The sequence below is a fragment of the Thalassophryne amazonica genome, chromosome 18 (assembly GCF_902500255.1).
Source record: "Thalassophryne amazonica chromosome 18, fThaAma1.1, whole genome shotgun sequence".
NCBI classification, from domain to species: Eukaryota; Metazoa; Chordata; class Actinopteri; order Batrachoidiformes; family Batrachoididae; genus Thalassophryne; species Thalassophryne amazonica.
In genome coordinates, this window is record NC_047120.1 from 18,094,523 (window position 1) to 18,166,611 (window position 72,089).

The 72,089-nt window shown below is 42.9% G+C and overlaps 1 long non-coding RNA gene across 1 annotated transcript in view; it reads left to right on the forward strand.

Annotated features, from left to right (window-relative positions):
- Positions 1 to 88, forward strand: part of LOC117530511 — a 6,642-nt gene extending 6,554 nt beyond the window's left edge. Inside the window, exon 3 of the long non-coding RNA XR_004566391.1 lies at positions 25 to 88. This is a non-coding gene — a long non-coding RNA (uncharacterized LOC117530511). The remainder of the gene's footprint in view (positions 1 to 24) is intronic.
- The last annotated feature ends 72,001 nt before the right edge of the window (positions 89 to 72,089 follow it).

Here is a 72,089-nt window from a genome sequence, read left to right on the forward strand (position 1 = left end):
GACAAAAAAACATTTCTTTGTTAGGAGTGTGGCCAAAGATTTGAACAAAAGGGCAACCTGAATGAACACATGATAATTCATACCAGACACAAAGCAACAGGCCTGATGAAGAAGAACCTATAGAAATACCTTGAGGCAATCCCCGGTCATCCAAGTGCACATGAGGTGCAGTTGTCTGCAATTAAGGGAACGATCACCATCTTGAAGAGAGCCCTCGGATACAATGCCAGATCTGGTTAGGATAACTATAGAGCCTAGGGTGCAACTTTAGACCCCAGGTTTGGGGCCCATTGCATTCTACTAAAAAGACATCAAAGATAAATGAAAAACCAAAAACACAAACGAAATACCAAAACCCTAAAAGTCATCTACAAACAGCGTGGTCATAGAAAGCAATTGATACAGGGGTTAAAGTTCTCCATCGCTATGACTGATTTCCTTCAATTGGTCTCAGAGCCAGTTCTAGTCGTTTTGCTGCCCGAGGCCTCGGATTTGCTGTGGCAAACCCACGTGTGCAAACAAGGGAACAGCCAAAGGGACTTACTTCTTTAGGCAAGATTATGATTTAGATCATAGATTGACAACAGCTGTATGACAGACCTTTAATTGTTGAAAGGTTTAATTAAAGCTTTAATTGTTGATCAAATACACATTAAAATAACATAAATAACAATTAAAAATAATTCAATGAAATAACAAATAAAACCAGAATTCCTTTGTAGATCTTATGCAAATATTTTGAAAGTCTGGACAGCTTCCATAATATGACCAATAAAAAGGTGCTGTTCAAACAAGATAAAACACTGCAATATAACATAACAGAATACAAAAGTTGCAGTGCAGATTTAACTCAGTCAGTCCCAATGGCAGCAATTGTTTTGTTTTTTCAGCAACATAAATTGAAATGGTGCTACAGTCAGTGAATACTTTGTATTTGTAAACAATGGTCCTTATAGAAGCAGAATGTGCAAACAAGATGACAAAACTATAATGTACCACTCAAGCTTATCCAAATCTAGTCTACCTTGACTGTCTGCCTTATAACAGCACGGGGGTCCATCATGACACCGTGCAGCTCCACCTTGAATTATGACGTCACGTGAAATCTCTGAGTAGGATTTCCTAGTCACGAGTCATCTTCAACTGCTTATCCAGGATCAGGTCGTGGAGCAACAGCTCCAGTAGAAGACCCCAAACTTAGCTTTTACCGGTGTAACAGTATATCTCCCCCCCCTGGAAATCCCCCACCCCACCCCTGACAGGTAACATTCCTACAGGGCAGCACTGATTAACCCAAACCTTGATGAGACCCAATCAGGGTAACCTTTAAACTCCTATATTTCATGGATGTTTTGTGGTCCCAGATGAAGCAGTTTGATTGATGGTGAACAACATTGGTATTCTTTCTGTATGTATCTATAGCTATCTACAATAGTAATACAGTGGCTTGCAATAGTATTCGGACCCTTGGTATTTCAAACATTTTAATTTATTTATGCCATTTCAAATATAAAAAGTAAATCAGACCTCTCAGTATAAAACTTTCTAAAATGATCTTCCTTAAACTCAAAGTCAAACCAAATTTCTACAACTTCATATAAATTAATTAAGAATATAAAAGCCAAGATGATGGGTTGCATAAGTAATGGGCCCCTTTGGTATAATACCTGTAAATAGCCAGTTTTCTTCAGACGAGCCAGGGGACGGATACATGAACATTTCCAAGTCACTGAATATGTCTTAGACTTTATTTACATCAATTATGAAGAAATATAAACAGCATGGCACTCTATAGTAAATCTGTGTGGAGTAGACAGTTCTCAAAAACTGAGTGAGTCTGCAAGAAGTAGAAGAGTGAGGAAAGCTACCAGGACACCCAGACCATGGAAATAGAGACTGGAATTGATGTCACGTGACTAGCGGCGTGCTGCATGGCGGCCATTACTAAGGGTGGAGAGAGCGCCTTGAGCCAGTTAAACAGAAGCGAAATGAGAGGAAAAAAGGCAGCCAGTTCTTCACCATCAACTGCACCAACTACAAAAACAAATTCTCCAGTACTAAAATGAACTGTACAATAGCCTTAATGTAATTATGTAAAACAAATGTCTGTTTTAAAGTCGTTATGTCGCAATTTAATATCAATATACTGAGACTATAACTCAACGCCTAAGTTCTTTTCATTAAGCTGCGTTCACATGCATACAGATACAAAACAAAAATGTTTAAATATAGTTATGTATATATACTTGCACTTGTTGTTTAATATGATATGTACATGGTGGTCACAGGAGGCATTTAAATTTGAACAGTGTGGTTGGAGGGGATGGAGGAGGTACTTTTTACCCTGACTGATGGTCAAAAGTTATAAATTCTGAATGGCTTTATATCTACTTGTAATAAAATGTTAGTAAAAATTTTATATATATATATATATATATATATATATATATATATATATACACGTTGTTGTCATTAAAAGACGAGCAATAATATTACAGTGGAAAAAGCAGCAAGGTAAATGAGCACAATGGCAAGGCATACTTCAGATTTATATTTTAATACATAAGGATTTTTTATCCAATCAATCAATCAATCATTTTTTTTATATATATATATATAGCGCCAAATCACAACAAACAGTTGCCCCAAGGCGCTTTATATTGTAAGGCAAGGCCATACAATATGTAAAACCCCAACAGTCAAAACGACCCCCTGTGAGCAAGCACTTGGCTACAGTGGGAAGGAAAAACTCCCTTTTAACAGGAAGAAGCCTCCAGCAGAACCAGGCTCAGGGAGGGGCAGTCTTCTGCTGGGACAGGTTGGGGCTGAGGGAGAGAACCAGGAAAAAGACATGCTGTGGAGGGGAGCAGAGATCGATCACTAATGATTAAATGCAGAGTGGTGCATACAGAGCAAAAAGAGAAAGAAACAGTGCATCATGGGAAGCCCCCAGCAGTCTAAGTCTATAGCAGCATAACTAAGGGATGGTTCAGGGTCACCTGATCCAGCCCTAACTATAAGCTTTAGCAAAAAGGAAAGTTTTAAGCCTAATCTTAAAAGTAGAGAGGGTGTCCGTCTCCCTGATCTGAATTGGGAGCTGGTTCCACAGGAGAGGAGCCTGAAAGCTGAAGGCTCTGCCTACCATTCTACTCTTACAAACCCTAGGAACTACAAGTAAGCCTGCAGTCTGAGAGCGAAGCGCTCTATTGGGGTGATATGGTACTACAAGGTCCCTAAGATAAGATGGGACCTGATTATTCAAAACCTTATAAGTAAGAAGAAGAATTTTAAATTCTATTCTAGAATTAACAGGAAGCCAATGAAGAGAGGCCAATATGGGTGAGATATGCTCTCTCCTTCTAGTCCCCGTTAGTACTCTAGCTGCAGCATTTTGAATTAACTGAAGGCTTTTCAGGGAACTTTTAGGACAACCTGATAATAATGAATTACAATAGTCCAGCCTAGAGGAAATAAATGCATGAATTAGTTTTTCAGCATCACTCTGAGACAAGACCTTTCTAATTTTAGAGATATTGCGTAAATGCAAAAAAGCAGTCCTACATATTTGTTTAATATGCACTTTGAATGACATATCCTGATCAAAAATGACTCCAAGATTTCTCACAGTATTACTAGAGGTCAGGGTAATGCCATCCAGAGCAAGGATCTGGTTAGACACCATGTTTCTAAGATTTGTGGGGCCAAGTACAATAACTTCAGTTTTATCTGAGTTTAAAAGCAGGAAATTAGAGGTCATCCATGTCTTTATGTCTGTAAGACAATCCTGCAGTTTAGCTAATTGGTGTGTGTCCTCTGGCTTCATGGATAGATAAAGCTGGGTATCATCTGCGTAACAATGAAAATTTAAACAATACCGTCTAATAATACTGCGTAAGGGAAGCATGTATAAAGTGAATAAAATTGGTCCTAGCACAGAACCTTGTGGAACTCCATAATTAACCTTAGTCTGTGAAGAAGATTTCCCATTTACAAATTGTAATCTATTAGATAAATATGATTCAAACCCCCGCAGTGCCTTTAATACCTATGGCATGCTCTAATCTCTGTAATAACATTTTATGGTCAACAGCATCAAAAGCAGCACTGAGGTCTAACAGAACAAGCACAGAGATGAGTCCACTGTCTGAGGCCATAAGAAGATCATTTGTAACCTTCACTAATGCTGTTTCTGTACTATGATGAATTCTAAAACCTGACTGAAACTCTTCAAATAGACCATTCCTCTGCAGATGATCAGTTAGCTGTTTTACAACTACCCTTTCAAGAATTTTTGAGAGAAAAGGAAGGTTGGAGATTGGCCTATAATTAGCTAAGATAGCTGGGTCAAGTGATGGCTTTTTAAGTAATGGTTTAATTACTGCCACCTTAAAAGCCTGTGGTACATAGCCAACTAACAAAGATAGATTGATCATATTTAAGATCGAAGCATTAAATAATGGTAGGGCTTCCTTGAGCAGCCTGGTAGGAATGGGGTCTAATAGACATGTTGATGGTTTGGATGAAGTAACTAATGAAAATAACTCAGACAGAACAATCGGAGAGAAAGAGTCTAACCAAATACCGGCATCACTGAAAGCAGCCAAAGATAACGATACGTCTTTGGGATGGTAATGAGTAATTTTTTCTCTAATAGTTAAAATTTTGTTAGCAAAGAAAGTCATGAAGTCATTACTAGTTAAAGTTAATGGAATACTCAGCACAATAGAGCTCTGACTCTTTGTCAGCCTGGCTACAGTGCTGAAAAGAAACCTGGGGTTCTTATTTTCTTCAATTAGTGATGAGTAGAAAGATGTCCTAGCTTTACGGAGGGCTTTTTTATAGAGCAACAGACTCTTTTTCCAGGCTAAATGAAGATCTTCTAAATTAGTGAGACGCCATTTCCTCTCCAATTTACGGGTTATCTGCTTTAAGCTGCGAGTTTGTGAGTTATACCACGGAGTCAGGCACTTCTGATTTAAAGCTGTCTTTTTCAGAGGAGCTACAGCATCCAAAGTTGTCTTCAATGAGGATGTAAAACTATTGACGAGATACTCTATCTCACTTACAGAGTTTAGGTAGCTACTCTGCACTGTGTTGGTATATGGCATTAGAGAACATAAAGAAGGAATCATATCGTTAAACCTAGTTACAGCGCTTTCTGAAAGACTTCTAGTGTAATGAAACTTATTCCCCACTGCTGGGTAGTCCATCAGAGTAAATGTAAATGTTATTAAGAAATGATCAGACAGAAGGGAGTTTTCAGGGAATACTGTTAAGTCTTCAATTTCCATACCATAAGTCAGAACAAGATCTAAGATATGATTAAAGTGGTGGGTGGACTCATTTACATTTTGAGCAAAGCCAATAGAGTCTAATAATAGATTAAATGCAGTGTTGAGGCTGTCATTCTCAGCATCTGTGTGGATGTTAAAATCGCCCACTATAATTATCTTATCTGAGCTAAGCACTAAGTCAGACAAAAGGTCTGAAAATTCACAGAGAAACTCACAGTAACGACCAGGTGGATGATAGATAATAACAAATAAAACTGTTTTTTGGGACTTCCAATTTGGATGGACAAGACTAAGAGTCAAGCTTTCAAATGAATTAAAGCTCTGTCTGGGTTTTTGATTAATTAATAAGCTGGAATGGAAGACTGCTGCTAATCCTCCGCCTCGGCCTGTGCTACGAGCATTCTGACAGTTAGTGTGACTCGGGGGTGTTGACTCATTTAAACTAACATATTCATCCTGCTGTAACCAGGTTTCTGTAAGGCAGAATAAATCAATATGTTGATCAATTATTATATAATTTACCAACAGGGACTTAGAAGAGAGAGACCTAATGTTTAATAGACCACATTTAACTGTTTTAGTCTGTGGTGCAGTTGAAGGTGCTATATTATTTTTTCTTTTGAATTTTTATGCTTAAATAGATTTTTACTGGTTATTGGTGGTCTGGGAGCAGGCACCGTCTCTACGGGGATGGGGTAATGAGGGGATGGCAGGGGGAGAGAAGCTGCAGAGAGGTGTGTAAGACTACAACTCTGCTTCCTGGTCCCAACCCTGGATAGTCACGGTTTGGAGGATTTAAGAAAATTGGCCAGATTTCTAGAAATGAGAGCTGCTCCATCCAAAGTGGGATGGATGCCGTCTCTCCTAACAAGACCAGGTTTTCCCCAGAAGCTTTGCCAATTATCTATCAAGCCCACCTCATTTTTTGGACACCACTCAGACAGCCAGCAATTCAGGGAGAACATGCGGCTAAACATGTCACTCCCGGTCCGATTGGGGAGGGGCCCAGAGAAAACTACAGAGTCCGACATTGTTTTTGCAAAGTTACACACCGATTCAATGTTAATTTTAGTGACCTCCGATTGGCGTAACCGGGTGTCATTACTGCCGACGTGAATTACAATCTTACCAAATTTACGCTTAGCCTTAGCCAGCAGTTTCAAATTTCCTTCAGTGTCGCCTGCTCTGGCCCCCGGAAGACAATTGACTATGGTTGCTGGTGTCACTAACTTCACATTTCTCAAAACAGAGTCGCCAATAACCAGAGTTTGATCCTCGGCGGGTGTGTCGCCGAGTGGGGAAAAACGGTTAGAAATGTGAACGGGTTGGCGGTGTACACGGGGCTTCTGTTTAGAACTACGCTTCCTCCTCACAGTCACCCAGTCGGCCTGCTTTCCCGGCTGCTCGGGATCTGCCAGAGGGGAACTAACGGCGGCTAAGCTACCTTGGTCTGCACCGACTACAGGGGCCTGGCTAGCTGTAGAATTTTCCACGGTGCGGAGCCGAGTCTCCAATTCGCCCAGCCTGGCCTCCAAAGCTACGAATAAGCTACACTTATTACAAGTACTATTACTGCTAAAGGAGGCAGAGGAATAACTAAACATTTCACACCCAGAGCAGAAAAGTGCGGGAGAGACAGGAGAAGCCGCCATGCTAAATCGGCTAAGAGCTAGTAGCTGCGCTAAGCTAGCGGATTCCTAAAAACACGCAAAGTGAATAATGTGTAAATAATTTAGAGGTGATTCAGCAGAGGGAGTGCTTTAGTTAAGGCACGTTAAGATTACACTGGGGAAACAAATCGTTATCTAGATAACTAGATCAATCTAACTGCGCAGATTAAACAGCTAACAGATACAGCAAAACACCGCTGTGCTCCGGAACAGGAAGTGATACAATACCGCAGTGAGAGCCAACCACCAGTAGAGGCAAGCAAGAGTTAGTGAGGAGCTTGAATATAACTTACAAGGCTTCATTTCTAAAAATCCATCCAGAATTATGACAGGAAAAAAAAACATCACAGTAAATGAACAGAATGGCATATTTTCCCCAAATTTCCACACTTTACATAAAACATTTTTTTCTACCCAGACATGTATGGGTTCATTAGAAAGAGCAATTAAAGGCCTTTAAAACAAGCCTACGTTTATTAAAATATGTTAACAGATAGCGACAATAGAGAGAGAAAAGCATCACAGTTTGTCATAATTTCCCCAAATTTTTGCATTTTACATAAAGGTTTTTTTTTCACCCACACATGCATAGGTTCATTGGAAAGAGCTTTCAAATGGCTTTAAAACAAGCCTACATTTATTAAAATCCATTAATAGTGACACTAGTGCAAAAAAAGCGGTCCGTTTATTATTGATGATCGGCACATCTCCACCCTTAGTAATGTCGCCTTCCTGTCCTGAGCAACACTAATAGATTGAGGCACGCACGTCCATTCCAGTCTATATTTCCATGACCCAGACAACCCAGAAGTAGTTATAGTTTTCTGTGGCTGTAATTGGAGAAATTGTGCATAGTGTATGTTTTGCATTTTGAATCACCAGTTATACAGCTTCATGATGAAGTGGAAAAGAGGAGCATTTTCTTAAAAAGAAGAGCTGAAAGTTTAGCTACAATTTGCCAGAAGGTACATCTGGGATGCAAACCGAGATTTGATGTTGTGGTGAAAGAGAATCCTTCTCTGCTCTACTTCATCGTGAAGCTGTATAACTGGTGATACAAAATGCAAAATACACACTATGCACTATTTCTCCAGTAACAGCCACAGAAGCATGTAACCTCTTCTGAGTTGTATGGGTGTTTTGGTGGCTTTCTTCACTCTTCTCCATCTTGCACAGTCATTCAGTTTTTGAGAACTGTCTACTTCATACAGATTTACCATAGAGTGCCAAACTGTTTGCATTCCTTCATAATTGATGTAAATAAAGTCCAAGACATATTCAGTGACTTGGAAATGTTGATGTATCCATCCCCTGACTTGTATGAAGAAAACTGGCAATAAAACTGATTATTTACAGGTATTATACTAAAGGGGCCCATTACTTATGCAACCCAGCATCTTGGCTTTTATATTGTTAGAGGAATGGTCTATTTGAAGAGTTTCAGTCAGGTTTTAGAATTCATCATAGTACAGAAACAGCATTAGTGAAGGTTACAAATGATCTTCTTATGGCCTTGGACAGTGGACTCATCTCTGTGCTTGTTCTGTTAGACCTCAGTGCTGCTTTTGATACTGTTGACCATAAAATTTTATTACAGAGATTAGAGCATGCCATAGGTATTAAAGGCACTGCGCTGCGGTGGTTTGAATCATATTTGTCTAATAGATTACAATTTGTTCATGTAAATGGGGAATCTTCTTCACAGACTAAAGTTAATTATGGAGTTCCACAAGGTTCTGTGCTAGGACCAATTTTATTCACTTTATATATGCTTCCCTTAGGCAGTATTATTAGACGGTATTGCTTAAATTTTCATTGTTACGCAGATGATACCCAGCTTTATCTATCCATGAAGCCAGAGGACACACACCAATTAGCTAAACTGCAGGATTGTCTTACAGACATAAAGACATGGATGACCTCTAATTTCCTGCTTTTAAACTCAGATAAAACTGAAGTTATTGTACTTGGCCCCACAAATCTTAGAAACATGGTGTCTAACCAGATCCTTACTCTGGATGGCATTACCCTGACCTCTAGTAATACTGTGAGAAATCTTGGAGTCATTTTTGATCAGGATATGTCATTCAAAGCGCATATTAAACAAATATGTAGGACTGCTTTTTTGCATTTACGCAATATCTCTAAAATCAGAAAGGTCTTGTCTCAGAGTGATGCTGAAAAACTAATTCATGCATTTATTTCCTCTAGGCTGGACTATTGTAATTCATTATTATCAGGTTGTCCTAAAAGTTCCCTAAAAAGCCTTCAGTTAATTCAAAATGCTGCAGCTAGAGTACTGACGGGGACTAGAAGGAGAGAGCATATCTCACCTATATTGGCCTCTCTTCATTGGCTTCCTGTTAATTCTAGAATAGAATTTAAAATTCTTCTTCTTACTTATAAGGTTTTGAATAATCAGGTCCCATCTTATCTTAGGGACCTCGTAGTACCATATCACCCCAATAGAGCGCTTCGCTCTCAGACTGCAGGCTTACTTGTAGTTCCTAGGGTTTGTAAGAGTAGAATGGGAGGCAGAGCCTTCAGCTTTCAGGCTCCTCTCCTGTGGAACCAGCTCCCAATTCAGATCAGGGAGACAGACACCCTCTCTACTTTTAAGATTAGGCTTAAAACTTTCCTTTTTGCTAAAGCTTATAGTTAGGGCTGGATCAGGTGACCCTGAACCATCCCTTAGTTATGCTGCTATAGACGTAGACTGCTGGGGGGTTCCCATGATGCACTGTTTCTTTCTCTTTTTGCTCTGTATGCACCACTCTGCATTTAATCATTAGTGATCGATCTCTGCTCCCCTCCACAGCATGTCTTTTTCCTGGTTCTCTCCCTCAGCCCCAACCAGTCCCAGCAGAAGACTGCCCCTCCCTGAGCCTGGTTCTGCTGGAGGTTTCTTCCTGTTAAAAGGGAGTTTTTCCTTCCCACTGTAGCCAAGTGCTTGCTCACAGGGGGTCGTTTTGACCGTTGGGGTTTTACATAATTATTGTATGGCCTTGCCTTACAATATAAAGCGCCTTGGGGCAACTGTTTGTTGTGATTTGGCGCTATATAAAAAAAATTGATTGATTGATTGATTAATGGAAAATACTCCTATTTAGTTTTGCATAAAATATCCATAGTGTATGTATAGAACACACAGCACCATACCATCTTTATTTATAAAGCTCTTTACTACAACCATAGTTGACGCAATGTGCTGTACACTAAAACATGCAGTTAAAACATTAAGACATATATCTAGACAAGTTAATGAATATAGTGTGCGCGCACACAAACACACACAATAGTATGCAAAGAAACATATGTTTAAGAAACATAATCAAAATGAGGGGCCTATAATGTCTGCCACCTTTCTCAAATCTCTTTTGTACAAACTAGGTCATAAATATAGAGAGTGGCAGGAATTGACAGAGTAAAATAAATGTAGAATGAAATTGACAAATATGCTTATTGGAAACGGTGTGATTGTCACTGGGTGAGCAGCTTGGCAGGGGAAAGAATAAAGATCATAAAGATATCAATAAATTGTTTTTATCCACTAGGGCTATAATCTAAAGTTTGACTGAATTTAGGTGACATTTGACCTCAAGTGAAACACTGAAGGCCAAGGTTCTTCTCTGAGCTTCTCGCTTATCCCAGTTAATGGCTTATAAGCAAGGCCTATCACTATGTACAGGCCTTGGAGGCAAAATTTCAAAAGTTGTTTATTTGAATTTAGTGTTTGACCTTCCTGTGACCTTGATCCATCCTGGATATTCCCCCCGCCCCCGATATGTTTGTCTATGTATGCTTGTTTGTTTGTAATCATTGCATTTTTCACCTTTAACCTGCTGTGCAGCACAGTTTACATTGCACTCTTGCAACTTCACATATAGCAGCCCTAGTAAGGTACCTTTCAGTACACAAAAGGGTCAAGGTCACAGGAAGGTCAAACACTAAATTCAACTGAACAACTTTCCTGGTTGCAATTTTTGAAATTTTGCCTACAAGTTTGCCATGAACATAGTCATAGGCCTTCCCCATTACCTGGGATAAGCAACTGACCTTGACCTTCGGGGTTTCGCTTGAGGTCAGATATCACCTAAATTAGGTTAAACTTCAGATTACAGTAACACATGTCGTGTAATACACCAAATTAATAATATTTTATGATTACATTAGTACTAGCAGAATATAGTTATATGATTACAAATAGATAAAACTTTAATTATAAGTAAAATGTTCATTACAGCAAACTATTGCTATCATACTGGGTGTTGAAAAACTAACAAATTATTGTTTGCTTATTATCATACTGTCAGTATAATAAGAAGTAAACTGATTTTTGCAGGGTGAAGAAGGGTCTGTTCCAGGGACTTGGTTCTTTTGAATACATTTGATCTTCACTTTTTGGTGGGTTACTTGCCGTGTAGTTCAACACCAGTTGGGACTCTAAAGTTTGACGCATTCTTCATGCTACTGAAACTTGAAATCACTTTGCTGTAATATTTAGTGGATAAAAATGATCTGAGCACATCATTATTAATTCTTTCCCCAGCTGAGCTGCTCGTCCAGTAAGAATCACACTGTTTCAAATCATCATGTTTGTCAATGTCACGCTACATTTATATTATTCTCTTGATTCTTATCTGCCACTCTTTATATTTATGACCTATTTTTTACAAAACAGATTTGAGAAAGGTGGCAGACATTATAGGGCCCTCATTTTTATTATGTTTCTTAAACATATTGTTATATGGCTGGGGGGGCCTGGCTGCCTTTTTGTTTCTGTCCTTTGTTTCTCCTTCCAGGTGGCTTGCATTTGGAACTGAGTGGCTGTGTTGCTGAGTTTATCAGGACCTCACCCTGATCACCTGAGGCTGATCACCTGCGGCTCATCAGGACTCACAGCTGTGGTGCATCTGCATGGATTGGAACATGGTGGCATTTAAGACTGGAGTGCACAGTGTGTATTTGCCAGAGACTCGACCTTGTGACCAGATGGGTGAGATCGTCGTCTTGGGAGCCATCCCATCATCAGTGGATGCAGAGAACGTCCAGGTTTGATGCACGGTCTGTGAAAGAGGAGGGGGTGAGGTCTCACGCTCGTCAGCACACTTCCTGAGGTACGTTAGATTTTGTGACTAACATTTATACAGTCAGTAAATGTGGTGTCCCTCACACCTTTTTATATTGAGCTGTATGTTAGTCATGTATCAACTTCCACTGCAGTGGAGTTTTGTGAACTGGATGTTCCATGCCTGCAGGTTGGGAAGTTGATTAGTAATCAAGCCAGGAAGTGTTTGCTGTTTGTACACCTTTAAGTGTTCTCTCTGTGTGTAGAGTGTGGACTCACATAATGGTTCCTTCTTTCACAGACTCGGTTTGTTGCGGCCACCTGGGGGGTGTCGGCGGGGTCCTTGAGTCCGAACAGCTTCTGGCTCCGGACCGTTAGCGCTGCTGGGAGCGCACCACGCCAGACCGCACTTTGTTTTTTATGTATCACTGTTATGTATTAAATTCAGTTAGCCTTTGTACCGTGCTCTGCTTATTTCATACTGGGTCCTTCAAACGCTGGTCGGTTCTCCGAGCTGCGTCCGACACATAACACATATATTTCTTTGCATACTATTTTGTCTTGTGTTTGTGCGCTATATTTATTTATTAACTTGTTTAAATGTATGTCTTAATGTTTTAACTGTATGTTTTTATGTACACCACATTGGGTCAGCTTTGATTGTAGTAAAGTGCTTTATAAATAAAGATGGTGTGGTACTGTGTGCTCTATACATATACTGTGGATATTTTATGTAAAACTAAATTGGAGTATTTTCCATCACATCACGTATTTCAGGTTGTCAATCAGGTCCGTATATTTGTAGAGTATATTTGAAAGGTGGATTTAAAGATACTTCAGAATAGGAAATATTACTATTGTTGATAGCTGTATATACATGCAGAACGAATACATTATCGTTCACCGTCAAACTGCTTCACCTGTAACCATAAAACATAAATGAAATGTAGAGTTTAAAGGTTGTGCTATCCTGATTGGGCCTTATTAAGGTTTGGGTAAATCAGTGCTGCCCTGTAGGAATGTTGCCTGTCAGGGGTGGGGGAGAAGATTTTCAGGGAGGTAAGATATACTTTTACACCTGGTCTGGGGCCCATTGCATTTTATTAAACAGAAATCCAACAGAAAAAAAAAAAAAAAAACAAGTAAAAAGTGTGTGTCAGAAGCTTTGGACTAAAAGGTGGTGTGGTGTTTGGATGTTCATGGTTTTTCATCTGTCAATAAGGTGTTGCAGTAGTCGAGGTGTAAGATGGTATCTGTTTCAGGAGTCCTGCTGCATGCTGGGAAGCTTTCTGATTCTCTGAGTATTGTAATGTCTTAATGTTGAAATTGTAAATTTTGGATAAGAAGTGGACATTTTTTTGGGGGTGGGGGGGTGCTGAAAAGTGAAATTCATACAAAATGTTATTTTTGTTTTCTTCACTTATTCATGGATTTTTTTTTTTTCTTTTGCTTAATCTAACTTCTGTGCACAATTCTTCCTCACAAAATTATGCATTTCGTTGTAAACATAGGCTAGTTTGAAATATAATAAAATTCACCCAAAATGCTTCTTTTCCTCCAGTTTCTGATAAATTTTAATTGTGATGGTTTTGTTTGATTCATCAAAGCTCTGTTCTTGAATGCAGAAGATAGAAATTTGAAATTGGGGAAAATGTCAATTTTTGGTTATGAAAAACTATGAAATTCACTCAAAATTGAGTATGTTGCTGAATTCAAATTTTTTCTGATGGAAAAACAAGACGGCATTCAAGGAAATTTACAGATTGTCATTAAAATTTTGGAAAAGAACCTCAACGTCCAGCAAAAATATTTCAGCAAATTTCTGTCCCCTGATACAGTTGACACACTGCTGTCAACATTTCATCTGGTACTTCAGGTTTCATTCAAAAGTCTATTTACACAATAGTGTAAACACTAAAATGACTCTTATAAAATTTACAGCTGTTGGTAAAGAATTTTATTTGGGGTATGTCATCATTTTCTTCGCCTGCATAGTGCGGGGAAATAGTTGGGAGAATAAACTTGGGTGAGCTCTGGTTATTAATTAGAACCGGTTCATGATGTCTGCTGCTATACCGGTAAGGTCAGAGGTCGATGGTGGAGGTGGAACGAGGAGTGTCTTAAAGGGGAACAAAATTTTTCCTGAATCAGCGGTGTTTCTGATTCTGTTATGAAGACAATTTCGCAGCACAAATGCTGGAAGATCAACATGACAGAAGAGACGGACATGAACTGAGGACAACAGGGTGTTCAGGTTTACAATGAGTCATGTCTCGCTCCCCTCCAGACTTCCAGCTTTCACTCACACAGCCCCAGCGACCACCGAGGGACAAAGCGGGGCTCCCTCCCAGCCGGGCGTATGCCAGTCTGGGTGCCTCATGCCCCGCCTCGTCGGAGGAGTTTCATTCATCCTTGAACATCCATCCATCCATCTTCTACCGCTCAGTCCAAATAAGGGTCGCGGGGGGCTGGAGCCTATCCCAGCAGTCATAGTGCGTGAGACGGGGTACACCCAGGACAGGACACCAGTCTGCCGCAGGGCCACAAACAGACAAACAAACACAGACACACCCACACGCACACCTAAGGACAATTTAAAGATTCCAATCCACCTAACCCACATGTCTTAGGATGTGGGAGGAAACCGGAGCACCCGGAGGAAACCATCCTTGAACATTTTAGGGGAAAATCCACACTTTGCGTGCACGTGGTGTGTGATCACAGTGCTGTGTTGGAGGTTACAAATTGGCCCATTTTCGATTATGACTTGGGAATTCTCACGCTTGTCTTTACTGAGGGACAGAAAGTACGGAAGCGATTATACATGCACATAAATAAATAAAACAAACCTGATCTCATAATTACGTGATCTTCTCTCATAATTACGAGATCAGCAGTCTGATTTTTTTTTTTTTAATCCAGTGAATGCAATGCGCTTCCATAATTGGGAGCATTATAAGAAAGTTTAAAACTTATGGAACAGCTGCAAACCAACCTGACTGGAATAAAAACAATTTTTATCAAGGACCCTGAGGAACTCAGGATAGCTAAGAGAAACCCCTGTGTGACTGGAAGACACACTACAAGGAAAACCTAATGAAGGCTGGTACAAGTTCAGAGACAACTATAAGATGTGTACTGAATAAACAAGGACTTCGTGGCTGGACTCAAAGATGCTCTCCACTCTTGACCACAAGAACATCAAATGTCATCTAGAATATGTATATTTTAGATGCTTATTCCCAATCTTTTCCAAGCATCTGCTTGGCAGGACCACTTAAATTCAGATCAGAGAGGAGGACAAATATATTTATCATGAAAGAATTCATTTGAGTTCTTATTGTTCAGGCTTTTTATATAAAAATTTCTAAAATTCTGCCCTTTAAAATTTCTGCCCTGGTGAGGCAGGTGGAAATTATCTCATAGCCTTTGTACTAAAAGATACGACTGCATCGTATTAAATGAAAAAGAGTCTAGCATGTGCTTCTCCAGCTTATACAAGGAGTCAATAAAAACCTTGGCATTTCCACGCCCCTCCTTGCCTGGTAAGCAAATTGAAATGTGTCAAGGGCTCCACCCACCCATTCCAAAATAAGGTTCTTCACAATCTTCTCAAAGCTTTTCATTATTATTGATGTTAAAGCGACAGGTCTAAAATCGCTAAGTTGCTTCGGTTTAGTCGTCTTTGGGACTTGGATCACTGTAGAGTTCCACTGTAGATAGATGGTTGGTTTGATTTTGTTGCTGATGTTTGCCTGTCAAATCTCTTTGAGTCACATGCAGCCAGTGAAGGGAAGCCAGAATGACTGTGACTAAACCTGGTTTTCATCAAAACTCAAGCAGCAGTATTCAATACCATCAGTAGGCATGTCATACTCTTATGTGGCAATCCAGAAAATGCATTACAGTAGTCAATTCTGGAAGACAAAGACTGGATTAAAATGTAGAAAATGCAAAACAAATCCTCCTGATGTACATTTCCACTCTAAACATTCCATCAGTGCAAAGATTTACTGTTGTCAGGACAAATTCATCATTCTGAGACTTTATTTTAATGAATGTTGTTCTAACATTTACTGTTAATTTGTTTCTATACAGACATGCAGCCGTTGCTGGTGATGAAAGAAGAAATTCTCCCTGAACACCAGGAATGGAATCTGAGTGTTGACCAGGAGGACATGAATGAAGAAGAGAAGCTGTGGATAAGTCAGCAGGGAGAGCAGCTTCAGCAGCTGGAGGAGGCAGATCTCACCAAGTTTGGTTTCACTGCTGTCCCTGAGAAGAGTGAAAATGATGAAAAACCAGAGTCATCACAGCTTCCTCAAAGCCGAAGTGATGAGAGCACAGAGGCTGAGCTTGTAGCCAGCAGCTCATCTGTACACAGAACACTGACAGAAGAAGCTGATGGAGAGGACGATGGAGGACCACAACCAGCCAGCAACTCAGGTCCAAACAGTCATTTACAACCAGATTCTGGAAGTGAGACTGATGACAGTTTTGACTGGGAACAGCTCACTGAACTTCAGTCACGTTTTAACTGTCGAAAAAATTCAGGCAAGACAGATGAGAAACAGTCTAATTACCCTAAATATGGAAAAGCATCTGGTCACATAAACAACTCAGAGCAAAAGAAGGGGAGGCAAGCAAGCAGAAAACCATTTAGCTGTTCTGATCGTAGTAAAAGGCAGAAACAGAAGGGCACTATGAACAAACGCATTAGAATTCAGACAGGGCAAAAAACATTTGTCTGTTCTGAATGTGGGAAACGATTTGGACAAAAGAGCAACCTGAACACACACATGATAATTCATACAGGGAAAAAAGCGTTTGTCTGTTCTAAGTGTGGTCAAAGATTTGGACTAAAGAGCAACCTGAACACACACATGATAATTCATACAGGGCAAAAACCATTTGTCTGTTCTGAGTGTGGTCAAAGATTTGGACAAAAGAGCACTCTGAACACACACATGATAATTCATACAGGGCAAAAAGCATTTGTCTGTTTTGAGTGTGGTCAAAGATTTGGACTAAAGAGCAACCTGAACACACACATGATAATTCATACAGGGCAAAAAGCATTTGTCTGTTCTGAGTGTGGTCAAAGATTTGGACTAAAGAGCAACATGAACACACACATGGTAATTCATACAGGGCAAAAAGCATTTGTCTGTTCTGAATGTGGTCAAAGATTTGGACAAAAGAGTAACCTGAACACGCACATGATAATTCATACAGGGCAAAAAGCATTTGTCTGTTCTGAGTGCGGTCAAAGATTTGGACAAAAGAGCACTCTGAACACACACATGATAATTCATACAGGGCAAAAAGCATTTGTCTGTTCTGAGTGTGGTCAAAGATTTGGACAAAAGAGCAACCTCAACAAACACATGATAATTCATACAGGGCAAAAGCCATTTCTCTGTTCTGAGTGTGGTCAAAGATTTGGACAAAAGAGCAACCTGAACACACACATGATAATTCATACAGGGCAAAAAGCATTTGTCTGTTCTGAGTGTGGTCAAAGATTTGGACGAAAGAGCATTCTGAACAAACACATGATGATTCATAAAAGGCAAAAAAGACATACCAAGAGGGCGACTCACCACCCAAAGGCACAACATTGTAATACAAGTGATGCAACATGAGGTTGGGCAAATGGTCAGGGACGGCATCTGCCTTCTAACACAACCCATTGTACCACCTAGAAATGATTGTCCTCAGAAAACATGCATCCAACAAAGAACAACAAAGCAAGCCAGCCTCTCACACAAAAGGTGAAGTAGGAGTCAAACACCACACCAAAAAAAAGGAATCAGGCACTGCTCCCCTCCCCCACCTACAAAAAAGGAGCCATTCACCAGCTCATCCATAAAACAATATACAGGTGTACCCAGACCCAGGGCAGTTGGAATTAGAAGAGGAATTGGCAAATAAGTTTGAAGAAACAAGGAGAATGGACATGAAAGAGCGTCCAAAACTGATCAAATTAAAGGAGGATAAAAAGTTCAAAAGTATACTACAGATGGTTAACCTGGGACTGACTAGACTGGTCCCAGAAGGAATCACATTGACGGATTTAAACTGTGTAAATTATGGAGCGGCATAGTACATATAAAGTAAATTAGCCCCACATGATTTGGAGAGAAAAGGAACCACAGTTAAAAAGAATACTGTGCTACAATGGAAAAAGACATTACAGCAAAAATATCTCCCTTCCAAATATACTCTACAAATATACCTGATTGACATCCTGAACTATGTGATGTAATGGAAAATACTTCAATTTAGTTTAGCATAAAATATCCAGTGTATGTATAGAACACACAGCACCATACCATCTTTATTTATAAAGCACTTTACTACAACTAAAGCTGACGCAATGTGATGTACACTAAAACATACAGTTAAAACATTAAGACATATATCTAGACAAGTTAATAAATAAATATAGTGCGCACACACACAAACATACAGTACTGTTCAGAATAATAGTAGTGCTATGTGACTAAAAAGATTAATCCAGGTTTTGAGTATATTTCTTATTGTTACATGGGAAACAAGGTACCAGTAGATTCAGTAGATTCTCACAAATCCAACAAGACCAAGCATTCATGATGTGCACACTCTTAAGGCTATGAAATTGGGCTATTAGTAAAAAAAAAAGTAGAATCAGGCACTGATTCTACTGTGGAAATGGGGGGGCTGAAAAGTGAAATTCATACAAAATGTTTTTTTTTTTTTCTGTACTTATTCATGGAATTTTTTTCTTTTGCCTAATCTAAGTTCTTTGCACAATTCTATCTCACAGAATTATGAATTTTGTTGTAAACAGAGGCCAGTTTGAAAAATAATAAAATTCACCGAAAATGCTTATTTTCCTCCAGTTTCTGATAAATTTTAATTCTGATGGTTTTGTTTGATTCATCAAAGGTCTGTTCTTGAATGCAGAAGATAGAAATTTGAAATTGGGGAAAATATCAATTTTTGGTTATGAAAAACTATGAAATTCACTCAATGCATGTTCCTGAATTTCATTTTTTCTCATGGAAAAACAAGACAGCATTCAAGAAAATTTACAGATTGTCAATGTTTTGGAGGAGAACCTCAGATTCCAGCAAAAATATTTCCAGCTAATTTCTGTCTCCTGATACAGTTGACACACTGCTGTCAACATTTCAGCTGGTACTTCAGGTTTCATTCAAAAGTCTATTTACACAATAGTGTAATCACTAAAATGACTCTTACAAAATTTACAGCCGTTGATAAAGAATTTTATTTGGGGTATGTCATCAATTTCCTCGCCTGCATCATGCGGGGAAATAGTTGGGAGAATAAACCCGGGTGAGCTCTGGTTATTAACAAGAACCGGTTCATGATGTCTGCTGCTATACCTGTAAGGTCAGAGGTCAAACCATCAGCTGTGACAGAAGTCGATGGTGAAGGTGAAACGAGGAGTGTCTTAAAGGGGAACAAAATTTTTCCTTAATCAGCGGCGTTTCTGATTCTGTCATGAAGACAATTTGGCAGCAGAAATGCTGGAAGATCGACATGACAGAAGAAACGAACATGAAGTGAAGACAACAGGGTGTCCAGATTTACAACGCTGCCGTTCAGCTGCTCTGATCATTTTGACTTCTGTATTTTCTGGAGTGTAAGTTGCATTTATTTTGTAGTTGAGAGGTTACAAAATCTATCTACAGAAGTGTTCGGAAAGTCAAGCAGGTTTTATTAACACTTTCTGTTTCTACCTTTGCCTTCATAATTGTAAATACCTTTACTGGACACACGAGGGCAGCTGAAAATAAAGGTGTTCACAGGATTTTCAGGAAGAAACCATCAGTTGGTCTGAAAGCACCAGATTTGGTGTTTATGTTGATGAAACAGTCCAAGAGCCTAGGTGGGTTTTCTGTTCTGTTTAAGGAGAATAAATACTCTGACCATAAAGATTCTATAAGTGTATAGTTTAGACTATTTCTGACTGAAGATTCTGGAGTTATGGGTTAAAAACAGCAGAAAAGGTGACAAAGGTCAAGTTCAGTACGCACAGGCGTCAAAAGTTGCTCCAAATTTGTTAAAAAGTGATGCAAATTATTGTGATCAGTCAAATAATGTGGTATATACTTCAATCTGACCCCTGTGTAACCCTTGGTTGACCTCTACCTGGCTCCAGCTGCCACCCTGAGACAGCTCCATGTGTTACTGAACCACAAGACAAAATGTCACATCAAACAGAATTGAAATTAATGGTGATGATTTTGTCTGCTGTCGTCTCCAAACAACAGTCATTCAGTTATGATGAATTTGCTACTTTCTGTGTTTTGACAAAACTCCAGATAAACTCAAGAAACCCTTTAAAAAGTACAGTAGGCTGTTTTTTTCCATCTGTGTGGAAGCTGTAACATTATTATTTTAACTCATCAATTTTCAGCTGGAGAGCAAAACGTCAGAGTGTCTTCACTGGTGTTTGCCCGTCTTGTTTTTCTTGATGTCACATTGTGTCAACATGAAGACAAACTCGATATCTGTTGGCCGTAATATCGGCTGAATTCCTTTATTAATGTGACAATATAAAATTAAAAAAATGTCTCTTGACATTAAAGGTTGCAGACCCTTGATCTAACCAGAAGGTTAAAACTGAATCTTTTTTAGCTGTTGGAGTGAGGTTTACAGGCTGCTACTGCACAGCACCTCCTGCTGGCTTCCATCATACAAAGAGAAGCAAAGACATATCAGGTGAGCAGGAGGACATGAAGACAGAGAATGTGGAGAAGGAGACAAACTGAAATGTTACAGCTGTGGAGGAGAACACAGCTCGGTGTGTCGTGGATGTGCAGTCAGTAAAAAAACAGCAGACATCCACTGTGTAGGACACATCAAGGGATTATGTCTGCAGAGACAGTGAAGACAGTGTCCAAGCAGCAAGACTCATCTGAGACAGAGAGCACAGACGCACAGGTGTTAGATGATTAAAAATGTTTTGTGATGTCTGTCGGGGTGAGACCAGGGAGCAGCAAAGCTGTGCTGTTTATCCATTATTTATACGGGTCGCCTCACTGAGACATCAAGTCTGATTGTCAAGAGAGACCTGTTTAAGTGAGACAAACAATAAAACAACTAGTCACAGACAGACAGAGACATAACAGACTGGATCGGGTTAAAACAAAATGCTAAACACGGGCTCTTATGAGGACACACTGGATTATGGATGTATTGATTATTTGTCTGCAGCAGAAACCCACCTCAGAAAGTGAGAAGTTGTACAGGTGCAGTGGAGCTTTTAAAACATCACCAGTTTCTGCAGTGAAAGTGGAAATGGGAGAATGAGGGGAGTTCAGCTCATGCTCACATATAGGGTCATCGTAGCAATAATCCTGGAAAGAGGATTTTACAGGACTGATGGGAACATCACCCAACCGATTATTAGAGTTTTGGGTGGATCAGAAATGCAAGAGCGCAGACTGCAGGTTTGACACACTTAAGTGTAAATCCAGCTGTGTCACTGTCGGCCGTTCCTCCCTGGATATTTTTCTGAAGTCTGTTGATACAAGTCAGCAGGAGAAGCTGAAAAAGGAAAAATCTAAAATAATATCAGAAGGGTGATAGTACAGGACGATATAAATGAACATCAGTGCAAACTGTTCATACTCTCAGACGATCAAAAGACCCAGAGAATGAACACACAGGTGCAGCTTTTTACATCCCTCAGTATGAGGCAGCAGAGAAGAAAAGAACAACACAAAGCACAAATGATGAGGGAGAGAGAAAAAAATTTGTGGATTTATTTCATGACTACAGTAGGAGAATGTACACTGTATTTTATTTCAGAATATCTTCCAATTACAGAATTGATGGAGAGAATATACAACCCCAATTCTAATGAAGTTGGGACGTTGTGTAAAATGTAAATTAAAAACAGAATACGATTTGCAAATCCTCTTCAACCTATATTCAATTGAATACACCACAAAGACAAGATATTTAATGTTCACACTGATAAACTTTATTGTTTTTCTGCAAATATTTGCTCATTTTGAAATAGATGCCTGCATCATGTTTCAAAAAAGCTGGGACAGTGGTATGTTTACCACTGTGTTACATCACCTTTCCTTCTAACAACACTCAATAAGCGTTTGGGAACTGAGGACACTAACTGTTGAAGCTTTGTAAGTGGAATTCTTTCCCATTCTTGCTTGATGTACGACTTCAGTTGTTCAACAGTCCGGGGTCTCCATTGTCATATTTTGCGCTTCATAATGTGCCACACATTTTCAGTGTGCAACAGGTCTTTACTGCAAGCAGGGCAGTCTAGTACCTGCACTCTTTTCTATGAAGCCACACTGTTGTAACATGTGCAGAATGTGGCTTGGCATTGTCTTGCTGAAATAAGTAGCGACGTCCCTGAAAAAGACGTTGGTTGGATGGCAGCATGTGTTGTACCAAAACCTGGATGTACCCTTCAGCATTGATGGTGCCATCACCCCACACCATCACAGATGCTGGCTTTTGAACTTTGCGCCAGAAACAATCTGGATGATCTTTTCCCTCTTTTGTTTAGAGGACACGACATCCATGATTTCCAAAAACAATTTGAAATGTGGACTCAGACCACAGCACAATTTTCCACTTTGCGTCTGTCCATTTCAAATGAGCTCAGGCCCAGAGAAGGCAGCGGCGGCTTTTCTGGATGTTGTTGATGTATGGTTTTCGCTTTGCATGGTAGAGTTTTAACTTGCACTTGTAGATGTTGCGATGAAACTGTTAACTGGCAATGGTTTTCTGAAGTGTTCCTGAGCCCACGTGGTAAGATCCCCCCACCAATAATTTTGGGTTTCAGCTTTTTTTGTTTTTCACCGCTTTCATCCCTGGAATACTCAGTTGTGGAAGACAAAGACGTGTACTAAAATTTAAAATGAATCCTGATGTACATTTCCACTTATCAGTTCCATCAGTGCAATAACTTACTGTCATCAGGTCAAACTCACCACTCTGATACATTATTGTAATGAGAGTTGTTCTAACATTTATTGTTAATTTGTTTCTTTGCAAACATGCAGCCGTTGTTGGTGATTAAAGACGAAACTCTCCCTGAACACCAGGAATGGAATCCAAGTGTTGACGAGGACATTAAAGAAGAAGAGAAGCTGTGGATGTCAGCAGCTGGAGGAGGCAGATCTCACTGCCTCCTCCACTCACTTTCACTGCCGTCCCTGTGAAGAGTGAAAATGATGATGAAAAACCAGAGTCATCACAGCTTCATCAAAGCTGAAGTGATGAGAGCACAGAGGCTGAGCCTGTAGCCAGCAGCTCATCTGTACACAGAACACTGACAGCAGAAGCTGATGGAGAGGACGATGGAGGACCACAACCAGCCAGCAACTCAGGTCCAAACAGTCATTTACAACCAGATACCAGTAGCAGGAGTTCAGACAGTTCTGGAACTGAGACTGATGACAGTGATGACAAAGGCTCTAAATATAGAAAAGCATCTGGTCACATTAACAGCTCAGAGCAACAAAATAGCGGCAAGCAAGAAGAAAATCATTTAGCTGTTCTGATCGGTGAAAAAGACAGAAACAGAAGGACACTCTGAAGCCACCAAGGACAAACCATACAGGACAACTCTCCTGTGGAAGCACTAAGCTGGATAATCCACCAGATCAGCATAGTTCTGATCCTGGACTCCAGCAACAACAGCATCAATGGGCCAAAAGAAACAAATGAAACTACACCACAGTAAATTGGACCATTGAAGAGAAGAAAAAGATCTTTCACTGCTTCACTTACTCAAGGCATGAGAAGTGGGGCAGAAAGACAAAAGCAGTATTTGAGGAGCGCATAAAAGAAGAGGATTTACCATCAGAAGAGAAAGAAGCCACCACAACTGCAAAACTGCAGTCGATCACCTCTCAAATCACAAAATATCTGACAGCAGAGGAAATACAAAAAATAAAGGAAGAAGCCCAAAAAGAAGCGATAAAAGATCATCAGTCAATGGAGGAAGGAAAACAACTTGAATTTGAAAGGAGTCAGTGACAGGCCAGACAGCACCAAGTGATCGGACACAAATGCAGGATTCAGGTCTCAGCTTCACAGAGTTCAATGTCAGGACTTGCGTGAGTCGGTACACAAAAAGACAGTCCAAAATATCAACAGTAACCGAAGCATTTGGCAGAGACAGAATCCAGAAACAGGCAGACAGGTCAATACAGGATAAAGCAAAAACAGGACTGTGAAAACTCTGAAGACAAACGCTCGAATGAGGCACAAGGCACAACAATCTCGCAAGTGAGAGAGGAAGCAGGTTTGACTAATAAAGGGGATGTGATCAGGGTAAATGCACCGCAGGTGTGAGAGGAAAGATCCAGAAAGAGGCGTGGCCACAGGAAGGGCAGACAGGAGGGAAACGCCCAACACCAAACAACACAAAAGAAATCCAGCCACCAAAACCCCAGTGCAAAACTAAATGCAAACCCAAAGCAATAAACAATAACCCCCACCCCTCACCCCACAGACCCAATCATGACATCACCCCCGCCCCACGGCCGGCACCGGACGGCCCAGGAACCCCCGAAAGCGAGGCATGAAAGTCACGGATGAGAGCCGGATCCAGGATGAAGTGAGACGGCACCCAGGAATGCTCCTCAGGACCGTAGCCCTCCCAATCCACCAAGAACTGCATGCCCAGGCCCCGACGACGAGCAGCCAGGAGATGGCGGACAGAGAAGGCATGACCACCACCCACGAACTGGGAGGGCGGCGGGGGATTGGCCAGAGGGCACAAAGGGCTAGTCCTCACAGGTTTCACCCGACTCACGTGGAATGTAGGATGGACCCGCAATGCTCCAGGGAGACGCAGACAAACAGACACAGGGTTGATCACCCTGGTGATGGGAAAGGGACCCACAAACCTGGTTGCGAGCTTGCGAACTGTCCCCCGAAGCGGCAGATCCCGGGTCCTTCAACCAAACCCGCTGGCCGGGCACATAGGGAGGTGCGGGAGAACGATGGCGGTCCGCTGCTGCCTTGTATGGGGAGCAGGTTGGTTATGGGCCAATTCCACCCAATGAAGTTATGCAGCCCGGTTTGATGGACTGTGGGATGCTAGAATGCGAAGTCCCTTCTCCAGTTCTTGATTAGCACGTTCGACCTGGCCATTGGCCTGTGGATGATACCCGGATGGATGTAAGACTAGCTGTTGCACCGATCAATTTGCAAAACTCAGCCCAGAAATGGGACACAAACTGAGGGCCCCAGTCGGACACTATATCCTGCGGAAATCCATGCAGCTTAAACACGTTCTGAAGCAGAACCTCAGCAGTCCTCTTGGCTGTGGGGAGTTTAGGGAGAGGCAAAAAATGACTCATCTTGGAAAACCGGTCAATAACTGTAAGAATCACGGTGTGACCTTGCGAAACTGGAAGGCCGGTGACAAAGTCTATGGCTATATGCGACCACTGACATTTGTGGACTGAGAGAGGAAGTAACTCGCCGGATGGTCTCTGATTGGATGATTTTTGGGCAGCGCAAATATGGCAGGCGTTAACATAGTCAGTCACATCTCGGTCCATACTGGGCCACCAAAAGCGTTGACGTATCACCCACTTAGTCTTTCTAATGCCTGGGTGGCACGTAAACTTACTATCATGAGCCCAGCGAATGACCTCACCTCGGATTGTCTGTGGCACAAACAGTAACCCCTCCGGGCACCCCTGAGGCACAGGCTCTTCTTCCGAAACTGCCTTGACCTTATCCTCTATTCCCCATGTGAGGGCAGAAACAAAGCACGCTAAGGGAAGTACAGTTTGTGGTTCAGAGGTGTGGTCTCCGGACTCGAACCAGCGTGACAGAGAGTCCGGCTTGCCATTCTCAGATCCTGGTCGGTAGGAGAGTGTGAAATTGAAACGGCTGAAGAACAGTGACCATCGAGCTTGTCTGGCATTAAGTCTTTTGGCCGTGCGTAAGTATTCCAGGTTCTTGTGGTCAGTTAGAACGAGAAATGGTAACTGGGTCCCCTCTAGCCAGTGACGCCACTCCTCCAAGGCCACCTTAACGGCCAACAGCTCATGGTCACCTATGTCGTAGTTGCGCTCGGTGGGAAATAGCTTTCTGGACAGGAATGCACAAGGATGCATTTTATTATCAGAGGAACTAACTTGTGAAAGTACCGCCCCCACTCCAACGTCCGAGGCATCTACTTTGACCACAAACTGCCGGCCGGGGTCAGGAAGCAGCAGCACAGGGGCAGACGTAAACCTTTCTTTAGCTCCCGGAACGCTTCCTCACACTCACGAGACCAGACAAACGCCTGGTGAATGAGGTAAGATTGTGTAAGGGAGCCGCCACGGTACTAAAATTTCATATGAACTTTCGATAAAAGTTGGCAAAGCCTAGAAACCATTGGACCTCCTTGCAATTGCGAGGAGTTTCCCATTCCGCTACAGCTGCCGTTTTGGTTGGATCCATCCGACTCTCCCCCTCAGATATCACAAACCCAGGAAAGACAGTGGTTTGTGGAACTCACATTTTTCCGCCTTGACATATAGCTCGTTCTCTAACAGACGTTGCAAAACGGTCTGGACATGCGCTTATGTGTGTCTTCATCGGGGGAGAAGATCAGAATGTCATCCAATAAACAAAAACAAATTTATCTAGGAAGTCCCTCCGTACATCATTAACCAACCCTTGAACACAGCAGGTGCATTAGTAAGCCCAAAGGGCATAACCAAGTATTCATAATGGCCAGTCGGGGTGTTGAAGGCAGTTTTCCATTCATCGCCTTCTCGGATCCGAACCAAATGATAGGCATTACGAAGGTCTAGTTTGGTAAATATCTTGGCCCCTTCTAACAATTCAAAAGCAGAGGACAATAATGGAAGGGGATATTTGTTCTTAACTGTGACCTCATTAAGACCCCGGTAATCAATAACGGACGGACGGGATTTATCCTTTTTTTCCCACAAAGAAAAACCCTGCACCCGTAGGTGAAGATGAAGACGGATCAGACCCCGCCGCGAGGAATTCCTGGATATATTCTTCCATAGCTTTACGTTCAGGACCTGACAAGGAAAAACAATTTTCCCCGCGGGGGATTTCAACCAGGTAATAAATCAATGGGACAGTCATCTACTGCGATGCGGCGGAAGAGACTTAGCCTTAGCTTTGCTAAACACCTTAGCCAATCATGGTAGCACTGTGGACTCCAGTCAGATCAGGATCTGAAGTGGCAGGCAGGTCTTGGTGGTTTGACAAATATGTCTTGCTACAATGTGGACCCCAAGAAACAATATGGCCATTGGCCCAGTCAAATGTGGGGCTGTGTTGTATAAGCAGGGTGCCCCAATATAGCCTGGTGAGTCATATTATTGAAAACATGAAAACTGATGGTCTCAGTATTGTCATCAGAAAAAGTCAATTGTACCGACTGAGTTCTGTGAGTGATTTTTCACAAAATACTGCCATCCACCGCTTTAACCTCTAGAGGGCGCCAGAGACTGTGTGTTCTCAGGTTCAGATCTCTGACGCATCCGAACCTGAATCCACAAAAACTGGCAACACAACTGAATGACGATTACCAGAAAGCGTGGCTTGAACAGAGTTTTTTGAAGGAGAAAAAAATCTGGTTTTGACTCACCCGGACTGCTGGCTTATTTTGTGGAGCACCCCTGACCTGGCAACATGCGATCAGATGTCCGTGCTGACCGCAGTAGAAACAGCGTCTCTCAAGTTGACGTCGGCGGCGCTCTTCTGTTGACAGACGGGCGGCGTCCCAGCTGCATAGAATCCTCTTGCTTCTTTCTTGATCCAGGAGGAGCCGCATTCACTGGTCGTGCGGTGAGCGAAGATTCCGATCTTTGGTTGGGGAGGTGTGTGCGCGGTTCATGAGGACGGGCCTGATCGCAGCGCCGGTCAATCAGCCGTCTGTCGATCGTTATGGCGAGAGCGATTAATGCATCAGGATCGCCTGGGAGGTCAACAGCAATCAGCCGATCCTTAACTTCATCGGCGAGTCCTTGGACGAAAGCGTCTGACAGCGCCGCGGTGTTCCACTCGCTTTGAGTGGCCAGGATGCAAGAGTCGATGGTGTAGTCCGTCACCCGCTGTCTGCCCTGTCGGAGGCGCATGAGAGATCTTGCAGCCTCACGGCCTGGTGACGTGTGCTGAAACACCTGCTTCAAAGCTGCAGTGAATCTCTGGAGTGATTGGCAGGTGTCGGAGCGGCGGCTCCACTCAGCGGTGGCCCAAGATGCAGCTCTCCCTGTCAGATTGGATATCATGTACGCTATCTTCGCCCTGTCGGACGGGAACGTAGATGACATCAGCTCAAAATGGAGTTCACACTGTGTAATGAATGGATGAACGTCTCCTGATTCCCCTGAGAATCGTTCAGGTGGGGAGAGCTGGTTACACATCACTGGGTTATAATCGGGTGACAGTGTCTCTGGAGCTGGACCCGGAAGTGGATGAGCAGATGCTTTGGTTCGGGACGGCAGTGGGTGTGGCACGTCCAAACGGCTCAGGAGCTGGCTCACCTGCGTGCTGAGGGATGAGAGGAGCAGGTCTTGTCGTTTGGATAATTCACTGAGACTGGTATGAAGAGCGAATAATTTGTCTTCATGCTGCGCCAGCTGGTGAGCTTGTGCGCGCAGCGCCAGACGAGTGGGATCTGAATCCGCTGTGTCCATTGTTCTGACGGGCCAGACGGCACCAAGTGATCGGACACAAATGCAGGATTCAGGTCTCAGCTTCACAGAGTTCAATGTCAGGACTTGCGTGAGTCGGTACACAAAAAGACAGTCCAAAAATATCAACAGTAACCGAAGCATTTGGCAGAGACAGAATCCAGAAACAGGCAGACAGGTCAATACAGGATAAAGCAAAAACAGGACTGTGAAAACTCTGAAGACAAACGCTCGAATGAGGCACAAGGCACAACAATCTCGCAAGTGAGAGAGGAAGCAGGTTTGACTAATAAAGGGGATGTGATCAGGGTAAATGCACCGCAGGTGTGAGAGGAAAGATCCAGAAAGAGGCGTGGCCACAGGAAGGGCAGACAGGAGGGAAACGCCCAACACCAAACAACACAAAAGAAATCCAGCCACCAAAACCCCAGTGCAAAACTAAATGCAAACCCAAAGCAATAAACAATAACCCCCACCCCTCACCCCACAGACCCAATCATGACATCACCCCCGCCCCACGGCCGGCACCGGACGGCCCAGGAACCCCCGAAAGCGAGGCATGAAAGTCACGGATGAGAGCCGGATCCAGGATGAAGTGAGACGGCACCCAGGAATGCTCCTCAGGACCGTAGCCCTCCCAATCCACCAAGAACTGCATGCCCAGGCCCCGACGACGAGCAGCCAGGAGATGGCGGACAGAGAAGGCATGACCACCACCCACGAACCGGGAGGGCGGCGGGGGATTGGCCAGAGGGCACAAAGGGCTAGTCCTCACAGGTTTCACCCGACTCACGTGGAATGTAGGATGGACCCGCAATGCTCCAGGGAGACGCAGACAAACAGACACAGGGTTGATCACCCTGGTGATGGGAAAGGGACCCACAAACCTGGTTGCGAGCTTGCGAACTGTCCCCCGAAGCGGCAGATCCCGGGTCCTTCAACCAAACCCGCTGGCCGGGCACATAGGGAGGTGCGGGAGAACGATGGCGGTCCGCTGCTGCCTTGTATGGGGAGCAGGTCTTGAGCAAGGTTCGCCGAGCCCGGACCCAGATCCTCCTGCAGCGCTGGATGAGAGCTAGTGCAGAGGGGACAGAAGAAGATGAGTCCGTGGAAGAAAACAGGGCTGGCTGATAACCGTGTACCACATGGAACGGGGAATAACCGGTGGCAGAGGTCGGAAGTTGGTTATGGGCCAATTCCAGCCAATGAAGTTATGCGGCCCGGTTTGATGGACTGTGGGATGCTAGAATGCGAAGTCCCTTCTCCAGTTCTTGATTAGCACGTTCGACCTGGCCATTGGCCTGTGGATGATACCCGGATGGATGTAAGACTAGCTGTTGCACCGATCAATTTGCAAAACTCAGCCCAGAAATGGGACACAAACTGAGGGCCCCAGTCGGACACTATATCCTGCGGAAATCCATGCAGCTTAAACACGTTCTGAAGCAGAACCTCAGCGGTCCTCTTGGCTGTGGGGAGTTTAGGGAGAGGCAAAAAATGACTCATCTTGGAAAACCGGTCAATAACTGTAAGAATCACGGTGTGACCTTGCGAAACTGGAAGGCCGGTGACAAAGTCTATGGCTATATGCGACCACTGACATTTGTGGACTGAGAGAGGAAGTAACTCGCCGGATGGTCTCTGATTGGATGATTTTTGGGCAGCGCAAATATGGCAGGCGTTAACATAGTCAGTCACATCTCGGTCCATACTGGGCCACCAAAAGCGTTGACGTATCACCCACTTAGTCTTTCTAATGCCTGGGTGGCACGTAAACTTACTATCATGAGCCCAGCGAATGACCTCACCTCGGATTGTCTGTGGCACAAACAGTAACCCCTCCGGGCACCCCTGAGGCACAGGCTCTTCTTCCGAAACTGCCTTGACCTTATCCTCTATTCCCCATGTGAGGGCAGAAACAAAGCACGCTAAGGGAAGTACAGTTTGTGGTTCAGAGGTGTGGTCTCCGGACTCGAACCAGCGTGACAGAGAGTCCGGCTTGCCATTCTCAGATCCTGGTCGGTAGGAGAGTGTGAAATTGAAACGGCTGAAGAACAGTGACCATCGAGCTTGTCTGGCATTAAGTCTTTTGGCCGTGCGTAAGTATTCCAGGTTCTTGTGGTCAGTTAGAACGAGAAATGGTAACTGGGTCCCCTCTAGCCAGTGACGCCACTCCTCCAAGGCCACCTTAACGGCCAACAGCTCATGGTCACCTATGTCGTAGTTGCGCTCGGTGGGAAATAGCTTTCTGGACAGGAATGCACAAGGATGCATTTTATTATCAGAGGAACTAACTTGTGAAAGTACCGCCCCCACTCCAACGTCCGAGGCATCTACTTTGACCACAAACTGCCGGCCGGGGTCAGGAAGCAGCAGCACAGGGGCAGACGTAAACCTTTTCTTTAGCTCCCGGAACGCTTCCTCACACTCACGAGACCAGACAAACGCCTGGTGAATGGAGGTAAGATTGTGTAAGGGAGCCGCCACGGTACTAAAATTTCATATGAACTTTCGATAAAAGTTGGCAAAGCCTAGAAACCGTTGGACCTCCTTGCAATTGCGAGGAGTTTCCCATTCCGCTACAGCTGCCGTTTTGGTTGGATCCATCCGAATCTCCCCCTCAGATATCACAAACCCCAGGAAAGACAGTGGGTTTGTGGAACTCACATTTTTCCGCCTTGACATATAGCTCGTTCTCTAACAGACGTTGCAAAACGGTCTGGACATGTCGCTTATGTGTGTCTTCATCGGGGGAGAAGATCAGAATGTCATCCAAATAAACAAAAACAAATTTATCTAGGAAGTCCCTCAGTACATCATTAACCAACCCTTGAAACACAGCAGGTGCATTAGTAAGCCCAAAGGGCATAACCAAGTATTCATAATGGCCAGTCGGGGTGTTGAAGGCAGTTTTCCATTCATCGCCTTCTCGGATCCGAACCAAATGATAGGCATTACGAAGGTCTAGTTTGGTAAATATCTTGGCCCCTTCTAACAATTCAAAAGCAGAGGACAATAATGGAAGGGGATATTTGTTCTTAACTGTGACCTCATTAAGACCCCGGTAATCAATACACGGACGGAGGGATTTATCCTTTTTTCCCACAAAGAAAAACCCTGCACCCGTAGGTGAAGATGAAGGACGGATCAGACCCGCCGCGAGGAATTCCTGGATATATTCTTCCATAGCTTTACGTTCAGGACCTGACAAGGAAAACAATTTTCCCCGCGGGGGATTTCAACCAGGTAATAAATCAATGGGACAGTCATTACTGCGATGCGGCGGAAGAGACTTAGCCTTAGCTTTGCTAAACACCTTAGCCAAATCATGGTAGCACTGTGGGACTCCAGTCAGATCAGGATCTGAAGTGGCAGGCAGGTCTTGGTGGTTTGACAAATATGTCTTGCTACAATGTGGACCCCAAGAAACAATATGGCCATTGGCCCAGTCAAATGTGGGGCTGTGTTGTATAAGCCAGGGGTGCCCCAATATAGCCTGGTGAGTCATATTATTGAAAACATGAAAACTGATGGTCTCAGTATTGTCATCAGAAAAAGTCAATTGTACCGACTGAGTTCTGTGAGTGATTTTTCACAAAATACTGCCATCCACCGCTTTAACCTCTAGAGGGCGCCAGAGACTGTGTGTTCTCAGGTTCAGATCTCGACGAAAGAGGTGTGGAGTAAATTGGCATCCGAACCTGAATCCACAAAACTGGCAACACAACTGAATGACCATTACCAGAAAGCATGGCTTGAACAGAGTTTTTGAAGGAGAGAAAAAATCTGGTTTTGACTCACCCGGACTGCTGGCTTATTTTGTGGAGCACCCCTGACCTGGCAACATGCGATCAGATGTCCGTGCTGACCGCAGTAGAAACAGCGTCTCTCAAGTTGACGTCGGCGGCGCTCTTCTGTTGACAGACGGGCGCGTCCCAGCTGCATAGAATCCTCTTGCTTCTTTCTTGATCCAGGAGGAGCCGCATCACTTGGTCGTGCGGTGAGCGAAGATTCCGATCTTCGGTTGGGGAGTTGTGTGCGCGGTTCGTGAGGACGAGCCGATCGCAGCGCCGGTCAATCAGCCGTCTGTCGATCGTTATGGCTGAGAGCGATTAATGCATCAAGATCGCCTGGGAGGTCAACAGCAATCAGCCGATCCTTAACTTCATCGGCGAGTCCTTGGACGAAAGCGTCTGACAGCGCCGCAGTGTTCCACTCGCTTTGAGTGGCCAGGATGCAAGAGTCGATGGTGTAGTCCGTCACCCGCTGTCTGCCCTGTCGGAGGCGCATGAGAGATCTTGCAGCCTCACGGCCTGGTGACGTGTGCTGAAACACCTGCTTCAAAGCTGCAGTGAATCTCTGGAGTGATTGGCAGGTGTCGGAGCGGCGGCTCCACTCAGCGGTGGCCCAAGATGCAGCTCTCCCTGTCAGATTGGATATCATGTACGCTATCTTCGCCCTGTCGGACGGGAACGTAGATGACATCAGCTCAAAATGGAGTTCACACTGTGTAATGAATGGATGAACGTCTCCTGATTCCCCTGAGAATCGTTCAGGTGGGGAGAGCTGGTTACACATCACTGGGTTATAATCGGGTGACAGGTGTCTCTGGAGCTGGACCCGGAAGTGGATGAGCAGATGCTTTGGTTCGGGACGGCAGTGGGTGTGGCACGTCCAAACGGCTCAGGAGCTGGCTCACCTGCGTGCTGAGGGATGAGAGGAGCAGGTCTTGTCGTTTGGATAATTCACTGAGACTGGTATGAAGAGCGAATAATTTGTCTTCATGCTGCGCCAGCTGGTGAGCTTGTGCGCGCAGCGCCAGACGAGTGGGATCTGAATCCGCTGTGTCCATTGTTCTGACGGGCCAGACGGCACCAAGTGATCGGACACAAATGCAGGATTCAGGTCTCAGCTTCACAGAGTTCAATGTCAGGACTTGCGTGAGTCGGTACACAAAAAGACAGTCCAAAAATATCAACAGTAACCGAAGCATTTGGCAGAGACAGAATCCAGAAACAGGCAGACAGGTCGATACACGATAAAGCAAAAACAGGACTGTGAAAACTCTGAAGACAAATGCTCGAATGAGGCACAAGGCACAACAAATGAGAGAGGAAGCAGGTTTGACTAATAAAGGGGATGTGATCAGGGTAAATGCACCGCAGTTGTGAGAGGAAAGATCCAGAAAGAGGCGTGGCCACAGGAAGGGCAGACAGGAGGGAAACACCCAACACCAAACAACACAAAAGAAATCCAGGCACCAAAACCCCAGTGCAAAACTAAATGCAAACCCAAAGCAATAAACAATAACCCCCCCCCCCACAGACCCAATCATGACAGTCAGTGGAAGAGGGAGGAAGAGTGGGTACTGTTGTGGGCAATGGAATATGCAAAAATAAAATACACCAACAGCCAGAGAGAAAGATGTGGAGAATGGCAAAGAATATTCCACCACCACTGTCCAAGTAAAAAAGACATCCCAAGAGGGTGACTCACCACCCAAAGACACAACTTTATCACACAAAAACCCTTCTTGGATGCAGAAATACAAGTGATGCAACAAGAGGTTGGGCAAATGATCAGAGACGGCATCTGCCCTCTGACACAACCCATTGCACCACCAAGAAATGATTGTCCTCAAAAAACATACATCCAACAAAAAACACCAGACCAAGCAGCCTCTCACACCACAGAAGAAGTAGGTGTCAAACACAGTCCCAACACAACAGAAGTCAAACACCACACCAACAAAAAAGGAATCAGGCATTACCCCCCCAAAAAATGAGCCATTCACTGCCCCCTCAAAAAATGAGCCATTCACCAGCTCATCCACAAACCAATATACAGGTGCACACAGACCCAGAACAGTGGGAATTAGAAGTGGAATGGGCAAATATGGTTTCTTCATATATGAAAAAATATGAATAAACAAGAAAAATGGACATGAAAAAGCATCCAAAACTAAATGAAAGGAAAATAAAAATTCAAAACTATCCTGCAAAAAGATAACCTGGGACTGACTAAACTGGTCCCAGAAGGAACCACGTTGACAGATTTAAACTGTGTATATTATGGAGCGGCATGGTACATACAAAGTAAATTAGCCCCACAAGATTTGGAGAGAAAAGGAACCACAATTAAGAAAAAGAATACCGTACCACAACGGAAAAAGAAATTACAACAAAAAATCAGCCGCCTAAGAGCAGAGATCTTCCAAATGGCAACATTTTTGGGAGGCCAAAACCATAAACTGAATCTGCTAAAAAAAAAAGTAAATAGCATTTAAAGAAAATACAGTGTTGAAGATAAACAGCTGGGTGGGAGGCTGGCTGAACATCAAGCCTTAGTGAAAGCTTTTGCGGCACAGATTAGGAACAAAGATAAGAAAATACAAGCAAAACAGATAAACAATTTGCAAAAACCTCAGACTAGTGTACAGGAAGTTGGTAAATGACACAATAGAAGTACAACAGCCACCTGAAAGAGAAGAAATTGAAAAATTCTGGACACCACTCTTTGAAGACCCAAAACAACACCAAGCGGCCGAGTGGATTGAAAAAATAAAACAGAAAAACAAAGACAAACAGAAAATGCCAGCAATTGTAATCACTGAAGACGAGATCAGAAAGAAAATGAGTGAATACAGTAACTTCAAGGCACCTGGCATCGACAAAATCCCAAATTTTTGGTTGAAAAGGCTGACAGCATTGCACCAACATTATGCTGTGGCTTTCACAAAAATATTGAACGGAGAAGAGGACACTCCGGACTGGCTAACGACTGGGAACACAAGCCTAATTCCAAAGACCAAGGAAACACAGACTCATCTGCTGCCTAACAACAACGTACAAATGGCTGACAGGAATCATAGCGGATGCCATTTACGAGCATCTAGACACTGGTGGCTATGTTGTGTGGGCCGCTGAAGAGGAGGTACTGCTGGCCCACCACCAGAGGGCGCCCTGCCTGAAGTGCAGGCTTCAGGCACGAGGGGGCGCAACCGTCTCGTAGGAGCAACCGGGAGTGACAGCTGTCACTCATCACCACCATCTCCATAAAAGCCGGGCAGCAACTCCACCTCACTGCCGAGATATCGTCTTACCTTCAGATAAACACTCAGCCGTAGTTTTGGTGCCATACGCACACAATTGTTCTGGACATTTTGCAGGCGAACCTGTTGACTGGTCCGCAGCTGGAAGCTGGGAGGAGACAACGCTCTTTGCTCCTCGGATAAGTAGTCACTCAGGCGCTGCATGTTATTGTTCCTGTTTCTGAGGTGGAGGTGTTTTTCCCACCCATTAACGGAGAGACTGTTGCTGACTGTTTTACTGGGTGTGTACACACACACCCACCATTAACTGTTTCTGCCTCCTGCCAGCAGTACCAGGGGACTCAGGACTTGGCGGCTCTGGTGTGCTTCAGATCCGTTGGCAGTGGAAATCGTGTGGGGCCCGGCTCTTCTCTGGACAGACGTCTTCTATCCTCGAGCCTGCCCACACGTCACCTTTGTATATTGACTGAATTCAAAATCTGTGATTGTCTGTATTTTGTTGTGCACATTCACAACATTAAATTGTTATGTTTTTGGCTCATCCATTGTCCGTTCATTTACGCCCCCTGTTGTGGGTCCGTGTCACTACACTTTCCCAACAGGATATCTCGGCCAACGTCATGGATTCCGAGGGGCGTCAACCATCAGTTGAACAACCAATGGAAGAGCAGGGTGCACGGGCGCCAGCAGGAGACGTGGTAAATGAGTTGCAGCAAATCCTCACCGCCTTCACTGCTCGGTTGGATTTAATGACCGAGCAGAACGTCATACTCAATCGTAGGATGGAGGCTGTCACCACTCAGGTGGAAGCGCGCGCACAGGGCGCAGCTGCAGCTCCTCCTCCTGCTGTCCTGGTGCCGAATATAGACATTCCAGTGGTCGTTCATCGAACCCCCCCACCGGAGCCGTACGGAGGCTGTGTAGAGATGTGCGCAGACTTCTGTGCAGTGTTTGCTCGTCTTTGCACAGCGTCTCGTCATGTACGCGTCAGACTCCAGCCGGGTGGCTTATGTGATTAATTTGCTCCGAGGTGAGGCTACGGCGCTCTGGGAGCAGAACTCACGGCTCCTAACGACATATACTGGGTTTGTGAGGGAGTTCAAACAGGTTTTTGATCATCCAAATAGAGGCGAGACTGCTTCAACGGTGCTACTGTCTATGAGACAGGGGCGTCGGAGTGCAGCCGAGTATGCAGTCGACTTCCGCATCGCGGCTGTGAGGTCCGGCTGGAATGCTGCTGCACTCCACGCCGCCTTTGTAAACGGACTGTCGTCGGTCCTAAAGGAGCACCTGGTGGCTAAGGACGAGCCGCGGGATTTAGACGGGCTTATCGACCTGGTTATACGATTAGACAATCGGTTAGAAGAACGTCGTCGGGAGCAAGACGAAGGACGTGGCCGGGCACGCGCCGTCCCTCTCCCTTCCGGGTCCGAAAAGGTTCCGCCCTCCCCACGCTCCACAGCCTCAGCGCTCCGTGTGGTTACAGCGCCCCCTGCTGACGATGCTATGGACACGAGCAGGGCTAAATTGAGAGCTTCCAATAGACAGAGGAGACTGGCCCGCGGGGAGTGTTTCATCTGTGGCTCGAGTGAGCATCTGCAGAAAAACTGCCCCAAGTGGTTAAACACCAACGCCAGCCCTTAGAAACCGTTCTAAGGGTGGGCCAAGGAATTCACGTGGGACACGCATATCCGCACGTCTCCCAGCTACGATCCTGAGTGGGGATCTAACCCTTCAAGCCCCAGCACTGGTGGACACGGGGTCAGAAGGGAATCTGCTGGACAGCAGATGGGCAAGGGAAGTGGGGCTCCCTCTAGTGGCGCTCCCTTCACCATTGAAGGTACGAGCAATAGATGGCACCCTTCTTCCCTTAATTACACACAAGACACAACCACTAATTCTGGTAGTGTCTGGGAATCATCGGGAGGAAATTGAGTTTTATGTAACTCCTTCTACCTCCCGCGTAATTTTGGGCTTCCCGTGGATGATAAAACACAATCCCCGGATTGATTGGCCGTCTGGGGTTGTGGCTCAGTGGAGCGAAACCTGCCACCGGGAGTGTTTAGGATCCTCGGTTCCCCCCGGTTTGACTGCTAACGAGGAGGTTAAAGTCCCCCCCAATCTGACGGCGGTGCCTGAGGAGTACCACGATCTTGCTGACGTTTTCAGCAAAGATCTGGCACTCACTCTCCCTCTGCACCGTCCGTACGATTGTGCCATTGATCTGATCCCGGGCATTGAGTACCCGTCCAGCAGGCTGTACAACCTCTCACGTCCAGAGCACAAATCAGTGGAGACCTACATCCGGGACTCGTTAGCTGACGGGCTGATCCGGAACTCCACCTCCCCAATGGGAGCTGGTTTCTTTTTTGTGGGCAAGAAAGACGGCGGACTCCGTCCATGCATTGATTACAGAGGGCTGAACGAGATTACGGTTCGCAACCCATACCCGTTGCCCCTGTTGGATTCAGTGTTCACGCCCCTGCATGGAGCCAAAATTTTTACCAAATTAGATCTTAGGAATGCGTACCACCTGGTTCGGATCCGGAAGGGAGACGAATGGAAGACGGCATTTAACACCCCATTAGGTCATTTTGAGTACCTGGTCATGCCGTTCGGCCTCACCAACGCCCCCGCGATGTTTCAAGCTTTGGTAAACGACGTTTTGCGGGACTTCCTGCACCGATTCGTCTTTGTATACCTGGACGATGTACTCATCTTTTCCCCGGATCCTGAGACTCATGTAAAGCATGTACATCAGGTCCTGCAGCGGTTGTTGGAGAACCGGCTGTTTGTGAAGGGCGAGAAGTGCGAGTTCCACCGCACTTCTTTGTCCTTCCTGGGGTTTATAATCTCCTCCAACTCCGTCGCCCCTGATCCGGCCAAGGTTGCGGCGGTGAGAGATTGGCCCCAACCGACAAGCCGTAGGAAGCTGCAACAGTTCCTCGGCTTTGTGAATTTCTACAGGAGGTTCATTAAGGGCTACAGTCAGGTGGTTAGCCCCTTGACAGCCCTGACCTCCTCCAAAGTCCCCTTCACCTGGTCGGATCGGTGCGAAGCCGCGTTTAGGGAGTTGAAACATCGGTTTTCGACTGCACCAGTTCTGGTGCAGCCTGATCCTAGCCGCCAGTTTGTGGTTGAAGTGGCTGCCTCTGACTCAGGGATAGGAGCCGTGCTGTCCCAGAGCGGGGAGTCCGAAAAGGTCCTCCACCCATGTGCCTATTTTTCCAGCAGGTTGACCCCGGCAGAGCAGAACTATGACGTGGGCAATCGGGAACTCCTTGCGGTGAAAGAGGTTCTTGAGGAGTGGAGACACCTGTTGGAGGGAGCTGCAGTGCCATTCACGGTTTTCATGGACCATCGGAACCTGGATTACATCCAGACCGCCAAGCGTCTGAACCCCAGGCAAGCCCGCTGGTCACTGTTCTTCGGGCGTTTTGACTTCCAGTTCACCTACCGCCCCGGGACCAAGAACCAGAGATCCGACGCCTTGTCCCGGGTACATGAAGAGGAAGTCAAAGCGGAGCTGTCAGATCCTCCGGAACCAATCATCCCCGAGTCCACTATCGTGGCCACCCTCACCTGGGACGTGGAGAAGACCGTCCGGGAGGCCCTGGCACGGAGCCCGGACCCGGGGACCAGCCCAAAGAACCGACTATACGTCCCACCAGAGGCCAGAGCTGCAGTCCTGGACTTCTGTCACTGTTCCAAGCTCTCCTGTCACCTAGGGGTGCGAAGAACCATGGCAGTGGTTCGGCAGCGCTTCTGGTGGGCGTCCATGGAGACCAACATCCGGGAATACATCCAGGCCTGTACCACCTGTGCCAGGGGCAAGGTGGACCACAAGAAGACTCAAGGACTCCTCCAGCCACTTCCGGTGCCTCATCGCCCCTGGTCACACATCGGCCTGGACTTTGTCACGGGTCTCCCGCCGTCCCAGGGCATGACGATCATCCTCACGGTAGTGGACCGGTTCTCCAAGGCGGCCCACTTCGTGGCCCTCCCGAAGCTCCCAACAGCCCAGGAGACCGCAGACCTCCTGGTCCACCACGTTGTACGTCTGCATGGGATACCAACTGACATTGTCTCGGATCGTGGTCCTCAATTCTCCTCTCAAGTCTGGAGGAGTTTCTGCAGGGAACTGGGGGACAACGTGAGCCTCTCGTCCGGGTATCATCCACAGACGAATGGACAGGCAGAGCGGGCGAACCAGGAACTTGAACAGGCCCTCCGCTGCGTGACCTCCGCGCACCCGGCGACCTGGCGTGACCATCTGGCCTGGATCGAGTACACTCATAACAGCCAAGTGTCCTCTGCCACCGGCCTCTCCCCATTTGAGGTGTGTTTGGGGTACCAGCCCCCATTGTTCCCAGTGGTGGAGGGAGAGGTCGGTGCCCCCTCGGTCCAGGCCCACCTTCGCAGATGCCGTCGGGTGTGGCGCACCGCCCGCTCTGCCCTGCTGAAGGCCCGGACGAGGGCTAAGGCCCATGCAGACTGCCGGGGTTCCCCGGCCCCTGCATACCAGCCTGGGCAGGAGGTATGGCTTTCCACCAAGGACATCCCATTACAGGTGGAATCACCAAAACTGAAAGACTGCTACATCGGACCGTTCAGAATCCTCAAGATCCTCAATCCTGCCGCAGTGAAGCTACAACTCCCAGCTTCACTGCGGATCCACCCGGTCTTCCATGTGTCACGCATCAAACCTCACCACGTTTCACCCCTCTGCACCCCCGGACCGGCGCCGCCTCCTGCCCGGATCATCGACGGGGAGCCTGCCTGGACTGTTCGCAGGCTCCTGGACGTCCGTCGTAAGGGCCGGGGGTTCCAGTATTTGGTGGACTGGGAGGGGTATGGACCCGAAGAACGCTCCTGGGTGAAGAGGAGCTTCATCCTGGACCCGGCCTTCCTGGCCGACTTCTACAACTGTCACCCCGACAAGGAGGCGCCCGTTGAGGGGGGGGGGTCCTGTTGTGTGGGCCGCTGAAGAGGAGGTACTGCTGGCCCACCACCAGAGGGCGCCCTGCCTGAAGTGCGGGCTTCAGGCACGAGGGGGCGCAACCGCCTCGTAGGAGCAACCGGGAGTGACAGCTGTCACTCATCATCAACACCAGCTGTCACTCATCAACACCATCTCCATAAAAGCCGGGCAGCAACTCCACCTCACTGCCGAGATATCGTCTTACCTTCAGGTAAACACTCAGCCGTAGTTTTGGTGCCGTACGCACACAATTGTTCTGGACATTTTGCAGGCGAACCTGTTGACTGGTCCGCAGCTGGAAGCTGGGAGGAGATGACGCTCTTTGCTCCTCAGATAAGTAGTCACTCAGGCGCTGCATGTTATTGTTCCTCTTTCGGAGGTGGTGGTGTTTTTCCCACCCATTAACGGAGAGACTGTTGCTGACTGTTTTACTGGGTGTGTACACACATACCCAACATTAACTGTTTCTGCCTCCTGCCAGCAGTACCAGGTCTGACAGCTGGAGACGGTGGCCACCTGGGGACTCAGGACTTGGCGGCTCCAGTGTGCTTCAGATCCGTTGGCAGTGGAAATCGTGTGGGGCCCGGCTCTTCTCTGGACAGACATCTTCTATCCTCAAGCCTGCCCACACGTCACCTTTGTATATTGACTGAATTCAAAATCTGTGATTGTCTGTATTTCGTTGTGCACATTCACAACATTAAATTGTTATCTTTTTGGCTCATCCATTGTCCGTTCATGTACGCCCCCTGTTGTGGGTCCGTGTCACTACACTTTCCCAACAGGCTACCTGGAAAATGAACAGAAAGGTTGTTCCAGAAAAAGATTAGGAGCTAAAGATCAGTTACTGATAGACAAAGCTATCCTGGAGGATTGCAAAAAAAGGCAGAGGAACCTCAGCATGGCTTGGATTGATTACAAAAAGGCATTTGACAGGGCACCACACTCCTGGATCATGAGGTGCTTAGAACTCTACAACATCATTGAGGAAATAAGATCTTTCCTGAGAGCACAAATGAACAAGTGGAACACCACCATCACCCTCAACCACACAGAGGGACAAATAACAATCCCAGACATACGAGTTCAGAGAGGAATATTTCAGGGAGACAGCCTTGCCTTTCACCTCTTTTATTCTGCTTAATCATAGAGCCGCTCAGCAAGATCCTGAAGGAGCATGACATCGGGTATGACTTAAGTAGAGACAGAGGAAAGAAAAACCAAACCATCTGCTGTTCATGGATGATTTGAAAATCTATGCCAACACAAAAAAGGGACTCAGTCAGCTCGTGGAAACTGTCCATAACTTCTCCAAAGACATTGGTATGGAATTTTGACTGGATAAATGCTCAAAATGCACAATCACAAAAGGTAAAAAGACAAAAACCGAAAACATACTATTGGATGAAGGGAGCTACATTGAAGATCTGGCTGGAGACTCCACATACAAATACTTGGGAACTGAACACAGCGTGAGCTTAATAAGTTGGACACAAAAACCAGGAAGATGCTCCCCTTCCACAAAGTCATGTACAGAAATCAGTGCATGGACAGAATATATCTCCCTCACAGAGAAGGCGGTCTGGGTCTCACTGAAATCAACCAGGCCTACAGAGCATCGATAATAAGTATTGGACAGTACTTAAAGAGCTCTGAAGAAGAAATCATGAAAAAGGTTGCACAACACCACGAGAATACCTTATCTGAACAGACCTCAATCACCAAACTGGCAAAAACTTTGGCAGAGAACTTCTACAAGAGAGAGAAAGCAACAGTCTGATGCCTGCAACAAAACTTGCAAGACAGACCAGAGAACAATACAGCAAAAGAGAAGGAAAATATCATTTGGAAAGATGGAAACAGCACAAAAGGGTCAGACGATTCCAAGAAGAACTCGAAAAGGAATACATTGACAAAGTTGGATCAATGCAGTGGCTAAAAAATGAAGAACTTGGTTTTGATGGAGAAAGAATTCTGATTGGAGCACAAGATCAGGGACTTCTAACAAGTGGCTTAAAAACTGGCAGGGATCTCACAAAATGATAAATGCCGATTCTGTCATAGAGCTGTTGAGAGTGTCAACCATCTAACATCAGCATGCCATATCCTTATGGCAGACGGACATTGTACATCCAGACACAACAAGATCTGTCAATATCTCCACTGGAAAGTATGCAAGAAACTGGAGACGGAAGTCAAAGAAAACACCTAGGAGCATGAGCCAGCACCAGTCTCATCCAACGCAAAAGTAACTGTCTTCTATGACAAAGACATCCCAGCAGGAAGACATATCGAAGGAGGTGCAATCAAACCTGATATTGTCATCTGGAACAAGCAAGAGAAAACAGCCAAAATCATCGATGTGACTGTCCCCAATGACTGTGGCCTGAGTCGAGCGGCGAGGGGAAAGATCACAAAATACCAAGACCTGAAAAATGACCTATGAACAACATGGTCATTGAAAGACATCATTATCATCCCAGTTGTGGTGGGGGCAACAGGCCTGATGAAGAACAACCTGAAGAAATACCTTGAGGCAATCCCCGGTCACCCAAGCGCACATGAGGTGCAGTTGTCTGCAATTAAGGGAACAATCACCATCTTGAAGAGAGCCCTCGGATACAATGCCAGCTCTGGTTAGGATAACTATAGAGCCTAGGTTGCAACTTTAGACCCCAGGTTTGGGGCCCATTGCATGCTATTAAAAAGACATCAAAGATAAATGAAAAAACAAAGACAAAAGTATTTGTCTGTGCCGAGTGTGGTAAAAGATTTGGACTAATGAGCATTCTGGACACACATATGATAATTCATACAGGACACACAAACAAAATACCAAGACCTTAAAAATGACCTACGACCAACATGGTCATTGAATGAAATTGATACAGGGGTTAAAGATCTCTGTTGCAATGGCTTTCCTTCAACTGGGTTCAGAGCCAGTTCTTTCCATTTTGGTGCCCTCGGCCTCAGATTTGTTGTGGTGACTGTGTGTTCAAACAAGGAAACAGCTGAAGGGAACAATTTTTTTTAGCCAAGATTATGAATTAGATTATAGATTGACATCAGCCGTATGACAAACCTTCAAGGTTTAATTGTAAATCAAACACACCCACACACAAACAAATACACATTAAAATAATATAAATAACAATGAAAAATATTTAAATGAAATAACATAAATAAAACTACAATTGGGCACCATAGTCTCATTTGATGGTGGGCACTAAAGGGTAAAATATGGACGCATATGACATAATTTCTCTACTTCCAGGGGACCAACCATGGCATTTTCAATGGTTTTTGGGCAAATTACATGCAAATAAAGTGAAAATGCAAAGAAAAAGTAACAGTGCGGTGGGAAAGTGGACATGTGTTGCAGTTTATCACCCACAGCACAAATGTGTGAAGGCGGTTTTGCAGGCAAGAGAACGGCGCTACTCTGGTTAGCTGTGTAGGCTAACACTTACCGACATGGTGTCTCTCATTCTGCCTCGCCTTTCTTCTCCACTGGGAACCGGAACAAAACTACTTTCGTGACTGAATTGGTGATTGCAGCCGAAAACAAAACAGTACACAGTTTATCCGTGTGTCGTTATGCTGTGTATATATTGCACAACAGAGCTGAGGTCCCCCTAAGTGGTCAAATCCCACAATATCACACAGGTTTCAAACAAGACTGCAGTGCCCTATTCCTTTTCAGTTTTTGTGCAATTATTTTGAAAGTCCTGACAGCTCCCATAATATGAGTAATAAAATGGTGCTATGTTTAAACAATACAAAACAGACTTCAATGCAGAATGTGCAACCAAGACAACATAAAACTATAATGTAGCACTAAAGTTTATCCAAATCGGCACAATCTCCACTATGAATTATGACATCATGTGAAATCTGTGAGTAGGATTTTCCAGTCATGTTCATCTACTTATCAAGGATCGGGTCAAGGGTCAACAGCGCCAGTTGGTGACCCCAAACTTCCCTTTACCGGTCCACATTAACCTCCTCTGACTGGGGGATCTCGAGGTGTTCCCAGGCCAGTGTGGAGATATAATCTCTCCACCTGGTCCTGGACGTGCCAGCTGGATGTGCCTGGAACACCTCGTTAGGGAGGCGCCCAGAAAGCATCCTTACCAGACACTAGAACCACCTCAGCTGGGTCGTTTCAATGCATCAGAGCAGCGGCTCTATTCCGAGCTCTTCATGAATGACTGAGCTTCGCACCCTATCTCCAAGGGAAACAGACACCAGCCACCCTCCTGAAGAAACCTATTTTGGCCCATATAGAGGGATTTCCCTCTATATGCATCTTTGACTTTATAGGCATTTTTAAAATAATACATCACATACTTACAGTATTTGGTGAATGAAGCTCCTGTTTTTTTTTTTGTGGCAAAATTACAAATAGTAAACCAGTGATCATAGTATAAAAGTAAGTCTTTCTGGTTGCTCCCTTGTTTTCAGTCTGGGTCACCACAGCAGATCCATGGTAGATCTGCATGTTGATTTAGCGCAGTTTTTTTTTTTATGCCTGATGCCCTTCCTGATGCAACTCATTACATGGTGAAATGTGGCAGGGGTGGGGTTTGAACCAGGAACCTTCTGCACTGAAACAAAGTGCACTAACTACTTGGCCACCACCCCTGTGTAATAATATATTATTTAATAATATTTAATAATAATAAATAATATATTTTTTAAGTATTAGAAACTGATTATGATTATCGTTAAAATTAGTTGCAAAAAATGTGTTTAAAATTTCTGAAAAAGTGGACCTTTAAGAGGTTTGGGGGGCCCTTCCCCACTCCTCACCCTTGTGGCTCTGCCCCTGCACCAGAGGCCTGCAGAGTTTGTCTGCAGCTGCAAAGAGTTCGCTGTCTGTTCTTATCGACTCCATGCGCTCAAACAGTGACACAGATGATCATAAATAGACTTGTGTATTTAAAATGAAGTAGTGTGTTTGTTTATTTCTGTTAAACACGTGCTGTGTGTCGACACCCTGAGAAAGGACGCAACTTTTTTCAGTGCGAATCAACTGACTGATCAAAAAACACCTTTATCAGATGGATTCTTATTGGATTTGATCAGAACTTTCATCTGTTCATCAACAGGGCGGATTTATCAAAGCAGCTTTTGTGTAAAAGCTTCACACACGCAAGGCTGTTTTCACATGCTGCGGTCACAACGTGCACGCGCACTGTCAGGAAAGCTCTGAAACTCACAACGACACAAAGAAATAAATGATTTGACCACTTGAGAAAGAAAACTTGGACTTGTCTGATTCGAATAAAGTTCTAAAGGATCTGTGCTGTTCAAAAGGCAAAGTTCACGTTGACGCTGTTCTGACGCACAATCATCAAGGCTGGACACAAGATAGAAAATTTACTGCATCCCCGAGACACAATGTCCACAAGACACACGGAGACACGTCGGGCGACTAGTCAAAAAATAATTAAATAATCAACCTGCTTACGGCCACTCTTAAAACTTCTGTTATCTTTATAATTTTATTACTGGTAAATTTTAGAATTAATTTGGATGAGATATACTCATTATCTCACAGGAATATATCACAATGATCTGGGAACTAGTTTTCGAGCAGGAATTCATCAAGCACATTTCCAGAAACGGTATAGTTGTTTGGCCAAAACAAGAGTGTCCACTTTTAGGGCCCCTTCACACATCATGCGAATTTGATCGACTTGCACATTAAGTGAGCATGAAGCAGGAATTGTATGCAAAACGTGTAATTTCATAGCTGCTTTCAATGCCTCGTACACTTGTTGCTACAACTATTTGTGCACGCCAGCAGCTGAAAGACAGAGTATGCGCTGTGTGAGCCCATCGAACCCTCTCACTGCAGGTGTCGGCTAAATTTCAACTAACATGCACAAACATCTAACTCCACTCGTTTGGCACTTTAAAAATGTGTGGCCAGTCGTACTATTAACACAACAGTCTGCTTTCAGTCACTGTCGTGCTGGCAGTGAAATTTGTCTACGTTCCCCATGATTGTGGCTTTGCAAACACACACACACACTAACACATTGGTGTTTGCGCTACACTGACAGGAGGTGTGGCCGCCAACAGAAGCAGCTGTGGGGATCTGTGGATCTGGACATCCCAGCTGGACAACACCTACTGTGTTTGGACAGACGTGGAGTAACAACTGTCCACTGTGACACGCGTGTGTCTGCTTGCTCTATTTACGTGGACTTAAATAAAAACATGTCATCGTGGCGACGGGCTGCAGCAAGCGAGTGCGCACACAGAGCAAACATTGACATGTTGCCATGTTGAAACGGACCATCAGATCAGAACACGCAGCGGGCGATCTGACTATCACGTCACCCACTTGAGCTTTGTTCCACATGATGCGGTGTCTGCTGCAGCGCACCATCCACAAGACATGGGTGACGGGCAGAACAAAGCTGAAATTCACACAAAATGTTTGTTTTCATATATATATATATATATATATACGAGGGCTGTCAATAAAGTATAGGTCCTTTTTATTTTTTTCAAAAACTATATGGATTTCATTCATATGTTTTTACGTCAGACATGCTTGAACCTTCGTGCGCATGCGTGAGTTTTTCCACGCCTGTTGGTGACGTCATTCGCCTGTGAGCACTCCTTGTGGGAGGAGTCGTCCAGCCCCTCGTCGGAATTCCTTTGTCTGAGAAGTTGCTGAGAGACTGGCGCTTTGTTTGATCAAAATTTTTTCTAAACCTGTGAGACACATCGAAGTGGACACGGTTCGAAAAATTAAGCTGGTTTTCAGTGAAAATTTTAACGGCTGATGAGAGATTTTGAGGTGATACTGTCGCTTTAAGGACTTCCCACGGTGCGAGACATCGCGCAGCGGTCCCAGGCGCCGTCGTCAGCCTGTTTCAAGCTGAAAACCTCCACATTTCAGGCTCTATTGATCCAGGACATCGTGAGAGAACAGAGAAGTTTCAGAAGAAGTCGGTTTCAGCATTTTATCCGGATATTCCACTGTTAAAGGAGATTGTTTTAATGAAAGACGTGCGGACGGGTCCGCGCGTCGGGACGCAGCCGGCGCTGTGCGGCGGCACAGGAAAAACACCTCCGTGTTGATAACCATTTGTAAAACCAGGTGGCTTTTGATGGCTTTCAGTGGAGTGAGTATATGAGAAATTGTTTAACAGCTGGACATGTTTCAACTTGTCCTTAAGGCTTCCAACAGAGGTGTTTTTCCTGTGGCAGAGCATCGCGGCGGCTGCGAGCCGACGCTGCAATCCGTCCGCACGTCTTTCATTAAAAAAAATCTCCTTTAACAGTGGAATATCCGGATAAAATGCTGAAACCGACTTCTTCTGAAACTTCTCTGTTCTCTCACGACGTCCTGGATCAATAGAGCCTGAAATGTGGAGGTTTTCAGCTTGAAACAGGCTGACGACGGCACCTGGGACCGCTGCGCGATGTCTCGCACCGTGGGAAGTCCTTAAAGCGACAGTATCACCTCAAAATCTCTCATCAGCCGGTAAAATTTTCACTGAAAACCAGCTTAATTTTTCGAGCCGTGTCCACTTCGATGTGTCTCACAGGTTTAGAAAAAATTTTGATCAAACAAAGCGCCAGTTTCTCAGCAACTTCTCAGACAAAGGAATTCCGACGAGGGGCTGGACGACTCCTCCCACAAGGAGTGCTCACAGGGGAATGACGTCACCGACAGGCGTGGAAAAACTCACGCATGCGCACAAGGGTTCAAGCATGTCTGACGTAAAAACATATGAATGAAATCCATATAGTTTTTGAAAAAAATAAAAAGGACCTATACTTTATTGACAGACCTCGTGTATATATATATATATATATATATACCAGACCAACACACTACCAGACCAAATCTCTCATCAGCCGTTAAAATTTTTACCGAAAACCAGCTGAATTTATCGAATGGTGTCCACTCAGTTGTGCCTTACAGTTTTGAAAAAATTTTGATCAAACAAAGCAGCAGTCTCTGAGCCATTCCTAAACAATGAAAAAAACGACGAGAGGGTGGGCCACTCCTCACTCAAAGCCTGCCCACAGGCGAATGACGTAACTGACAGGCGTGAAAAAACTCTCGCATGCCCACGAGGGTTCAAGCATGTCTGATGTAATCACACGTGATTCAAATCCATATATATATTTATATATGTATATACTCGTATATGTGTATATACACTCAACAAAAATATAAACGCAACACTTTTGGTTTTGCTCCCATTTTGTATGAGATGAACTCAAAGATCTAAAACTTTTTCCACATACACAATATCATCATTTCCCTCAAATATTGTTCACAAACCAGTCTAAATCTGTGATAGTGAGCACTTCTCCTTTGCTGAGATAATCCATCCCACCTCACAGGTGTGCCATATCAAGATGCTGATTAGACACCATGATTAGTGCACAGGTGTGCCTTAGACTGCCCACAATAAAAGGCCACTCTGAAAGGTGCAGTTTTATCACACAGCACAATGCCACAGATGTCGCAAGATTTGAGGGAGCATGCAATTGGCATGCTGACAGCAGGAATGTCAACCAGAGCTGTTGCTCGTGTATTGAATGTTCATTCTCTCTACCATAAGCCATCTCCAAAGGCGTTTCAGAGAATTTGGCAGTACATCCAACCAGCCTCACAACCGCAGACCACGTGTAACCACACCAGTCCAGGACCTCCACATCCAGCATGTTCACCTCCAAGATCGTCTGAGACCAGCCACTCGGACAGCTGCTGAAACAATCGGTTGCGTAACCAAAGAATTTCTGCACAAACTGTCAGAAACCGTCTCAGGGAAGCTCATCTGCATGCTCGTCGTCCTCATCGGGGTCTCAACCTGACTCCAGTTCGTCGTCGTAACCGACTTGAGTGGGCAAATGCTCACATTCGCTGGCGTTTGGCACGTTGGAGAGGTGTTCTCTTCACGGATGAATCCCGGTTCACACTGTCCAGGGCAGATGGCAGAAAGCGTGTGTGGCGTGGTGTGGGTGAGCGGTTTTCTGATGTCAATGTTGTGGATCAAGTGGCCCATGGTGGCGGTGGGGTTATGGTATGGGCAGGCGTCTGTTATGGACGAAGAACACAGGTGCATTTTATTGATGGCATTTTGAATGCACAGAGACACCGTGACGAGATCCTGAGGCCCATTGTTGTGCCATACATCCAAGAACATCACCTCATGTTGCAGCAGGATAATGCACGGCCCCATGTTGCAAGGATCTGTACACAATTCTTGGAAGCTGAAAATAAATGTCCCAGTTCTTGCATGGCCAACATATATATATATATATATATACGTATATGTATATATACATATATATACGTATATGTATATATATATATATATATATGTATATATATATATATATGTATATAAAAGAGCATGTGGAAAAAGCTTTTTTTCAAAATTATTCTTCAAGAATATGTAAAAACGTCATGGCTTGGCAGGGACCCTTTAAAGAAATAACCTAAAATCTGTACAAATGACAAAGAAAATATATTTTTAAAAACATGAAAATGACTTGATGAAACAGAAAAACACTCAAAATATTTCAAAATCTCTAAAATAATTTGAATGTCAGAAATCTAAAACTTGATCAAAATGGATTAAAATTGGAAAAAGTAATTTAAAAACAAATATTTTTAAAAAGGCAATGGGATTAAAATCAGAAATGTTTAAAAATACTATTCAGTATCAATGTTCCAAATGCAAAACTTCTCACCCTCATGAAAATGATGGAAAAATTATTAAATGCAAAATGAATTTATGAATCTCAATAGAATTCTGTGTCTGACTGTCAAAACCCAAAACTAAATGCTCCTGACTCAACACACACTGGACCAGAACGGAACCGGATGTTTAATGTCCAACTCGTTACACTGATTCTATTAAGTCCCTTCGGCTGCTCCCTTGTTTGCACTCAGGGTCGCCACAGCAAATCCAAGGTGGATCTGCATGTTGAACTGGCACAGGTTTTACGCCAGATGCCCTTCCTGGCGCAACTCCACATTACATGGAGAAATGTGGCAGGGGTGGGATTTGAACTTGGAACCTTCTGCACTGAAACCAAGCGCATTAACCACTTGCCCACCACCCCTACTGTTACACTGATTCTAACTCCTGTTACAATGCGTAGATTATCAAGCTGGAGGTCAGAAATCCTGAGTTCCAACTTTTCATTGAATGCAGCGTGACCTTTGAACCTTGTGTACACAGCATCCACCTTCATGTTGTCCCCAAGATCTCAGAACAAACCCACTATAATTTCCCTGCAATCCCGCTTTCAGACCAAAGTCAGTTTTGTAACTTTTTGTGTTAAACTGAAAGTGTTGATACCTTTAAGTATGAAGACGAGATGAGAACAATTTTAATGACAAACCATCCAGTCATCACTTGCTTTGCCAAAAATGTGACCCGACTCACTTTGCACCACCTGCTGTGCGCATGCTGCACGTGCACACCTTTCCAGCACTCACACACTCAACAGGGCTCAGATTTCACATGTTTCTTTGTTGTAATGAGTTTATTAGATCAGAGAATCCAGCAGGAACTTGAAGTCGCCCCCCCGGCACATTTTGATGCACCTTCTGAAGGAGGTAGAAGACGAGTTGTCCATCCCCAAGAAAGACACCAGGACTTTGGTTTCAGGCTTCAATGAACAGATTGAACCATTTATCTACTGCTGCTGAAAGAGAAGAAGTCAACTTGTCACATGACCTGCTGGAGCCTCATGGAAGCCCCACCCTCAAACACGTGTCAGTTTTGTTCTTACACAAATGTAGACAAATATACTTGTTCAAATCTCCGCCCACTAAAGCTGTCAAAGATGAGCCATCTTATTTCTGGTTCGTGTCCTAAATGCATGTTGTCTCTCCTCTGTTTATTTAGCTATGAACGATATGCAGTGGGAGGAGCCTCTGCAAGTGGCCAATCCTGTAAGGCCTGGTCTCCAAAAGGCTCATCACATGCTGACCTGACTGTGGACATGAACATGGATGAGCGAGATGACCCGCAGAGACAAGACAGTGAGAACAAATCTCTGAAAACAATTATCTGGATTCCCCAGAGTCTTGTTCAAGGAGCTTCCAGTGACCCGGATGTCTTCAAGAATCAGAAGTGAGCATTTCCTCATAGGGTTGTGGTTTCTCTCTGTTAAATAAATCAATTATAAAGTCAGACATTAAATTTAAAATTGTGTTTGCATAGATTTAAGGTGAAGCAGAGGACAGAGCTTGTGGAGTGCATGAGTGCAGAAGAAAAGGACATTAAAATGGGACAAAAACTGTGGTCATTTATTTCTTAAATCAAAATCAAATCAATTTTATTTATATAGCGCCAAATCACAAACAGTTGCCCCAAGGCACTTTATATTGTAAGGCAAAAGCCATACAATAATTACAGAAAAACCCCAACGGTCAAAACGACTTAATGTGAAATGTGGTTTAGTTTTTGTTTGAATTAATAAATTGATCATCCTGCTGTTTGCTATTTCTTTGTTGGTTCACATTCAGGTAATATACTAAGTTGTAGTTGTACTTGGTCCCTTTGACATGAACATATTTATTTTACTAAAATTTCCAAAACTGTGCTCTTTAAACTTATTGCTGTATGTCTACAATCTGATGTAAATTAAAATAATGGAATGTGTTGTTATGGATGGTCTTTGGTAAAGCAGAACTAAATCATCACTTTTAATACCAGATGTCTTTAGACAGGTCAGGGATTGGATGTATGAACATTTTCAATCACTGAATTGATCTTGAATTTAATTAACATCAATCATAAAGAAATATCAACAGTGTGGTACTCTGTGGTAAATGTCTGGAGTCAGCAGTTCTCAAAAACTAAGTGACCCTGCAAAAAGGAGCGTGGTGAGGGAAGCCACCAAGACACAGGAAACTGTCTAAAGTTTGGACAAGTACTGTACCCATTGAATCCATATTTGTTTCTCTCAGTCTCAAAGTCCAAGAACCCAGAGACATGAACGTCATTTTGCTGTTGGTTTAACTAAAGCCACAAAACTGAATGATGCCTTTCAAGATGTATTAATTTCCAAACAGTTACTGTATTTTCTGGAGTATAAGTTGCACCTCTCAAAAAAAAAAAAAAAAAAAAAAAAAAAAAAAAAAAAAAAAAAAATGCCTCGAAGAGAAAGAAATCTGTAGGGTGTCCATAAAGTCTCTATACAACTTAATAAATTTATTACAAATGTAAATAGACAAATATGTAGAAATTATTACAAAATGAGGAGGTGTGGAAGGAACAATCTTGTTTCTTGCCCACGAGTCCCAGTTACTGACTAATCAGCACAAAAGTGAGTCACGATTGACATGTTTAAATGGCTTTTTTTTGGGGGGGGGGGGGGGGGGGGGGGGGTTAATGAAGAAATTAGGACCCGTTGCTTCAATAAATGTAGAGAAATAATCATTTTTCCCGATACACATGGCCGCTCCAGCAGAATGTGAACTGAAGAACCGATAAAGGCATTGTTAAGCAAAGAGGCTATTGATGTCACTGCACCAAATCATTTCTTATCGTTTCTTAAAAAGAACCAGTTTTTGATACCCAACCCTAATCATGGGGACAGCAATTAACTGGAAATAATTTTACTGGAAGTTGAGGTTCTCTTCCAAAACGTTGAGTTTGAATTTTCTTGAATGTCCGTCTTGTTTTGGTGAATTTTTTTCCCCTCACACATCTTGGAGACTTGCTCAAGTTTGGGTGGATTTCATGGTTTTCATGACCAAAAGTTAGTCTTTTGCCCAAATTTGAAATTGTGCAGTTTAGAACAGAGCTTTGATTAATCAAATAACACCATCAGAATTAAAATTCATCAGAAACTGGAGGGAAAGAAGCATTTTGGTTGAATTTTGTTTTCCCAACAAACAATATTTAATGACAACAATTCAAGGGAACAGTGTTACGAAACAGGGTTCAAGGGAACAGAATTATGAACAGTGTTTAGACGAATCAAACAAAAACATGATAATCAAAATCCATCAAAAATTGAAGGATGAAAAAAGTGGGGGTGCGTTTCAGTTAACATAAAAAGTCCATACTTTCCCAAAAATCTACAATTTCAACGTTACAACATTCCTGACAGATGCCATCTCACACCTCGACTAATGCAACACCTTGCTGACTGGTTAAGCTATCATGAACATTCAAACACATCACACCTTAACAACACCTTTTTGTCCTAATCTTCTGACACTCTAATTACCTTTTTTCACTTCGCTTGGATTTTTTTTTAATAGAATGCAACAGGACCCAGACTCGGGGTCTATAGTTGCACCCTAAACATTGCTGGCATTGTATCCGAGGGCTCTCTTTAAGATGGTGAGTGTTCCCTTAATTTCAGACAACTGCACCTCATGTGCGCTTGGGTGATCAGGAATTGACTCAAGGTATTTCTTCAGGTTTTTCTTCATAAGGCCTGTTGGCCCACCACAACTAGCATATCATCGATGTCTTTCAATGACCATGTTGTTCGTAGGTCATTTTTCAGGTCTTGGTATTTCGTGATCTTTCCCCTTTCAGTTCGATTCAGGCCATAGTCATTGGGGACTGTCACATTGATGATTTTGGCTGTTTTCTCTTGCTTGTTCCAGATGACAATATCAGGTTTGATTGCACCTCTTTCGATATGTCTTTCTCCTGGGACCTCTGTCGTAGAAGACAGTTACTTTTCTGTTGGATGAGACTGGTGCTGGCTCATGCTCCCAGATGTTTTCCTTTACTTCCATCTCCAGTTCCTTGCATACTTTCCAGTGGAGATATTGACAGATCTTGTTGTGTTGAAATGTATAATGTCCATCTGCCATAGCATTCATCATTTAAGCTTGACCCATTTTACGAGGTATTTTAAGAGGTTAAAAATTCACAGTTTAAATCTGTTCAGTTTTTACGTATGTTTCTCATATGTTATGTAAACGTTAGTGAGAAATAAACACTTTGAAAACTGAAAAATCTGTTTTTGGAACCTAGTAACATTTCTGAACTTATTTACAAGACATTTCATGGACCTCAGCATGGTTGTTTTGACTCCTGTCAGTGTTTGTAAAGGTTAAGTTGCCCTCTTGTGGTGGTTTTGAATTACTGTAGTTTATTTTACAAAGCCCTTTCAGTGTGCATGCATAAGCCACAGTGCTACACACTACAGAGTTGGTTGTCAGTCTTGGAGCGGAACCAACATGGCATGAATAAATGTGGTTATTACCTCCGCCAAGGTGGTTATGTTTTCGGTCGCGTTTGTTTGTTTGTTTCTGTCTGTCTGTCTGTCAGCAGGATAACTCAAAAAGTTTTGAACGGATTTTGATGAAATTTTGTGGAGTGGTTGGAAATGACAAGAGGAACAAGTGATTAAATTTTAGTGGTGATCCGGATCACTATCCGGATCCCGATGCTAATGCGTTAGCATGTCTATGGGTGCATTTGTTTTCAAATTTAATATTTCTTAAATTTATTTTTGTTGAAATTTTGTGGCGTGGTTGGAAATGACAAGAGGAACAAGTGATTAAATTTTAGTGGCAATCCGGATCACGATGCAAACGCGTTAGCATGTCTATGGCATTTTCAATGTTAAAAGTTAGCATTAATCAGTTGCAGCTGTCATCACGTTCGGGTGCATTTGTTTTCAAATTGTAATATTTCTTAAATTTATTTTTGTTTATATATTAATAATCTAATTATTATATACAATTTTAGAGAAAGAGACAAAAATAAATAGATCACTGTGCCAAGGAGGGAATCTCTTTAGGGTCAGTGACCCTATGGCCTTGTTTAGAGAAGTGTTTCATAAATGTTAAAAAATTCATTTATTTGCAGTTTAGTTGAATAATAATTTGAATTTTGTGTCTCATTTGTTTTTGTCTATAAGCACATGCAATATCAATATCAGTGCTCAGATGACAGTAGCTCCTGAGAAAGGTGCAAGTTGCAATAAACTGTGATGCCAAGTGATAAGGATACATGCTATCCAGTCACAGCAGATGAAACTTTTTTTTTTACTACTGAACAAACATCATTGTTAGACTTTTTTAGGTTCACTGATTCCACGGCGTGTAGATGTTATGGCGTCAGTGACCCCATGGCCTTGGCGAAGGTTTGCACTCTCTGAGTGCTTCTAGTTCTGTTTTGTGCCACTGTGATCCTTAAAGTATTTGAGACATTTATTTTGATTTACAAAAATAGTGCTATCTATGCTAATGCTAATCAAGAAGCTAACTGCTAGCATGAGGCTAGTTGAGCTGCTAGTTAAGCTTAAAAGTCTAACTTAGTTAGAGCTTCATTTGTGTTCTATATGTCCTGTAAATGCATTCATAATGGTGTGTGTTTACTGGAAAGTAATGAGTATTAAACATAGTTCATGCGCCTGTAATGTAATGTTGTATAGTTCATTTGTGTTGCAGTTTTACAAAGATGTTTGAGAAGATTCAGTAAAACAACCTCAGTCAAATCTACTGGGTCTCTCTTTTTATTCGCTACCTGCCAGCCAGGACAGAAGAATGGTGACGTCATAAGCTGGTAGCTAGCTGCAAAACTCTGCTCCGTTTGTGTGTAAATATAACCTCTGTCATATCATGTAAAGTCGACTGAGAAATAAACACTTCCAAACACTGTTTTTGTAACCTGATAACACCTCTGGAGTCATTTACAAGGCAATTTTGTGGACGTTAGTGTGCACATCTTCCGCTAACTTAAAGCTAACTTCCTATAGAGTTAAATTTGTCTCAACACCTGCAAATGCAAAGGGTGATCAACAAATATTTCTTGATCTGCACAACTCTTGTCAAAATCTCATGTACACAGACACACATACGGCCTCCCGAAGAAGCCATTAAAACATAAATATTGTTATTGATTGATTGATAGTGGGGCTTTACTGAACATGTCCAAATTGTACGCAAGACTATAGCATGTTAATTAAACAACTGCAAATTGTAAAGAACACAATGCTCATAGTCATCGGTATTTTAGAATTGCGTTATATTGGCATTGTATCCGAGGGCTCTCTTCAAGATGGTGACCATTCCCTTAATTGTGGATATCTGCACCTCATGGGCATCGCCATAATAAAGACTTGTTATTTTATGTCAAATGTTTTTGCATTTTCCATTGAGTTTTTTTCTCTTTTTTTTTTTTTTATTTCTCTTCAATTTCTTTTTTTACAGAGTGTAATGGGCCCCAACCCTGGGGTCTACAGTTACATCCTAATCATTAATCATTATTGGCATTGTATCCGAGGGCTCTCTTCAAGATGGTAACTGTTCGTTTAACTGCGGATATCTGCACCTCATGGGCACTTGGGTGACCAGGGATTGCCTCAAGATATTTCTTCAGGTTCTTCTTCATAAGCCCTGTTGCTCCCACCACGACTGGTATGATATCAATTTCTTTCAATGACCACGTTATTCGTAGATCATTTTTAAGGTCTTGGTATTTCGTGATTTTCTCCCTTTCAGCTCTATTCAGGCCATAGTCATTGGGGACTGTCACATCAATAATTTTTGCTGTCTTCTCTTGCTTGTTCCAAATGACAATATCAGGTTTTACTGCACCTCCTTCGATATGTCTTCCTGCTGGGATCTCTTTGTCATAAAAGACAGTCACTTTTCCATTGGATGAGACTGGTGCTGGCTCATACTCCCAAACGTGTCCCTCTACTTCCACCTCCAGTTCCTTGCATACTTTCCAATGTAAATACTTACAAATCTTGTTATGCCGGCTTGTGTAATGTCCGTCTGCCATGAGGATCTGACATGCTGATACTAAGTGGTTTACACTCTCAACAGCTGCATGACAGAAACGGCATTGATCATTCTGATATTCCTGCCATTTTTTTGAAGCCATTTGTTAATAGTCCTTGGTCTTGCGCTCCAACTATAATTCTTTCCCCATCAAAACCAAGTTCTCCATTTGTAAGCCACCGCACAGATCCTTCTTTGTCTATGTATTCTTTTTCAAGTTCTTCTTGGAATCGGCCAGCCCTTTTGTGCTGTTTCCATCTGTTCATTCGATGTTTTTGTTCTCTTTTGCTGTATTTTTCCCTGGCCAGTCTTGCTAGTGTCGTTGCAGGTGTCAGCTCATTGCTTTCTCTCTCTCGCAAAAGATCTCCGCCAAAGTTTTCTGCCAATTTTATAATAGAGGTCTGTCGTGGCATAGTCTTAATATGATGTTGCATAACCTTTTTCATAACTTCTTCTTGAGAGCTCTTTAAGTACTGCCCAATACTTATTATAGATGCTCTATAAGCCTGGTTGATCTCCACTAGACCTAAGCCGCCTTCTCGACGAGGGAGATATATTCTATCCATACATTGATTTCTGTATGTAATTTTATGTAGGGTGAGCATCTTCCTAGTTTTAGTATCTAATTTGTTAAGCTCACCCTGTGGCCAGTCTACTATGCCAAAGCCATAGCTCAACACAGGCAATGCAAACTGGTTTATGGCTGTGATCTTGTTCTTTGGTGTCAATTCTGATTTACAGATCTTCTTTAAGCGGTTTAAGTATTCTTGTGTTACTTTCTCTCTCATTTTATTATGCTCTATTGTAGTATTTTCTTCAATTCCCAAATATTTGTACGTGGAATCCTCAGCCAAATCTTCAATAACGTTCCCCTCATCCAACTGTATATTTTCTGTGACCTGCTTTGTACCACCTCTGATTGTACATTTAGAGCACTTATCCAGCCCAAATTCCATACCGATTTCCTTAGAAAACGTATGGACTGCCTCCACTAATCTCCTGAGTCCCCTCTCTGAATCTGCAAATATCTTCAAGTCGTCCATAAACAGAAGGTGACTCACCACCTGTTTAACTGTTTTTTCCTGTATGAGTTAACACATGTCTGTTTAGGTTGCCCTTTCGCCCAAATCTTTGACCACATTCAGAACAGCCAAATTGTTTTTGTCCAGTATGAATTATCAAATGTTTTTCCAGGTTGCCCTTTAGTCCAAATCTTTGACCACATTCAGAACAGTCAAATGGTTTTTGTCCTGTATGAATTATCATGTGTCTGTTCAGAGTGCTCTTTTGTCCAAATTTTCGACCACATTGAGAACAGACAAACTGTTTTTGTCCTGTATGAACTATCATGTGCTTTTTGAGGTAGCTCTTTTGTTCAAATCTTCGACCACATTCAGAACACTCAAATTCTTCTTGTTCTGTTTGAATTATCATGTGTTGTTTCAGGTTGCCCTTTTGTCCAAATCTTCGAACACATTCAGAACAGCCTAATTGTTTTTGTCCTGCAGGAGTTATGTGTCTGATCAGGCTGCTTTTTGGTCCAAATCTTTGGCCACATTCAGAACAGACAAATGGTTTTTGTCCTGTATGAATTATCATGTGTTTTTTCAGGTAGCTCTTTTGTCCAAATTTTCGACCACATTCAGAACAGGCAAATTGTTTTTGTCCTGTATGAATTATCATGTGTTGTTTCAGGTTGCCCATTAGTCCAAATCCTCGACCACATTCAGAACAGACAAATTGTTTTTGGCCTGTATGAATTATCATGTGTCTGTCCAGACTGCTCTTTTGTCCAAATCTTCGACCACATTCAGAACAGTCAAACTGTTTTTGGCCTGTATGAATTATCATGTGTTTGTTCAGGTTGCTCTTTTGTCCAAATCTTTGACCACATTCAGAACAGCCAAATGGTTTTGTCCTGTATGAATTATCATGTGTTTTTTGAGGTAGCTCTTTAGTCCAAATCTTTGACCACATTCAGAACAGTCAAATTGTTTTCGGCCTGTATGAATTATCATGTGTTTGTTTAGGTTTCCCTTATGTCCAAATCTTTGCCCACATTCAGAACAGTCAAATTGTTTTTGTCCTGTCTGAATTATCATGCCTTTGTTCAGAGTACCTTTCTGTTTCTGTCTTTTACTCGGATCAGAACAGCTAAATGGTTTTCTACTGGTTCGCCTCCCCCTTTGTTGCTCTGAGTTGTTTATGTGTCTAGATGCTTTTACATATTTAGAGCCTTTAATTTGTTTCTCAGCAATGTTGCAATTGTTTGAACGAACAATACTGATATTTTTTTGACAGTTAAAACTTGACCGAGGTTTTCTGGTGTGTTTCCAGTCATAACTGTCATCAGTCTCAGTTTCAGAACTGTCTGAACTCCTGCCACTGGTATCTGGTTGTAAATGACTGTTTGGACCCAAGTTTCTGGCTGGTTGTGGTCCTCCACTGTCCTCTCCATCAGCTTCTCCTGTCAGTGTTCTGTGTACATATGAGCTGCTGGCTACAGGCTCAGCCTCTGTGCTCTCATCACTTCGGCTTTGATGAAGCTGTGATGACTCTGATTTTTCATCATCTTCACTCTTTACAGTGAAACCAAACTTGAGATCTGCCTCCTCCAGATGCTGAAGCTGCTCTCCCTGCTGACTTGTCCACAGCTTCTCTTCTTCTTTAATGTCCCCCTGGTCAACACTCAGATTCCATTCCTGGTGTTCAGCAAGAGTTTCTTCTTTCGTCACCAACAACGGCTGCATGTCTGCAAAGAAACAAATTAACAGTAAATGTTAAAACAATACTCACTGAAATAAAGTAACAGAGTGGTGAGTTTGACCTGATGACAGGAAGTTATTGCACTGATGGAACTGATAGTTAGTTAGTTCATGCTTTTACTTTGAGCAAGTACCAAGTACAAAACTGTAACAGGAGTTAAGTCCAAAACTGACTTAAATCAGTCAACAGTAATGTTACACTGATGCTTGAAATGGAGTGGGGAGAAGTAAACCTTATTGAACCCTCCCAAGTTACAAAATGATATACTCACAAAAAAACGAAAACAACAGTCACTTCTGTATTCAGAAAACCTCAAACAACCAGTCAGAATCTTATGCACATATACAAAAATCACACATAAATCAAATCAATTTTATTTATATAGCGCCAAATCACAACAAACAGTTGCCCCAAGGCGCTTTATATTGTAAGGCAAAGCCATACAATAATTACGGAAAAACCCCAACGGTCAAAATGACCCTCTGTGAGCAAGCACTTGGCGACAGTGGGAAGGAAACGCTCCCTTTTAACAGGAAGAAACCTCCAGCAGAACCAGGCTCAGGGAGGGGCAGTCTCCTGCTGGGACTGGTTGGGGCTGAGGGAGAGAACCAGGAAAAAGACATGCTGTGGAGGGGAGCAGAGATCAATCACTAATGATTAAATGCAGAGTGGTGCATACAGAGCAAAAAGAGAAAGAAACACTCAGTGCATCATGGGAACCCCCCAGCAGTCTAAGTCTATAGCAGCATAACTAAGGGATGGTTCAGGGTCACCTGATCCAGCCCTAACTATAAGCTTTAGCAAAAAGGAAAGTTTTAAGCCTAATCTTAAAGTAGAGAGGGTGTCTGTCTCCCTGATCCGAATTGGGAGCTGGTTCCAGAGGAGAGGAGCCTGAAAGCTGAAGGCTCTGCCTCCCATTCTACTCTTACAAACCCTAGGAACTACAAGTAAGCCTGCAGTCTGAGAGCGAAGCGGTCTATTGGGGTGATATGGTACTATGAGGTCCCTAAGATAAGATGGGACCTGATTATTCAAAACCTTATAAGTAAGAAGAAGAATTTTAAATTCTATTCTAGAATTAACAGGAAGCCAATGAAGAGAGGCCAATATGGGTGAGATATGCTCTCTCTTTCTAGTCCCTGTCAGCACTCTAGCTGCAGCATTTTGAATTAACTGAAGGCTTTTCAGGGAACTTTTAGGACAACCTGATAATAATGAATTACAATAGTCCAGCCTGGAGGAAATAAATGCATGAATTAGTTTTTCAGCATCACTCTGAGACAAGACCTTTCTAATTTTAGAGATATTGCGCAAATGCAAAAAAGCAGTCCTACATATTTGTTTAATATGCGCATTGAATGACATATCCTGATCAAAAATTACTCCAAGATTTCTCACAGTATTACTAGAGGTCAGGGTAATGCCATCCAGAGTAAGGATCTGGTTAGACACCATGTTTCTAAGATTTGTGGGGCCAAGTACAATAACTTCAGTTTTATCTGAGTTTAAAAGCAGGAAATTAGAGGTCATCCATGTCTTTATGTCTGTAAGACAATCCTGCAGTTTAACTAATTGGTGTGTGTCCTCTGGCTTCATGGATAGATAAAGCTGGGTATCATCTGTGTAACAATGAAAATTTAAGCAATGCTGTCTAATAATACTGCCTAAGGGAAGCATGTATAAAGTGAATAAAATTGGTCCTAGCACAGAACCTTGTGGAACTCCATAATTAACCTTAGTCTGTGAAGAAGACTCCCCATTTACATGAACAAATTGTAATCTATTAAATAAATATGATTCAAACCACCGCAGCGCAGTGCCTTTAATACCTATGGCATGCTCTAATCTCTGTAATAAAATTTTATGGTCAACAGTATCAAAAGCAGCACTGAGGTCTAACAGAACAAACACAGAGATGAGTCCACTGTCTGAGGCCATAAGAAGATCATTTGTAACCTTCACTAATGCTGTTTCTGGACATACATAACTTATATACAGACACTGCCACAGGTAACAATGTCCCCCCCCCCCCAATACCAACAATGGTAATGGAAATACCACTAGGATAACTAACAGTGATGATGTAATACCAACAATGGTAACCGGAATACCATAAGGGTAAGTAACACCTAATTTGACACAAACAACATAATACAATCAATCCTCATTTTATAACGGCTGAGTAGATTCTTGTCATTTGATTGGTGCTTTGTATGTCACATGACATGAATTAATTCATCCCATTTGTGTTGCACTGCATTTAGAGTGCGGCTTGGTTCCATTGCACACTCACATGCGCGCGCGCACACACACACACACACGCGCGCGCGTCCTCGTTGTGTGCACGTTGAGTGTGTGCACACAAAGACTCTCCCAAGACATAATTTGATTGAGCTAACTGAGGCTGCTTACACACACACACACACACACACACACACACACACACACACACACACACACACACACACACACACACACACACACACACACACCAAATCAAATCCACTGTGCTGCCTGGAGGCTGTGAGCAGGAAGAAAGAAAAGCTGGACTCCTTTCTGATGTTTTTTTTTTCTCGCTGCACTGAGGATGTGCATAGTCGGTTGTGTGTGTGTGTGTGTGTGTGTGTGTGTGTGTGTGTGTGTGTGCGCGCGCACAGGGGGGGGGGGGCAACTACACGATGATTTGATTGAGCTCACTGATGCTGCGACACACACACACACACACACACACACATACAAAATCCACTCCGCTGTAAGTCGTCTGGATGTATGAAGACCTGTTCACTTGAAACACTGATGTGATTTTTGGCTGGACTGAGGAACTACACAGTCTTTTTTTTTTTAATGGAAGTTCAAAGTCAGTGCACAGCATCACTGGACTACATGTTAAAGTGGAACACCAAAATGTAAGTTCCTTTTCTGTTGTTTATAAATTATCAAATAATAAAATATCAAATGACATATAAAACAAATAATGAATGTTTTTACATTCTTTCAATGGAACAAATATTTAATTTGGTGAAAGCTGGAACAAAGCATTCAACTCGGCGAACTCGGCTTCGCCTCATTGAATGGTATGTTCCAGCTTTCACCTCATGAAATATTCATACCACTGAACTCATAAACATTCATTATTTGTATACTATCTCTATATTGTGACCAGATATTTTGTTTATAAAGAAATTTAACCTGATAGATGCTTTGACATTGCTTGAGTTCAAGCCCCAGACTGTTCCACAACTTAACACCACATACAGACACAGAAAACATTCTCCTGGTCATTCTCACCTTTGGAACTATGAAGTTCCCACATCCTCTTAAACTGTATGACTGATCTCTAAGACAAAACATGTTTTGAATATTGATTGGTAATAAGTGATGAAATGCTTCAAACATGAATTGTACACTGTATAATTTTACAAGATCATGGAGTTTTAATAGTTTTGATTTAAGAAAAAAGGGATTTGTATGTTCAAGGTACCCAGCCTTGTGAATAGTTCATATGGCCCTTTTTTGTAGTAAGAATAGTGATTGAGTTGATTGTTTATAATTATTGCTCCATACTTCAACACAGAATGAGAGAACAATACAAGACATGTAGTACATTGCGATCAAAAATATGTTTAACTTTATTAATTATTGCAAGACTTTTGCCCACCTTTGCTTCGGACTGTTTACCACACAGTAGTAGCCAGCGCTGTGTTTTTGCGGTAGCCTGCTGGGGAGAGGGCATTCATATAGCAGACAGAAACAGGCTGAATAAGCTTATTAAAAAAGCAGGCTCTGTAGTTGGCTCAGAACTTTCACCAGTCCTACAGGTGAGCGAGGAGAGGACGCTCTCAAAGCTCAAGTCCATTAAGGCCAGCATCTCTCACCCCCTCCATGCCCTGGAGGTGATCACCTGTAGCACTTTCAGTCACAGGCTGCTGGCACCGAGCTGCAAGTCGGAAACGTTTTAGAAAGACTCAGACTCACTTTTATTGTCAGTCGACCCTGACAGGCAGAACGAGATGCAGTTTCTCCAGGTCTTGGTGTAGTTAACTGGGACATTTTTTTTTTTTTTTAAACCTAAACTATTGTATAAACCTTTGCAATATAAACTTTTGCAATGTGCAATATGCGCACCCCTGTGGCCATAGAATATATATACAAGACACAGGATCTGCAGCAGCAGCAGCATTAGAGTATTAAGAAGGTGACAATGTGCATCTATTGCAATGTTCACAGTTTGATGGTGGATGTTGAACTGTTCAACAGTCTGACAGCATTCGGGTAGAAGCTGTTTTTCAGTCTGGATGTTTTTGCCCGGATGCTGCACAGCCTCCTTCCAGAGGGAAGGGGTGTGAACAGGTGGCTTTGTCTCTACATCTGGAGATGTAGATGTCCTCAATGGGTGGTAAGCTGCATCCGATGGTCCTCTGTGCAGACTTCACCACCCGCTGCAGCGCTTTCTTCTCCGCCACCGTGCAGCCACCATACCACACAGGGAGGCAGCAGGACAGGACACTCTCCACTGCACACCTGTAGAAGACCCCGAGGACCTCGGTGTTCAGTCCGGCCCTCCCAGCTGCTATTAGCCTGTTTAATGCGCACTGACTATTAAAATGATGTCTGTGGTTTTGCACTTTCACTCACTCATCTTCAACCGCTTACTCCAATTAAGGGTCGTGGGGGGCTGGAGCCTATACCAGCAGTCATAGAGCGTGAGGCAGGGTACACCCAGGACAGGACGCCAGTCTGTCGCAGGGCCACAAACAGACAAACAGTCACACCTACGGACAATTTTTAAAAAGTTTCCAATCCACCTAATCTGCGTGTCTTTGAATGTGGGAGGAAGCCGGAGCACCCGAAGAGAACCCACGCAAACACGGGGAGAAAAAGCAAACTCCACACAGAAAGGCCACAGGTGGGAATCAAACCCATGACCTTCTCACTGTGAGGCAACAGTGCTAACCACTAAGCCACCGGTTTTGCACTTTTTATTTTATATGTTAATGATGTATGAAATTTATGTCTGAACTGCTGCAACAGCATAGTTTCCTGTGAAGGATCAATAAAGTATCTATCTATCCACAATTGGCTATTGTAATGTTTTATTTTCTGGATTTCCACATAAGACTATGAGATGTCTACAGAAGATACAAAATACTGCTGCTTGAGTTATGATGAAAACCAGGAGGTTTGATCACAGACATTCTGACTTCCCTTCACTGGCTCCATGTGACTTGAAGAGCAGATTTCACAGTTTTGTTGCTGACATATAAGACTCTAAAGAGTCATGAACTATCTTGCTGAACTTATTCAGCCTTATGTGCCTCCTTGTGTCCTTAGATGCAGACTTGCTCTGTGGTCATGTGTAACGCTGGCAGCTGCAGGTTTGGCAATTAAAACGGCCTCCGTTTTACTCTTTTATGTCTCCATATACATTTCTACACGCTTTACTTTTTCTTGTTCCCCCCTTTATAATAATATTATATTTTAGCAAATATTGGAGGAGTGGGGTGCAATTAGTTAGCTTATCTAGCAGGCTGTAGCAACGTTCATCGTAGCTTACAAAATAGTTGGTTCTTTTGTGTATGATAACCCACATTAATTCATACTTTAGTCCACATTTATTTTATATGTATTTGTTAACACCATTACTGTAGGTTTAACTACGCTATTATACTTTATACACTAATTACCGTTTTTGTTTATCATGTTAGCTTGCTGGGTACGGTTGGCTTATTAATGACTAATTTAGCTCTTCTACTATAACTAGCTTATTTTCGCTATTTACAATTTTATTTTACATGGTGTAGATTTTTAATGATTCATCAGTTTATGTGTTCCTTTAAAGATATCAACATATAGTACCTAAGTTCTTAGGTTTCCATTTGATAGCATAATGATTATACTTTTTATTTTCCTATAGCATGCTAACAGAGTTACTTTAGATAGATACCAGTACACTAATACTATATTTAATTTTACTACTAGTCTACATACTAAATTACCTATACTACAATCTTCTCCTGTGATGTCTTATCCTTCTTACGTCTTATTATTTATTATATTATATATACCTTTTTCTTGAGCCTCTTGGGTGGGTAGGGAGAGTTCCCATGGGATAAAAAAGCTTTTCAACCTACCATCCCTGGTTCTCAAGACCAGGCACCTAAGTGGCTCTACTCTACTCTTTTCTACTCTCCTATTTTACTCTTCCTTTTTAGATATACCTTTATATACTAGCATAGTTCCATCTTAGAATTGGTATTTCACACATTATTATTTGTTCATGTCATTTCAAATACAAAAAGTAAATCAGGCTTCTCAATATAAAAAGTTCTAAGATTAGCATCTTTCAACTCAAGTGCAAAGCAAATCTCTGCAACTGGATGTAAATTAATAAAAAATATAAAAGCCAAGACGATGGGTTGCATAAGTAATGGGCCCCTTTGTTATAATACTTGTAAATATCAGTTTTATTGCCAGTTTTCTTCAGACAAGGCAGGGGATGGATACATGAACACTTCCCCAGGCGCCAGACTATGGCAGCCCACTGCTCCTAGCAGTTGGATTGTGTCTAACAGTAATTAGGATGGGTTAAATGTAGAGCACAAATGTCATTGTATGTACAATGACAAAGGCTCTATTATACAGTTGTATGCAAAAGTTTCGGCACCCCTGACAATTTTCATGATTTTCTTTTATAAATCATTAGTTGTCTGGATCAGGAAATTCAGTTAAATATATCATATAGTAGACAAACACACTGATATTTGAGAAGTGAAATGAAGTTTCTAGTATTTACTGAGAGTGTGCAATAATTATTTAAACAAAATTAGGCAGGTGCAAAATTTGGGCACCCTTGTCATTTTATTGATTTGAATACATTTCACACTAATTATTGGAAGACAAAATTTGTAAGCTCACTGACCCTTGACCTCCATACACAGGTGAATCCAATCATGAGAAAGGGTATTTAATTTGCAAATGTTTCTCCTCTTTGCATTTTCTTCTAGTGAGTGCCTACATGGGAGCCTCTAAACCCCTCTCAAATGACCTAAAAAAGATGGCTCAACATCATGATTTAGGGGAAGAATAGAAAAAGCTATCTCAGAGATTTAATCTGTCAGTTTCCACTGTGAGGAACATAGTGAGGAAATGGAAGACCGCAGGCACAGTACTAGTTAAGGCCTGAAGTGGCAGGCCAAGAAAAATCTCATAAGTTGAAGCAAAGGATGGTGAGAACAGTCAGTCAACCCACAGACCTGCTCCAAAGACCTACAACATGATCTTGCAGCAGATAGTGTCTCTGTGCACTGTTCAACTATACAGCACACTTTGCACAAGAAGATGCCGTAATGCAGAAGAAGCCTTTTCTGCGTACATGCCACAAACAGAGGCGCTTGAGGTATGCTAAAGCACATTTAGACAAGCCAGCTTCATTTTGGAATAAGGTGTTGTGGACTGATTAATCTAAAATTGAGTTATTTGGACATAACAAGGGGCGGGATGTATGGCTTAAAAAGAACACAGCATTCCAAGAAAAACCCTTGCTACCTACAGTAAAATTTGGAGGTGGGTCCATCATGCAGTGGGGCTGTGTGGCCAGTGCAGGTACTGGGAATCTTGTTAAAGTTGAGGGTCACATGGATTCCAGTCAATATTTAAACAGAGGTCAAAATTAAAAGATGCTCCAATCATATTGAAAAATATTCCATATTATTTGCCTGATCATAAAGACTCCAAAAAGGTATAGTTTGGACTATCTGTGACTGAATTCTATGGAGTTACAGGATAAAAACAGCAAGAATGGTGACAAAGGTCAGTGTCATTCTGTACAGGGGTCAAAAGTTAAAGTTGCTCCAATTTTGGTAAAAAGTGATGCAAATTATTGGCTGAGCTAATAGGATTAATAAATGGAATAGTGTTAACAGTGTTGAATGCTTGGTCTCCAAAGTAAAGGTCAAACAAGGTCTACGGCTATTGGATTCTATGACATGTGACATATGTTACCCCGTAGCGTGGTAAGTAAGGATGATACATGGTCCAAACTATTCCTTTTTAAAACTTTTTTTTTTTTTTTTTTTTTACTTCATGGTCCATAGACTATTTTCTGTTTGTTTTCTGGATTGGTTTATATTATATAAGCAGTTTTATTTGCAGGATTTCAAGGTGGAATATCATGAACTCATGGGCCAGTACTCCTACACTGTGGGTCACTAACTTATAAATTCTTCTGGCCCTGTGGAGCAAATTGGTTTATGTCAAGCCCTGTCATGTTTGTTAAAGCCCCTTTCACATTGGCGTATTCGTAGAGCTGCTTATTGTGGCGTATCGTCTACACCGAGTTGAGCAGCTCTATGCCCACTTTTAGCAGCTCCACGTTGAGTTTTTTCTCTCTTCGCAGCAGTATGCTGACGGCTACGTGTGTATGACGGAAGAAATTAAACATGTTTAATGTTCTTCGGTGTAGAGCGCTGGACACAGTTTTAAGCAGGTCTGCGCAGCACAGCGTTACTGCATGCAAGTCTGTGCAACACGGCACCCCTGTACACAACCAAAAACTGAGTGCGTGATTCCAGAGGAATCAGCTGAGAACATCTCTCTCTCTCTCTCTGTCTGTCTGTCTGATCAAACAATAAGTCCTGTGACTTTAAAATATAAACACCATCGCTGCATGCCGGTGCGATCATTAGATGTCCTGATCGATCAGGTCTGATCAAATCAGTGGACATGATCAGAGCAACCAGAACTTTAAAGTTTAAAGTTCTGTTTATTCACAGCAGCCTTTACCACAGCCAGACTCAGCAGCATCTGTACACAATGAAAATGATCCACCAAGACAAAAAATAATATAAAAAAAATAAAAAAAATAATAATAATGTTAAATGACTGTTTCTGAGCCGCACTACACCGTGCAGTAGAGAACAGAGTGCACTTCCACAGAGGCAGAAAACTGCAGCTTTGGCTACAAACATGGCAGTAATTCAACCATAAAAACCTCCTGATCCAGTCCACTGTTTTCCAAGTGCAGTGATGTTGTCTGCACAGCCGGCAGGAGTGAACTGAGTTTAAATAGCGGCAAGGTACACGTGACTGTGTGTACACATTAAAAACAAACACACGCAGCTGCAAGCAGATCTACGAACACAGAAAAAGGCTGAGTATGCGCACATTTCGGGCATATTTAAATGAAACTACTCCGCAATACGCAGCTCTAGGAATACGTCATTGTGAAAGGGCTTTAGAAACGGTTAATGTTAAAGCACAATTTGTTGTAGTCAAAAAGTGATGTTACATGATTTAAGTGAAATGTTTGTAAAAAAAAAAAAAAAAAAAGCTAAGCTAATGATATTGGTAGTAGTTATAGTCAAAAAGTAAGGAACAACTGATGAATAAAACATGTTTTCAAAGTCATCATAAAACTGTAATGTATCAAGTATTCGTATCGGTACTCTGTATCGAAGAGAACCCAAATGTAAATACTTGTACTCAGTCAGGGAAAAAGTGGTATTGGTGCATCCCTACTATTAAACTATCAGTTCTAAGCCTGTGATGCTTCCCGGCCTGACCTGAAGACAGTTGCTACCACCACTCATGCTAACAGCAGGGCTGTACGCTTAGCTTTTTCACTAGGAGCACAGATAAAAATTTAGGAGCACTGTGAAATTTCTTGATACAATTTTATTATTAACGCAAAGACACATACTGTACAGAGAGTACCTTTTCTACACACACATGCACATTTTATATGATTCTAATGTTGTATTTATTTCAGTTTTTTACTTCCTTTTCTATCATTATTTACATCATTGCTTTTGTCCATTTCATTACTTTTTGCTGTGTATTTCTTTTATTATTTTAAACCCTCACACACACATAACATCCCCGTCCCACTTTTTATACTCAGGTCGCCTGCTACGCTTAGCTACATTCAACCAACGGTCCACAGCACACACTCTCGTCGATTTGTACAGATGTGGGAATGGTTTTCTCTATGGGATATACAGTGGTCCCTCGTTTATCGTGGGAGTTATGTTCTAAAAATAGCCCGCGATAGGCGAAATCCGCGAAGGGGCCAGCGTTATTTTTTACAATTATTATAGACGTTTTAAAGCTGTAAAAACCCTCACTACACACTTTATACAATTTTCTCAATCAGGCATGAACATTTTCTCACTTTTCTCTCGCGTGTAAACACTCTCAAAGTTCAAACCTGAGTAGAAAAATCCTGGCCCCCCCACTCCCCAATTCAAGGGGGTACCTATGCTTGTTCCCCATGTTGAAAATATACCCCCTATCTAGGGAAAACCTTCAGACAATCACCCCCCCATCATGGGCTTTTTTGCATGATATTTTTTTATAATTTTATTTTTTACTGGGGTCTGACGAAAAACTACCCCCTTTTTCGAAAATCTCGGGAGATGGTTTGAAAATAGGGCTGCCACAAACGACTATTTTGATAGTCGACTAGTCGGATCATACAGAATTTCCCAAATTAAGGTCTGCAGCATTTTCAGAGAAACGTCGGGATGAAAACATGAACATTTCCAAATCAGTGACTATTTCTTAGACTTCATTTACATCAATCATTCAGAAATACAAACAGTGTGGTACTTTATAGTAAATCTGTGTCAGGTAGGCAGTTCTCAAAAACTAAATGTCCATGCTGGAAGGAGACAAGTGAGGGAAGCCACCAAGACACAACTCTGCAACATTTTTATTTTTATCTTCATTTTACTTATAGTCCCAACTTTTTCTGATTTGTGGTTGTTTCTGTTGCATTTTTTGAAATTACAGAACTGCTTTAAAGAAAAGTGTGAACATTTTATTGTGTTTTAAAACTTTGTGGCGCAAATGCAAACACCAAACTCTTAGAGGAAAAAATACCTGGACATGTGCAGGAAAACTGATATAAACTGAACAGAACAATGCAGGCTGATTTGACTCCCCATATTTTTTGTATAAATAAATCAGAATAAAATAAGAGGTAACTCACTTTGAAATGAATAAAACATATAGCTACAGCTTATAATAACTTTGGAAAATAACAAAAATCAGCAGCTTGTATTTTTATTCTGACTCCAATTCATTTAGTGTGATGAAGTCATTTATTTCTCCTCATCGCTTAAGATTGAACAAATAAATACCTTTGGAAAATAGCAGCTGTTAAAGTTCAGAGTTCTCACCTGCTTTTTGTGATCTGTGCCTCTGAACATCACTGCAGCAGGGTTTTATTTTTTTTTTTTTTTATACAGTGTTTGCGTAATTTTTCCTCAGTTCATTCATTTTCATTTTTTAAGGATGTTTTTAAGGATATTTGACCGTTTATTTCATCTCATGAGCTCATAAATTCAGTATACGACACGCACATGGTGTGAACAGGACGGTGTCGTCAGAAAAACACCGGTAGAGGAAGAGCAGAGACAAGAAAAGTAGTTTTTTTGTTGTTGTTGTTTTGTTTTTATAATGTGCACTCGGGTTTAAATCCTCTCTCCCTGCTCCGCGCTCGCTGTGTCATGTGCACTGATGGTTCTCAGCAGAATGTAACATCTCGTGCCTCCGTTCGCAGTCTGCAGCGAGTTGACTCTGCGCGCACACACACACACACACACAGCTCCTCCGATAAACTGCTCATTTTAGATGGTTTTAAACAAGACGGCCACCGTTTTAGTCAGCCATCTTATCCAAGTTTGAACGTTCAAATGACGGCAGGACGGCTCGATAGGCCGCGAAAGGTGAACTGCGTTAGCGAGGGACCACTGTATTTATTTTAGGAGCAAAATGCGAATGAAAGGGTTGAAATACATTCTCGCACACGTGCGCCCGT